This window comes from Oncorhynchus mykiss, chromosome 6, assembly GCF_057628025.1.
Source record: "Oncorhynchus mykiss isolate SJ-2025 chromosome 6, ASM5762802v1, whole genome shotgun sequence".
NCBI classification, from domain to species: Eukaryota; Metazoa; Chordata; class Actinopteri; order Salmoniformes; family Salmonidae; genus Oncorhynchus; species Oncorhynchus mykiss.
Window position 1 is genome coordinate 44,768,078 of NC_143027.1, and position 72,089 is coordinate 44,840,166.

At 42.3% G+C, this 72,089-nt stretch overlaps 1 protein-coding gene across 1 annotated transcript; it reads right to left on the bottom strand.

The window, feature by feature from the left end:
• Nucleotides 1-3,845: 3,845 nt before the first annotated feature.
• LOC110526017 (kinase suppressor of Ras 2) lies at nt 3,846-44,808 on the bottom strand. The gene is made up of 11 exons (XM_090239425.1): nt 44,793-44,808; nt 44,593-44,634; nt 43,829-43,901; nt 36,782-36,839; nt 36,334-36,505; nt 34,382-34,577; nt 22,270-22,366; nt 14,741-14,874; nt 7,198-7,332; nt 4,816-4,945; nt 3,846-4,045 (listed from the first exon to the last, which is right to left on the bottom strand). Exons 1-11 carry the CDS (start codon nt 44,806-44,808, stop codon nt 3,899-3,901), a joined length of 1,200 nt encoding a protein of 399 aa, XP_090095551.1. The 3' UTR covers nt 3,846-3,898.
• Between the last annotated feature and the right edge of the window lie 27,281 nt (nt 44,809-72,089).

Genomic DNA, 72,089 nt, shown 5'->3' on the forward strand with positions numbered 1-72,089 from the left:
CTCTTGGTTGATAGTGTTGGAGGATGGGTCATGTATTGATGCTCGAGTGCCATGTGTTTCTATTTGTCTTTGTTACTTCTTTTTGATATTTATATAGTTTCAAATGTTATGATTATTTATTTGTGTTCCAAATGTCTGAATAAAAATGTGTTAGTGCAGAATGGTGATTTGTTTTTTGTTTTTTTGCGGGGGGCGCTGAAGCCCAGTTGGCCCAGGGAGCCATAGCTAGAACCGCCACTGCATCAGGGTATGACAATTAGGTACTCCCGGGAATGAACACAAACTGCCTATAGTAATGCCTCTGGCACTGCGATGTGTAAGTAGCCTAGACAGCTGCGACACTCGGGAGGCAGTGCTTTAGCCTTTTAACTGCACTATTTTCATGCATGGCTTTGTTTGGCGGCACCTCTACTGGACCTTTAAAGGTAGTAAGGTAATGGGATAATTAAGACAAATAATGTATACAGATATTTGCAAACAGTCTATGGGCTAATCTTAATCTCTCGTAGACAGGTCCTGCACGTAAACCGAAGAATCTGTGACAACGGGATGGAATGTGTAGGATAACGAGCAGCAGTAGTTCCAGTGTTTGGCTGAGATTTTGCAAACTGGAGCTCCCAATTTCTGACCAAATTACATGGGATTTTAGTTCTGGGTTAACCAAGATTAGAATTCTCTAAGGAGTGACTGAAATCCACACTTTGGTTTTGGTAGAAAAGTCACGGCCAAGAAACGCTTATGTTAGCACTTAAGGACTAAACACATAATTGTACTCAGCGTAGAGGGTGTCTGAAGTTCCACATCACACTATTACAACAGTGTGACTGTTTTGGAATAACATGTCCAATATATTTTCTTAAACATCCTCTGTATTGTGTGATTGTTTAACCATTGATATGTTCTAGGAAACATTTTGGGACCTGAAGGAGCACCAGGTACTGCTGGAATGTCTCGCAATGGCATGTCCATCTTTTTGATGGAAATTACACTAGCCATGCAAAACGTTTATTAAGTATTTATAAAAAAACACTTAACTAATGATTAGTAAATGCTTATAAAGACCGATATTAAACATATTTTGAATGATCGCATGAATCATTATGAAATACTTTAAAAGTTGTTTATAAATGTGTGAATAAATAGGTTAATAACATTTACAAATGTGGCAGTAATGATTAATACATTATGAATAAATTATGTAATAATTCCTTATAAATGCATTATTACCTGGAGTTTTTATAAAGTGCTGCCGTAATATTGATTTACAGCAAGTGATGGTAAAGATTGTATGTCTATAATCTGTTATGTACACGTGACACTAAATGTAGAATCGTTTTCTGGTCAGATTCTTGTCGAATTCAGAACAATGTGTTATTCCTCTTCACGATAGGCTATTATAATGTATAAATATACTATTACAATCATTCTCTTAAACATCATTTTTGAACATTTCCTTTTTTACAAAGCCAGCAGTATAACTGTTGTATCAATATCGTTTGATGGCCCTATGCTTACAACAGGTAAATCAGGAAATACCCCAGTGATCAGTTGTACAACTGAAATATGTCTTCCGCATTTAACCCAACCCCTCTGAATCAGAGAGGTGCGGGGGGCTGCCATAATCAACATTCAAGTCTTCAGTGCCCGGGGAACAGTGGGTTAACTGCCTTGCTCAGGGGCAGAACGACAGATGTTTACCTTGTCAGCTCGGGGATTCGAGCCAGCAACCTTTCAGGTTACTGGCCCAATGTTCTAACCACTAGGCTACCTGCCTGCCACCCGATAAAGTTGAAGGAGTCAACTATTTATCGCAATAACAAGAATAGATCCTTTATAGTCCATTTCATGCACTTAGAAGTTGTAAACAGTACAAATATAAATGACCACGTACAATATCGGAATCGCAGCAAATCCAAAATAGACAGATGTACTCCAAATAAAACAGCAGCAAATTGTTTGAATGCATTTCCAACACTGTCGGAAACTGTATAATATAGTGTAGTAGAAATGGCTTTCACAGGACAGGATTGTCTGCATCTATATATAAGACATGGCTGTACAGACCCCAAAGCAGTTGCCATACAGTTCTTACCGAGACACTTCTTTTCATCCACGATGATATCATTCAGTCTGACTGGGCTCTAGTGGGCTATATTTAAAATATCGCAGTGAAATATATTATACAAATGGCCAGGTCATGGACACAGTCATGTTACTAGAATATACTGTATCATGGTGTCTGTTCCGAAAGTGCTTTGTCAATTATAGGGCTGAAGAACTCCCGAAGTAAATCGATTGTGTCATAATTCATGGAGGTAAATAGTGAGCTTAGCTAGCTATACATCTGTGATTACCCTCGTCCACTTTAAAACAATAAAGTAACCACTATACACCTATTTCTCCATGGGCTCAGTAACAGCAATTCTCCAAGGTGTTTAAGCAAGTTCATAGTAGGTACTGTAGTGAGATACATTTCGAGTGACAGTGTTTTCACATTAGAGACTTCTAGACTTCTAGTCAGTCAGTGTAGGCCTACTGACTGAACCAACAGCCAAAGGGCACAGTTTGAAAAAAAGGCTCTTGTTTAAACAGCTCACATTCTATTCCCTATCTAGTGCACTACTTTTGACCTTAGTAGCGCACTATGTATGGAACAGGATGCCATTTTTGATGCATGCTCAACAGTGTTCACAGCCGATAATCAAAGCACAGGCCAATTGGAGAACAGTTTCCTATTAAGGTACTGTACCATCATCCAGCCCTACAATTGGCAGGAGTGATCACATTCAATAGTAAATAATGACTATAAGATAAAGCTTTGAGACAAACGTAGAAAACACAAACATGTAGACATTCACACATGAGAGACCATGAGGTAACCAGGGTCAAACACATGAGAGACCATGAGGTAACCAGGGTCAAACACATGAGAGACCATGAGGTAACCAGGGTCAAACACATGAGAGACCATGAGGTAACCAGGGTCAAACACATGAGAGCCCATGAGGTAACCAGGGTCAAACACATGAGAGACCATGAGGTAACCAGGGTCAAACACATGAGAGACCATGAGGTAACCAGGGTCAAACACATGAGAGACCATGAGGTAACCAGGGTCAAACACATGAGAGACCATGAGGTAACCAGGGTCAAACACATGAGAGACCATGAGGTAACCAGGGTCAAACACATGAGAGACCATGAGGTAACCAGGGTCAAACACATGAGAGACCATGAGGTAACCAGGGTCAAACACATGACAGAGACAGTTGACATACAAGGGAAATGGCAAGACAATGACTTAAAAATGTACATTTCACAATTCGTAAAATAATTACTTTCACTATAAAAACAATTTAATTCCCAAAAGAAAACACAAAACACACATTTGTTCAGAAAAATGCATTTTCCATAGATAATTAAGTGATTCATGACACAAAAAAAACATGACACTGAGAAAAAGACATTCCAAAATAAATAAGCTAACAAACAAACTGAACAGGTCATTTGAGTAATCAAATAAAACATATATTCCATGTGATTAAACCAAAAATGTGATTTCAGAGGATGTTGAGAAGTCTAGATTCAGGGGGTCTTGGTCAACTGCACCTATTCTTACACACACACACACACACACACACACACACACACACACACACACACACACACACACACACACACACACACACACACACACACACACACACACACACACACACACACACACACACACACACACACACACACACACACACACACACTCCATGAGGATACATACTGTAGTCTGGACAGTTTTACTCATTGATTGGTATTTGGATTCAGTGCACTCTAAGGGAGTTGTGGTTTTGTGAGTGGTAGGTATTGTAGTAGTAAAAGTTGTTGTTGTTTAGCGTCTATCTCATTTGACATACTCAGCTGACTTCCAGAAGTGCCCTGGGTGGGAAAGGCGACGGTTCCGTTTTGGCAACTTTTCTAGCAGATCCACCAGCTTGGAGAAGCTGGGCCTTTCATCCTGCTCGAACGCCCAGCAAAAGAGCAGGATGTCCTGGAGAGAGAAAGAGACAGAACAGACTCCCCTTTAGAGACCCAGGTATATAAAGGAAACACTGGAGCGAAAGAGCCACAAGTGTAACTGGACAACATTATGAATGCCACCCGATTCAGATAACTGTATTCTTCACTGTGAGAGAACTTATTGTGTGGAGTGGTTCAGAAAACACAAATAACTAAACAACAGCCAACAGAAAACTCAAAAACATCCCAGACTGCCTAGACAGGTGTACCTGATAATTTAGTCTTATTCCAAGAACATTCCAGGAATGAAGATGCTCATTCTGAACACCTGGGAAATAATAAGCAACACAAACATTGCCAGAGAGACACACACACACACACACACACACACACTATACATACACATGGATTTAGTACTATAGCTACGTATGTAGTAGTGGTGAAGTAGGGGTCTGAGGGCACGGTGTGTTGTTAAATCTGTGAATGTATTGATTTTTTTTTTTTTTTTGTATAAACTGCCTTAATTTTGCTGGACACCAGGAAGAGTAGCTGCTGCTTTGGCAGCAGCTAATGGGGATCCATAATAAATACAAATAAACAAGTATGCAGATCACACATAAAAATAACCAGGTGTGGAGCTTCGCTCTGTGAAGAAAAACAGTCAACAGTGCAGTATTACGAAGAACACCACTCAGCGATAACTCTTTGCCCATAGACATACAATATGTACACCTAAAACTAGTGAGCGACTTCTACCTGAAGTGTGGTACAACCAGTTTACCGTGTATGAGGAACACTCACCGATATCTCTTTGCCCATGCCGATCTGTGTGAGGTTGGGCTTCATCCCACTGCCCACCTGCCAGATGATAACCTCTGCTGGCTGGTTCTTGTAAGGCCACTCACGTGCATGCAATTCATACCAGATAGTGCTGCAGGGACAGTACGGGGGGGGGGGGGGGGGTCAGTTGGAGCGGATGTATGAAATATCCCATGGTTTACAAAATGGAAATGAGGGCATTGTGCATTTAACTTTGTCACAGATAAATCCACGTGGTAGCATACCATGTGGGGTTGCCGCGTCTCTTTAAAAAAATATATATCCAGCACCCGCTCATAGAGATTGGATGTATACATGTAATGTTTTCCTATAATGTTAACATTATTAAAAATAAAAATTCTACAATAGATGTTCACACACATAGGGTATGTTCACCAAGTTGAATATCTAAATGTGGATTTCTATACTGTATGTCTGTCGTGGTTGTCTGAATCCATTTAAAAGCCCCAGAAGCCCCCACAATGAGTCTGACAGACAGACCACAAGTTTGCCTTTTTTAAAGAAACAGCCCTTTAATGCTGAGGAACTAACTTTATATCAAACCTGTTAGATGTAAATGATCTGATAAACAGTCCATTAACACATAGTCATACGTCATCAACATCGTCACAGCATCCTCTCTTAGCATTATGAGCAGCCATTTTTTCCACTGCCATGTCAACGACCGGGTTTGAGTAGCATAAAAATAGCATTCGGCCAAGACAGAAAAACACATGGAGGATTGTTGAATATGTAAAACAGCTTCAGGGGTCACCTCTAGGTAACACTAAGGCACCAACAGACCAGCTGGACAGTGGATGCATCCCAAATGGCACCCTATTCCCTTTATTCCCATAGGGCTCTGGTCTATATAGGGAATAGGGTGCCATTTGGGACTCATACAGCGTGTGTGAATGCTGCATCCGTCCCCCTCAGACTGATTCAGTGACAGTCCCTCCATATGGGAGGGCATCTGAAAATGCAATTGTGTTAGGAGTCAACAGAGCAGGGTCCAGCCACGCAATTGCATCTGTGACGATCACAGAAGATTAAAAAAAAAACATAAATGGAAAGGCTGACCTGAAGCATGGAGTGTTATAACTAGGATAACAGAGTTGTTCCTGGTCAGACAGGTGGCCTGGAAAGACTCCTGGGCTTGGTTATTATAACCATTCCATACATGATTTGGGAGGGAAGATGGATTTTTATTTAACTTTAACTTTATTTAACTTTAACTTTATTTAACTTGGAAAGTCAGTTAAGAACAAATTCTTATTTAAAATATATACAGTATATATTAAATATAGGACAAAACACACATCACAACAAGAGAGACAACACAACACTACATAAAGAGAGACCTAAGACATCAACATAGCAAGGCAGCAACACATGACAACACAGCATGGTAGCAACAGAACATGACAACAACATGTAAGAAATAAAACATGGTAGCAGCACAAAACATGGTACAAATATTATTGGGCACAGACAACAGCGCAAAGGGCAAGAAGGTAGAGACAACAATACATCACGCAAAGCAGCCACAACTGTCAGTAAGAGTGTCCATGATTGAGTCTTTGAATGAAGAGATTGAGATCAAACTGTCCAGTTTGAGTGTTTGTTGCAGCTCGTTCCAGTTGCTAACTGCAGCGAACTGAATAGAGGAGCGACCCAGGAATGTGTGTGCTTTGGGGACCTTTAACTGAATATGACTGCCATTGTATGTGGAGGATGAGGGTGGCAGTAGATATCTCAGATAGGGTGAGGAAAGACTCCTGTGAGGGTTTTATAAAGAAGCATCAAACAGTGTGTCTTGCGACGGGTATACAGAGATGACCCGTTTACAGAGGAGTATAGAACGCCTTGATGTGTCTTATAAGGAGCATTGGTAGCAAATCTGATGGCCGAATGAGAACATCTAGCCTCTTGAGAGCACCCTTACCTGCCGATCTATAAATTATGTCTCCGTAATCTAGCACGGGTAGGATGGTCATCTGAATCAGGGTTAGTTTGGCAGCTGGGGTGAAAGAGCAGCAATTACGCTAGAGGAAACCAAGTTTAGATTTAACTTTAGGAGATGGATTAGGACCTACAAAAAAACTAAACAAAAAACATTATAATATGTGTCTTGCTGGTGTCAAATCAAATTTCCCCTTGTGGGATAAAGTTGATTCAAATGAATTCAATTCAATAAAATCAGGCTTGAAAATCCAATGAAAACAAGACAGAGACTGGAAAAACCATCAGAGTAAAGAGGCCCCTAAAACACTCCTCAGAACAAAGAGAAGAGCTATGGGCCCTGCTCAAGAGTAGTACACTAAATAGGGAATAGTGTGCCATTTGAGATGTAGCTGTACTCACCCGAAAGCAAAGACATCTGACTGTTTGGAGAAAGGCAGCTTGTCCTCCTCTGTTTCAGGGGAGAGCTGAGAGACTATTTCAGGGGCCAGGTGACAAAGCCATCCACTGGGGATTCTCAGTTTGTCCTCTCTACGGCTACAGAAAAGAGACAGGACACAGTCTGAATTCTGTGACGTGGTGTGTGGTGATTTTTCATATTTATCTCAACGTTTAGGACGGCCATTTTCCTTTTCTAATTGTTCAGGATTTCCAAATTTCATCCCTCCACATAAGTTGTAGTCAAATGTTTAAACATTTTTGTGCCAAGTAATTTTGATCTAAATTACAGAATAACTGCTTATAGTTCGTTCAAACACTGGAAAAACTTTGAATGGAATTAAAGCAGCATTTTGTCTCAAGGTTGAATCTGTCCTTTCCTTCCTCACCCGTTATTCCAAACGAACCCTGAAAAATCCTGGATGCAATCAAACCCCATTAGAAATTTTAATTCCTGATGACTCAGTCAGCCTCTCCACTCTGTCTCCACTATGTTCCAAACTGCCTATATCCCTCTCTCGATCTCTCTCTCTCCCTCTTGCTGTCTCTCTCCCTCTATTCACAACTACTTCAAAATGCATCCTGAGTGCTTACTCAGATAGACAGGCACACTGCCAGCTCTCTAACACAGCACAGTAGAGAACTGGTGTGGGTATGTCCATCCAATGGTACTGTATCTGTCTAGTCTAGCCCATGAGTATTCATAGTAACAGTATTGTCATGATGACAGTTAACAATCCGTTGAGTCATAAAGCCGTTGGTTTAATTTAACTCCCAACTGAATCTGATGATATTCTAACTCTAAAGTCTATTCTATTCTATTATACCTCTATCTATTCTATTCTGTTCTCTATTCTATAATGGAGATATACAGTGCCTTGCGAAAGTATTCGGCCCCCTTGAACTTTGCGACCTTTTGCCACATTTCAGGCTTCAAACATAAAGATATAAAACTGTATTTTTTTGTGAAGAATCAACAACAAGTGGGACACAATCATGAAGTGGAACGACATTTATTGGATATTTCAAACTTTTTAACAAATCAAAAACTTCAAAATTGGGCAAGCAAAATTATTCAGCCCCCTTAAGTTAATACTTTGTAGCGCCACCTTTTGCTGCGATTACAGCTGTAAGTCGCTTGGGGTATGTCTCTATCAGTTTTGCACATCGAGAGACTGACATTTTTTCCCATTCCCCCTTGCAAAACAGCTCGAGCTCAGTGAGGTTGGATGGAGAGCATTTGTGAACAGCAGTTTTCAGTTCTTTCCACAGATTCTCGATTGGATTCAGGTCTGGACTTTGACTTGGCCATTCTAACACCTGGATATGTTTATTTTTGAACCATTCCATTGTAGATTTTGCTTTATGTTTTGGATCATTGTCTTGTTGGAAGACAAATCTCCGTCCCAGTCTCAGGTCTTTTGCAGACTCCATCAGGTTTTCTTCCAGAATGGTCCTGTATTTGGCTCCATCCATCTTCCCATCAATTTTAACCATCTTCCCTGTCCCTGCTGAAGAAAAGCAGGCCCAAACCATGATGCTGCCACCACCATGTTTGACAGTGGGGATGGTGTGTTCAGCTGTGTTGCTTTTACGCCAAACATAACGTTTTGCATTGTTGCCAAAAAGTTACATTTTGGTTACATCTGACCAGAGCACCTTCTTCCACATGTTTGGTGTGTCTCCCAGGTGGCTTGTGGAAAACTTTAAATGACACTTTTTATGGATATCTTTAAGAAATGGCTTTCTTCTTGCCACTCTTCCATGAAGGCCAGATTTGTGCAATATATGACTGATCGTTGTCCTATGGACAGAGTCTCCCACCTCAGCTGTAGATCTCTGCAGTTCATCCAGAGTGATCATGGGCCTCTTGGCTGCATCTCTGATCAGTCTTCTCCTTGTATGAGCTGAAAGTTTAGAGGGACGGCCAGGTCTTGGTAGATTTGCAGTGGTCTGATTCTCCTTCCATTTCAATATTATCGCGTGCACAGTGCTCCTTGGGATGTTTAAAGCTTGGGAAATCTTTTTGTATCCAAATCCGGCTTTAAACTTCTTCACAAAAGTATCTCAGACCTGCCTGGTGTGTTCCTTGTTCTTCATGAAGCTCTCTGCGCTTTTAACGGACCTCTGAGACTATCACAGTGCAGGTGCATTTATACGGAGACTTGATTACACACAGGTGGATTGTATTTATCATCATTAGTCATTTAGGTCAACATTGGATCATTCAGAGATCCTCACTGAACTTCTGGAGAGAGTTTGCTGCACTGAAAGTAAAGGGGCTGAATAATTTTGCACGCCCAATTTTTCAGTTTTTGATTTGTTAAAAAAGTTTGAAATATCCACTAAATGTCGTTCCACTTCATGATTGTGTCCCACTTGTTGTTGATTCTTCACAAAAAAAATACAGTTTTATATCTTTATGTTTGAAGCCTGAAATGTGGCAAAAGGTCGCAAAGTTCAAGGGGGCCGAATACTTTCGCAAGGCACTGTACACTGAGTGTACAAAACATTATGAACACCTGCTCTTCCATGACATTAGCTGACCAGGTGAGACCAGGTGAAGCTATGATCCTTTATTGATGTCACTTGCTAAATCCACTTCAATCAGTGTAAATGAATGGGAGGAGACAGGTTAAAGAAGGATTGTTAAGCCTTGAGACAATTGAGACGTGGATTGTGTACAGTGCAATCAGAAAGTATTCAGACCCTTTGACTTTTTTCCACATTTTGTTACGTTACATCCTTATTCTAAAATGTATTAAATCATTTCTTGCCAATCATCAATCGACACACAAAACCTCATAATGACAAAGCAAAAACAGGGTTTTAGAAATTACATAAGTATTCCGACCCTTTACTCAGTACTTTGTTGAAGCACCTTTGGCAGCGACTACAGCCTCAAGTCTTCTTTGGTATGACGCTACAAGCTTGGCACACCTGTATTTGGGGAGTTTCTTCCATTCTTCTCTGCAGATCCTCTCAAGCTCAGTCAGGTTGCATGGGTAGCGTTGCTGCACAGCTATTTTCAGGTCTCTACAGAGATGTTCGATCAGGTTCAAGTCTGGGTTCTGGCCGAGCCACTCAAGCACATTTAGAGACTTATCCCGAAGCCACTCCTGCGTTGTTTTGGCTGTGTGCTTAAGGCCCAGTCTGAGGTCCTGAGCACTCTGGGGCAGGTTTTCATCAAGGATCTCTCTGTACTTTGCTCGGTTCATCTTTCCCTTGACCCTGACTAGTCTCCCAGTCCCTGCCACTGAAAAACATCCCCACAGCATGATGCTGCCATGGCACGTGTGGATGAACACAAAGCGTTATCCAATTGTCAAAAAATATTGACGTAAAGAGCGTGATTTGCGACACAACGAAATAAAAGATACAGCATAATATGAAACGATAGATCTTTTTCTATTGTCACACGATATCTATCGTCATATCGCCAGGTATGGTGCCAGGTTTCCTCCAGACGTGTTGCTTGGCACTTAGGCCACAGAGTTAAATCTTGGTTTCATCAGACCAGAGAATCTTGTTTCTCATGGTCTGAGAATCCTTTAGGTGCCTTTTGGCACACTCCAGGTGGGATTCCGTCTGGCCACTCTTCCATAAAGGCCTGATTGGTGGAGTGCTGCAGGACGGTTCTCCCATCTCCACAGAGGAACTCTGGAGCTCTATCAGAGTGAACATCGGGTTCTTGGTCACCTCCCTAACCAAGGCCCTTCTCCCCCGATTGCTAAGTTTTGCTGGGCGGCCAGATCTAGGAAGAGTCTTGGTTCTTCCAAACTTCTTCCATTTAATAATGATGGAGGCCACTGTGTTCTTAGGGACCTTCAATGCTGCAGAAATGTGTTGGTACCGTTCCCCAGATCTGTGCCTCGACACAATCCTGTCTCTGAGCTCTACGGACAATTCATTCAACCTCATGGCTTTGTTTTTGCTCTGACATGCACTGTCAACAACCTTATATAGACAGGTGTGTGCCTTTCCAAATAATGTCCAATTAATTAGGTGGACTCAAATCAAGTTGTAGAAACATCTCAAGGATGATCAATGGAAACAGGATGCACCTAAGCTCAATTTTGAGTCTCATAGCAAAGGGTCTGAATACTTATGTGAATGCGGTATTTCAGTTTTTATTTTGAATAAATAAACTATTTTCGCTTTGTCATTATGGGGTATTTATTGTGTGTAGATTGATGAGTAAAACATGTAATTTAATCAATATTATAGAATACGGGTGTAACATAACAAAATGTGGAAAAAGTCAAGGGGTCTGAATATTTTCTGAATTACACTATATGTATGCCATTAAGACGATGAATGGGCAAGGCAAGAGATTTAAGTGCCTTTGAACAGGGTATGGTAGTAGGTGCCAGGCGCACCGTTTTGTGTCAAGAAATGCAACGCTGCTGGGTTTGTCATGCTCAACTTTTTTCCCATGTGTATCAAGAATGGTCCACCATCCAAAGGACATCCAGCCAACTTTACACAACTGTGGGAAGCATTGGAGTCAACATGGGCCAGCATCCCTGTGCAACGCTTTCGACACCTTGTAGAGTCCATGCCCTGACAAATCGAGGCTATTCTGAGGGCGAAAAGGAGTGCAACTCAATATTAGGAAGGTGTTCCTAATGTTTATACACTCAGTGTATGCAGGATAATATTCAGGGGCATGATTGTTTGTAGAGCTTCTCAATGCTCTCCCCTCCTCTGCTATGGCAAACAGCCATGTTATTCAGATGATGAAGTTCATTGAATTGAATTGAACATAATGTTCCTGCTCAGAGTGGGGCGGTCAATAAATGCTTCTCTTGTCATTCTGTCAGACCTACTAATTAGCTAGCCATTTTGCCGTCCAATTAAAACATTTAGGCAGAAATAAATAAATAAATAACAACACAAACGAGTCGTGGAATTGACTGAGGCTCGAGTGATGCTACCCACGTCACACCAAGATATCTGTTCTCAGAAATGTATTTAACTTTGAAAGGAGAGGGTTCTGGGTATTTATGACAATACGACAATAGGTCCAATGAGTGTGCAGTAAGAAGCCAGGTGGCGGGTGTACCATCTAAAAACATCAACAAAAACATGTTTTTTTGCTTTCTTATCAACTAAGAGATGCCAAGAACGTCAAACGATAACCGGAAAAACTGTAGGCCCTATTGTGGCCATTGTGAGCATTAGCAGGCAGTGTTTTCATAGAGGCTATTGAAAACATTCTACAGTCGTGGCCAAAAGTTTTGACAATGACACAAATATTAATTTCCCCAAAGTTTGCTGCTTCAGTGTCTTTAGATATTTTTGTCAGATGTTACTATGGAATACTGAAGTATAATTACAAGCATTTCATAAGTGTCAAAGAGTTTTATTGACAATTACATGAAGTTGATGCAAAGAGTCAATATTTCTTGACACCAGGCCATCCTTCAAAAGTCTTTGCCTCTCTGTGCATGCAGATGCACTCACACCTGCCTGCTGCCATTCCTGAGCAAGCTCTGTACTGGTGGTGTCCCAATCTCGCAGCTGAATCAACTTTAGGAGACGGTCTTGGCGCTTGCTGGACTTTCTTGGGCGCCCTGAAGCCTTCTTCACAACAATTGAACCGCTCTCCTTGAAGTTCTTGACGATCCGATAAATAGTTGATTTAGGTGCTATCTTGCTGGCAGCAATATCCTTTGCTGTGAAGCCCTTTTTGTGCAAAGCAATGATGACGGCATGTGTTTTCTTGCAGGTAACCATGGTTCACAGAGGAAGAACAACGATTCCAAGCACCACCCTCCTTTTGAATCTTCCAGTCTGTTATTCGAACTCAATCAGCATGAAAGGGTGATCTCCAGCCTTGTCCTTGTCAACACTCACACCTGTGTTAACGAGAGAATCACTGACATGATGTCAGCTGTTCCTTTTGTGGCATGGCTGAAATGCAGTGGAAATGTTTTTGGGGGATTCAGTTCATTTGCATGGCAAACAGGGACTTTGCAATTTATTGCAATTCATCTGATCACTCTTCATAACATTCTGGAGTATATGCAAATTGCCATCATACAAACTGAGGCAGCAGACTTTGTGAAAATGAATATTTGTGTCATTCTCAAAACTTTTGGCCACTTTTGGACACTGCAAGTAAACTAGCACACTGCACACTGCAAGTCAACTAGCACAACAGGAAATACTAAAACAACCATCTCCAGGTTTTCTCTTTGTTCTGCATTGCGGTACCAACAGTTCCTGAAAACCATCCTAACACAATGAGCAGAGTGATTCACAAAGTCTTTACAAATCTTAGAATCTTTAAATGTTATTTTAGAATCTTTAGAATTCTTAGTCTGCCTTTGTCCATAAACACAATGCTCTATGGCTCTCTGCTTGTGTCTAGTCGTGGGAGATGTTCACTATACGAAGTATTGATTTCACAGCAAACCTAAAATGGGAGCTAGCTGCACTGGAAACGAACAATAGACAGGATAAGATCTAGGTGCATGTTGCATCATTTCAATGCATTGCATAACTGTCTGTCTACAGCAACTCCTCAGCATCTAGTTTGAAAGAGGCTTATGGTTTTAATGAGCTGATAAGAATGCCATTATGAAACCATCCATCTTCATTTTACATAAACAACTATTGTTCATCACCTATACTCTTCCATCCATGGTGATGCAATGCACTCCTCCGCAACCCCAGGGTTAAACTGTGTTGTGCGAACTTGTTGAAAACACACTATGCAAGTCAGTTATATAATCAACATCTTTTTTGATTATAATAATTAGTAGCACAAAGCATGTGTAATCCTCTCACATTCATTAGCTGGAAAACATCTCACACCTACTGCTAGATATTTTTAATTGATGTCGTTAAATTAAATAAATAAATAAATGTTAAATAAATACAAAAATCCATTATGACAAATCAGATCCAGTCAATTATAGCAGTTATCTCAACATACATGTCAATCAAAATCTATAGACACATAAACTTACTGCATAGAGAACAAAACACCCACACACACACACAAAAGAATGCACACACACACACACAACACGTTGATAACCTGTTGAGTTGCTCCATTTCTAGATCAAAGATTTATTACATTTCCTTGCTGCTTATATAGTTTTATGTCTAAGTTGGATTAGTATTCCTTGCTGTGTGAAAGTTGTGGCTGTTAGCATTCCAGGGAGAAGCCATGTCAGTGAGCAGTCATTTCAGCACAGCGGTAGCAGCCAAGATAGACTTGATTCACTCTCAGGGAGAATAATAAAAAAAAGAGATTAGCACCAATCCATTTAATTTTCCACTAAAGAGTATAATCATCACTGCAATATAATAACTGTCACAACAGTAGGGGTTACTAACACTTGCTGTGTGGTTTAGCGCTGATGTTTTATTTTTGGTTTCTATGTATCCTTTTTTTTTAACCAGGAAGTCCCTTCAGACAAAGAATAACTTTTCTGAGGGAGACCTTAGTTGAACCCAAAAAATAAATAAATTGAGTACAACAGTAGCTACGCACCTGCCAGCTTGCAGAACCCCAGATATGGTGAAAAGTCCGAAGTCGGTGATGACCACTTTGCCATTGTCGTAGAAGACATTCTTGGACTTCATATCCTTGTGTAGGATCCCCTTGGCATGGAGATAGCCCATCCCCTTAAAACAATACAAACACAAACAAATAAACAAACAAACACAAACAATATAACTCATAGGAGTCTAGGTTGAGTCACTGTAAAGCATTTTGTGACCAATGTCACAATAAACCTGACTGAAGTTGCTTGATTGATCTCATTCCAACCCCAGTCTCTATGACATGTATTGACCATGCTGTGCTACAGATAACGTTGAAACACTATTCATGATGTTACCTATAAACCATATACACTGAATATACCAATCATTAGGAACACCTTCCTAACATTTAGTTGCACCCCTCCCCCCATTTTGCCCTCAGAACAGCCTCAATTAGTCGCAGCATGGACTCTACAAGGTGTCGAAAGCGTTCCACAGGGATGCCCATGTTGGCTCCAATGCTTCCCACCGTTGTGTCAAGTTAGCAGGATGTCACACATACACAATCCATGTCTCAGCTATGGTTATTGTAAGTAATCTAATTTATGTTCCTTTAACTCTGCCTTCTAATGAGTTTATACAAACTGTCATCTCCTACCATTCTGATAGATTGGAGATGTTAATAATTTGGTTGTTATTCAATTGGTTATCTCTAGGCAGATGCCCCAGACACTTTTAAATGTTAGAGCAATCAATAGTAAAATCTTTCTTGTGAATGACCTCATTACTAAGCGCAACGTTGATTGCATGTTTCTCACGGAAACATGGCTGTCTTCAGACTGTAGTGTCGCTTTTTTCAAAGCCTCCCCCCGGACTACAGCTTTTCATACTCTTATCAGAAAAGGGAAAAAGGGTGTGGGGACAGCCTCTATTATTACTAATGCTCTCAGCTGTAAGGACATTTCATTTGGCGACTTTGGGTCTTTTGAGCATCATGCTATACTGTTTAAATGTCAGCCACCAGTACCTTGTATAGGCCACCAAAGCACTGCCCTACTTTCTTTACTGATTTCTCTGAACTATTGTCTATTGTCCTTGAGAACTATGATAAAATCATTGTGTTGGGTGATTTTAATATTCATGTTGACAAGGAGACAAGGAGACTCCAATGCCATTGAATTTCTGAATATTTGAGCTCTTTGGACTTTATCCAACATGTTACTGGGCCCACCCATAACCGCGGCCATGCTCTGGACCTGATTATTACCAAAGGGCCTTTCTATTGACATATCCTCTATTATTCATGTTGCCTTATCTAAACACCACTGTGTATTTTTAATACCTTGTTGCCCATAGCACAGGGTAATACTGAACACATTATTAAGAAATGCTATCTTACCTCTGAAGTTGCTACAGATTTTTGTTGAGTGTATGAACAAGACTCCATCACCTATTCTGCCTTCCTTTTGTGATGATTTAGTTGATAACTTTAATAGCAAATTAACTTCTTCGATATAGGGGGCGCTCTTTTAATTTTTGGATGAAAAACATTCCCATTTTAAACAAGATATTTTGTCACGAAAAGATGCTCGACTGCATATAATTGACAGCTTTGGAAAGAAAACACTGACATTTCCAAAACTGCAAAGATATTGTCTGTGAGTGCCACAGAACTGATGCTACAGGCGAAACCAAGATGAAATTTCAAACAGGAAGTGCCCCAGATTTTGAAGGTGCTGTGTTCCAATGTCTCCTTATATGGCTGTGAATGGAACAGGAATGAGCTTACACTTTCTGTCATTTCCCCAAGGTGTCTGCAGCATTGTGACGTATTTGTAGGCATATCATTGGAAGATTGACCATTTTACACTACATCTACCAGGTGCTCTCTTGGTGTCCTCCGTCGCAATTATTGCGTAATCTCCAGCTGCGTGTATTTTTCCGTTTGCTTCCAAGGAGAAACCCAACTGCCAAGAATGATTTATCATCGAATAGATATGTGAAAAACACCTTGAGGATTGATTCTAAACAACGTTTGCCATGTCTCTGTCGATATCATGGAGTTAATTTGGAAAAAAGTTTGGCGTTGTAATGACTGAATTTTCTGGGTTTTTTCTTAGCCAAATGTGATGAACAAAACGGAGCGATTTCTCCTACACAAATAATATTTTTGGAAAAAATGAACATTTGCTATCTAACTGAGAGTCTCCTCATTGAAAACATCCGAAGTTCTTCAAAGGTAAATGATTTTATTTGAATGCTTTTCTTGTTTTTGTGAAAATGTTGCCTGCTGAATGCTAGGCTTAATGCTATGCTAGCTATCAATACTCTTACACAAATGCTTGTGTAGCTATGGTTGAAAAGCATATTTTGAAAATCTGAGATGACAGTGTTGTTAACAAAAGGCTAAGCTTGTGAGTGAATATATTTATTTCATTTCATTTGCGATTTTCATGAATAGTTAACGTTGCGTTATGGTAATGAGCTTGAGGCTATGATTACGCTCCCGGATACGGGATTGCTCGATGCAAGAAGTTAAGGACAACCATTGATGCCATAGCTCCAATAAAGATGAAAAAGGCCACATCCAAACGGAGAGCCCATTGGATGAGTGAGGAAACTAATACATTAAAGAGAAACTGCAGAAAGGCAGAGCGGAAGAGGAAAAAGTAAAAGTTGCAGGTCCATTATGATATTCTGAGAGAGCAACTTGGCATATATAACAATGCAATTATAAATGCCAGACGGGCTCATTTTTCTAACTTGATCACTAATAATTAGAATAATTTGAGAGTGCTCTTCTCGACCATTGATAGCCTGATAAATCTTACTCCCGCAAACCTATGTGAACCTTCTTCCCCATCTAAATGTGATGAGTTTGTAGCATATTTCAGAGATGAGATAACAAACATTGGGCTGGGTATCAGTCAAGCAAGACCTGATGAGAGGATTGATGATACGTGCCCTAGCCTACCACGCAAAGGCACTATGGATTAATTTTCCCTGGTTGACACAGACATGCTCAGGAAAGACCAATGGCGCCGAAGAAGAAAGCAGACGTTTTACACGTCCCCAACAGATTGTGTTTTTTTGTTAGTTTATTTGCGTTGATTGTAACTTTTACTCATTTTGTACATACTGTTGCCGCTACAGTCTCTTATGACCGAAAATAACTTCTGGACATCAGGACTGCGATTACTCACCATGGACTGGCAGAATCCTTTTTTTCCTTTACCGAGTCTGACAAGCCTGACGCAAACGATATACTGCTTTCTCTGGAACAGGCCCAGATCCCTGTGATTTGCATGAAGAGGAGGCAGAGAAAAAGGGTCCGGAAGGCGGGCTGCCTTCTGAGAATTCGTAGACGATCGAATAAACCCCCACTTCCTTCCATTCTGCAAGCAAACAAGCAATCTTTGGAGAATAAAATTGATGACCTACGGACAAGATTAAACTACCAACGGGGCCTTCAAAACTGTAATATCTTATGCTTCATGGAGTTGAGGCTGAACGACGACACTATCAACATACAGCTGGCTGGTTATACGCTGTACCGGCAGGATAGAACAGTGGCATCTGGTAAGACAAGGGGCGGTGGACTATGCATTTTTGTAAATAACAGCTGGTGCACGATATCTAAGGTACTCTCGAGCTATTGCTCACCTGAGGTAGAGTATCTCATGATAAGCTGTAGACCACACTATCTACCTAGAGAGTTTTCATCTGTATTTTTCGTAGCTGTCTACATACCACCACAGTCAGAGGCTGGCACTAAGACATCATTGAATGAGCTGTATTCTGCCATAAGCAAACAAGAAAACGTTCACCCAGAGGCGGCACTCCTATTAGCCGGGGACTTTCATGCAGGGAAACAAATCCATTTTAGCAAATTTCTATCAGCATGTTAAATGTGCAACCAGAGGGGAAAAACTCTGGACCACCTTTACTCCACACACAGAGACGCATACAAAACTCTCCCTTGCCCTCCATTTGGTAAATCTGACCATAAGTCTATCCTCCTGATTCCTGATTACCAGCAAAACATTAAAGCAGGATGCACAAGTGACTCGATCAATAAAAAAGTGGTCAGATGAAGCAGATGCTAAACTACAGGACTGAAATCCTGCTATGCCCTCCGGACGAACTATCAAACAGGCAAAGCGTCAATACAGGACTAAGATCGAATTGTACTACACCGGCTCTGATGCTCGTCGGATGTGGCAGGGCTTGCAAACCATTACAGACTACAAAGGGAAGCACAGCCGAGAGCTGCCCAGTGATACGAGCCTACCAAACGAGGTAAAATACTTCTATGCTCGCTTTGAGGAAAATAACACTGAAACATGCATGAGAGCACCAGCTGTTCCCGGAAGACTGTGTGATCACGCGTTCCGCAGTCGATGTGATTAAGTCCTTTAAACAGGTCAACATTCACAAGGCAGCAGGGCCATACGGATTACCAGGACGTGTACTGCGAGCATGCGCTGAACAACTGGCAAGTGTCTTCACTGACATTTTCAACCTCTCCCTGTCCGAGTCTGTAATACCAACATGTTTTAAGCAGACCACCATAGTCTCTGTGCCCAAGAACACTAAGGTAACCTGCCTAAATGACTACCGACCCGTAGCACTCACGTCTGTAGTCAAGAAGTGCTTTGAAAGGCTGGTCATGGCTCACATAAACACCATCCCAGAAACCCTAGACCCAATCCAATTTGCATACCGCCCTAACAGATCCTTAGTGATGACACTAAGGTAACCTGCCTAAATGACTGTGGTAGGCCTGATCACCGACAACGATGAGACAGCCTATAGGGAGCAGGTCAGAGACCTGGCCGTGTAGTGCCAGGACAACAAGACAAAGGAGATGATTGTGGACTACAGGAAAAAGAGGACCGAGCACACCCCCATTCCCATCGACAGGGCTGCAGAGTAACAGGTTGAGAGCTTCAAGTTCCTTGGTGTCCACATCACCAACAAACTAACATGGTTCAAGCACACCAAGACAGTCGTGAAGAGGGCACGACAAAGCCTATTTCCCCTCAGGAGACTGAAAAGATTTGGCGTGGGTCCTCAGATCCTCTAATGGTTCTACAACTGCACCACCGAGTGCAGTGGTTGCATCACTGCCTTGTATGGCAACTGCTCGGCCTCCAACCGCAGGGCACTACAGAGGGTAGTGCGAAAGGCCCAGTACATCGTTGGCGCCAAGCTTCCTGCCATCCAGGACCTCAGGCGGTGTCAGAGGAAAGCCCTAAAAATTGTCAAAGACTCCAGCCACCCTAGCCATCGACTGTTCTCTCTGCTACCGCACGGCAAGCGGTACCGGAGCACCAAGTCTAGGTCCAAGAGGCTTCTAAACAGCTTCTACCTCCAAGCCATAATACTCCTGAACATCTAATCAAATGGCTACCCAGACAATTTGCATTGCACCCCCCCCCTCTTTTACACCACTGCTACTCTCTGTTTTTATCATTTATGCATAGTCACTTTAATAACTCAATCTACATGTACATATTACCTCAACTAACCGGTGCCCCTGCATATTGACTCTGTATCGGTACCCCCGTGTATAGTCTGGCTATTGTTATTTACTGCTGCTCTTTAATTACTTGTTACTTTAATTTCTTATTCTTATTGGTATTTTTTAAAACTGCATTGTTGGTTAGGGGCTTGTAAGTAAGCATTTCACTGTAAGGTCTACTACACCTGTTGTATTCAGCGTATGTGATTAATAACATGTGATTTGATTTGAAGTGCTATCACAATTTAAGCCTTCTACCTGCCTTCTTGATCCTATCCCCATCACCTTCGTCAAAACAGTTTTTATTTGCATATCTGAAGAAGTGCAAGCTATTGCTAATCATTCCCTGTTCACAGGCACTTTCCCCACTGCACTAAAAACTGTTATGGTGAAACCCATTCTGAAGAAAAGTAATCTAGATTCTTCAGCTCTTAGCAATTTCGGCCAATCTCCATCCTACCATTCTTAAGCAAAATTCTGGAGAAATTGGTTTTCAAACAACCAAATCATTTTGTATTTGCATTTTAGAAAAATTCCAATCTGATTTTGGGCCCACCACAGCATAGGCAGCCAGTTAAAGTGGTAAATTATCTTAGAGCCAACACAGATGCCAAACAGCTCTATGCATTCGACACTGTTGACCATGATGTCCTTCTGGACATACTGGAGAGGTGGGTTGGTCTCTTCAGTCCAGTTCTTAATTGGTTTAGGACCTATTTAACCGGTCTAAAGTTTTGTCACCATTAGTGAACATAACTCAGAGAAAATACATATCACATGCGGCGTTCCACAAGGTTCAATTTTGGGTCCTGTACTGTTCAGTTTATACTGTATATGTTACCCCTTGGCAGCATTATCAGAAAGCACAGCATTGATGTTCACTGTTACGCAGACGATACACAACTTTACATTTCTGTGTCACCAGAGGATTTTAGCTCCTCTGATAAATTATTAGACTGTATTAATGATTTAATGGCTCCCAACTTCCTCCAGCTAAATCAAGACAATACCGAGGTACTTATTGTTGGAGCCAAAGCACAGAGAGAGAATCTGGCCGCACATTTGAATTCACAGGCAATAAAGTAAAAAGAAAAAACCTAGGTGTTATTTTAGAATCTGAACTTGATTGCGAATTTCACATTAGGAATGTGACCAAAATAGCTTTTTACCACCTGAGGAACATTGCCAAATGCGTCCGTTTCTCTCTCAGGCTGATACAGAGAGACTCATCCATGTTTTTATTACAAGCAGGCTTGACTACCGTAATGCTCTCCTGTCTGATCTACCCAAGAAAGCCATTGGTCAACTGCAAAATATACAGAATGCTGCAGCACGTGTACTGACCAAGACCAGACGGAGAGCACACTGCCTGTGAGTTTTAGAATTCATTTTAAACTTCAATTGTTTTTTAAATCCATCCACGATTGTGACCCCAATACATGCCAGACAGACATGCTTCTAAATTATGTACCCAGTAGGTCCCTCAGGTCCTCCTGCATTGGCCTTTTAACTATCCCAAAGACTAGGACCAAGAGGCATGGAGAGGTAGCCTTCAGTTACTATGCCCCGAGCCTATGGAATAGCCTGCCAGAGAACCCAAGGGGGCCGAAACTGTGGACATTTTTCAAAGAGATCTCAAAACGCACCTTTTTAGCTTTGCTTTTCCTTAGGGTGCTTTTTAGTCGTTCAGTTTTATTGTTATTCTTTTGTTTTTTATCCTCATGTTTGTTGTGTAGTAAATATTTCAGTTTTATTTTTCCTGTGATGCACATTGTGTTTGTGCTGTATAAATAAAGCTTGATTTGACTTGATCGTCTCAAGGCTTAAAAATCCTTCTTTAACCTGTCTCCTCCCCTTCATCTATACCGATTAAAGGGGATTGAACAAGTGACATCAATAAGGGATCATAACTTTCACCTGGAATCCCCTGGTCTGTCTATGTCATGGAAAGAGCAGGTGTTCTAAAAGTTTTTTACACTCAGTGTATATATTGCATGTTTCATTTTTCTGACCTTAACCATCTCCTGGGCGATCTGTCTGGTCTTGTTGACATCCAGGATGACTTTGGCATCCCTCACCACCGAATATAGAGTCCTTCCCTTACACAAGCTGAGAGAGAGATATACATTACACCTTAACAACACATCATACTATACATTAGAATAGAGTAGAGTAGAATAACATATTCATCTTCACAGCAAGAGATGCATTGCTTCATGAAATCATATGCTATGTTTTTTTTTTTTTTTTACCAGGGGGGAATTGTTAATTAAATTAAATTAATGAAATATGCACAATGATGATGGTATCACTTCTAGCGTAGGGAAAACCCATCCTGTCATGCCAACCCCTACTGGTGATATATCCTCTAATCACATTACATTACATCGCCAATTGACCACAAACTGAGCATTTGGCTTTGTAGTGGAGGAATAACTGGTGTGACATCTATCCCCAAGGCCCATTGTTTGGGCTCAGAGGGAAGGCGAAGGATGAGAGCAGAAAACAACTAAAGCCAGGGGCTGCCTGCAATCTTTCTATCCACTACTGGTGAATCATAGAATGGTTCCACGAAAGCAATGTCCTCTGATCATTTTGAGCCGCCGACTACTCAACTGCACAGTATGTCATTATCATTTAATCAAAACAAGCGTAGGCCATATTTTATACCAGACCATTTTGCTGTCATGTTGAAGGCCCTTGTGAAAGTATAGAGCTTCACTGTCATTCAAATGTAGAAGGATTCCTTGATTCTTGTCAAGGTTGGGCATGAGAGGTCAGGGGGGAGGTGGAGAGGGAGGGGACGAGGAGGAGGGGGAGGAGATATCAAAGGAAGTTTCATCCCAGAGTGCAGAATTACATCTTCTCGCCCCAATAGCGCCTCTCCCCTCCTAACCCTCACACCCCTCCTCTCACCCCAAAGCCTTCCCCCTCACCCTCCTCACCTCATCCTCCCATCCCCCTCACCCCTTCCACTCACCTCCTTACCCCCTGCTCTTACCCTCGAGCCTTTCCCCTCACCCCGACTGTGACGGCTTGACGCAGATAGGTGACATCCAGATGACCTGAGGGCCAGCTGATACCAGAGCTTCATGCATATTCATTCATACCAAGTCGTAAGGTGACAGGAGCCATTTTTAGCATCTCTCTGGGCCCTCTGTGGTTCCAGATGACGAGGCAGGGGCCTTATGTCGCCTGATGTTGCACCATCACCGTCAACAACTTCAGGTACCGTTAAAGAACCATGGATGTCATCAATTACTGCCATACCTCATTGAAGAGTGGGTGTGTCGTACGCACGTCCGGGTGTGCGTGCATGCATGTGAGTGTACTGAAGGTTTTGAAAACAGCCAGGGATGGCACTCTTTTCTTATCAAAAGCAAATAAAGTTACCAAAACAATCAGAGAGCCTAACTTTGAAAGCTGAGTATTTAATCTGTATGGAAAGAAACCTACGGTGACGAGAAAAGATTATTCCACGCTGGGTACGCTCCTGCAAATCAGTCCACACACAGCCACTCACGAAGAATCAAACACAAACAATCAATATTTATATTTTCCAAATCACTGACGAAACCTGCATCCCCACCTGGTATGAGCCAATTTCTACCTCATTCAGGTTACATTTTTTAAATGTTTTTCCTGATGCTTTCTGGGGTAATGGGCCTGAATAGAATAATTAAGACTCCTGTTCCGCAAGCTATAATAAGAGCAAGCTCGGCTAGCTATGACTAAGAAATACCAGTATTCCTCTGACATTGTCATTTACTTTGATTTCATGCACTCGCTCATTTCTAGCACTCAGGACTTCAGAGAACGATAGATCGATCATTTGTATCCACATTTCTAGGCAAGCAGTCAAAACCTTATGAGCCATGTTTGGCCTACGCCCGGTCTTATACTTTAGACAACATGACATGGTATCTGTATGATATTGTATTCTAATTCCCATTATTAGTCGTTCAATGTCCTTTTTTATTCATGATGACATGTATTTAAGAAGAACAAAGCACATAAATTAATTATTCAGTTTGCACATGTAAACCACAGCAGAGATAATTTTCCTCCATAGCCACATATAATAGGGGTAGTCCATATATGAGGTGTAATCCCAAACATGTTACTCTCCTGGAATCATTTGCAAATGAACAATTGTGAAGAACATGCTATAATTTCCATTTTGGTGATGGACGTACAGTACAGAGCAAATGTCTAACCCTACATCTGCCGTGGATGACTGTGTTTTTGTACAAAGCAAAGCATACACTTTGACTTTGAGTCCTCTTAACTATTGTTTGCGAGTGTTGGTGGTTCGCTGATGAGTAAACTTCCCTGAAAGCTCCTAGAGATATGCCTGTATGATTTAGCTAAAGAGCTAATGCAGTTTCAAATCATGCAAATCCAGTGGATCATCCCAGTCAGTAGCGTGCTTGGGGCCAGTGAAAAAAATACAGTAATTACGCTTAACTTCTTTTTTTCTAAAAGAAAATGTTCTTTAGTTATGTTGATTATTTAATTGCGCGCACTGCACACATATAACCTAAATATAATCTGTTGGGCAGAGAGATCGAGTAGCTCTTAAACAGTTGAATGGAGCAGTTTAAAACCTTTTGGGGCTAGGGGGCAGCATTTTCACTTTTGGATGAAAGGCGTGCCCAGAGTAAACTGCCTCCTACTCTTTCCCAGATGGGAATATATGCATATTATTATTACTGGTGGATAGAAAACACTCTGAAGTTTCTAAAACTGTTTGAATTATGTCTGTGAGTATAACAGAACTCATATGGCAGACAAAAACCTGAGAAGAAATCCAAACAGGAAGTGAGACCTCGATTTTGAAAACAGTGCCATTTGAAGTCCAGCTTAGATATGGATGTTTATGCACTTCCTAGGGCTTCCACAAGATGTAACCGTCTTTAGATTCTGGTTGTATGAATCTACTATAAAGGAGGGGCTCATAATAGCTCTTTGAGTGGGTGGTCTGGCAGAAATCCTCAGTCTCATTGCGCGTGGTCAATATTAGGCGCCTTATGAATGTACTGTACTCCACAGCGTCGGAGGACCCGGAGGTGGTGGTCTCACTTGATGCGGAAAAAGCGTTTGACCGCGTTGAGTGGGAGTACCTAACAGCTGCCCTTTATAGATTTTCCTTTGGCCAAATTCATTGCGTAGATAAAGATTCTTTATTTTCCCTCCATGGCTTCGGTACGGACTAACAACTTGTCCTCTGACTATTTTCCCTTGCACCGCGGATCCAGACAGGGTTGTCCACTCTCCCCCTTTGGCAATCGAGCCTCTCGCCATTGCACTACGCTCTAATGATGCCATTCAAGAAATAATCAGGACGGGTTTAGAACAGAAAGTCTCGCTATATGCTGACAACCTCCTTTTGTTTATCTCTAACCCTGATACCTCATTGCCACGTGCCTTATCTGTTCTTAAAGAGTTTGGATCAATCTCAGGGTACAAGCTGAATCTAGGCAAGAGTGAGCTTTTTCCTGTAAACAAGGCTGCTTTAAAGTGCTCTTTTACAAGTTCTCAGTTTAGGATTGTCCGGGATCAATTCACCTACTTGGGAGTTAAAGTGACAAGGAAATATTCAAATTTGTTTCAGGAAACTTTGTTGCTCTAGCAGACAGTTTGAAACAATCTTTTACTTTTTGGAATTCGCTACCTCTTTCTCTTATCGGAAGGATTAATGTCATTAAAATGAGTGTGTTGCCCAAATTTTTATATTTATTTCAATGTTTACCCATTTTTATTCCAAAATCTTTTTTTTATTTCACTGGATCAAACATTCATGCATTTTATTTGGGATGGCAAGGTACCACAGATTGGTAGAAAACATTTACAGAAGCCTAAGTCATTGGGGTGTTTAGCTCTACCAAATATTCAGACATACTATTGGGCTGCAAATTTCAGAGCCCTTCTGTAATGGCTGCAGACTGATCCTACTGGCCCTAGACCACTCTGGGTCCAGATGGAGTCTGAATCGTGTAAACCTGCACTTTCTTCTGTGTTGTGCTCGTCTCTCCCAGTGTCCCTAGGCAAAATGTGTGTCGACCCAATTGTAAAGCAGTCTCTTAAAATTTGGAATCAGTTCCGTTTAGCCTTTAGCCTCCGAGGCTTTTCTCTATCAGGCCCAATCAATCAGAACATTTGATTTCCTCCATCTTTGAATGATGGGGCTTTTGGCATCTGGCAATCACTAGGCCTCTCCTCACTAGCCCAATTATTCTTTGATGATACATTTGCCTCTTTTGCTCAGCTACGGGAAAATTTCAACCTCCCTCAATCCCACTTTTTCCGAAATCTCCAGACTAGGAACTTTGTCAGAGCTAACACACCTGAATTTCCCCATAGGCCTGCGAATACAGCTATAGAGAGCATCTTGGAGCTGAACAAGCTTCCTAGGGCCGCAATTTCAGATGTATATGGAATCATTTATGACTTACAGAACCCTTCTTTGGTGCCTTTAAAGACTCGATGGGAAAAGGATTTGGGGGAGGAACTTGGGGAAGACACCTGGGAATCCGTGCTGCACAGGGTGCATTCGTCCCCTTTTAGCACTAAACACAGCCTCATTCAATTCAGGGTGGTTCACCGTATCCACTGGTCTGGGGCCAAACTTGGAACAATATTCTCTGATTTTGATCCTACATGTGTCAGATGTAAAATGGAACCAGCCACACTGTTGCATATGTTTTGGGGCTGTCATCTGGGAATTAATATTTAAATGTTTCTCTGATATATATGACACTGATATAGATCCGTCTCCCCTTACAGACCTTTTTGGAGTACTGCCCATAGGTACCCCCCTGTCAAGAATCCAGTCAGACACTGTTGCTTATACAACTCTTTTAGCTAGACGGCTAATAATACAGAGCTGGAAGATGGCAGCTCCCCCATCTTATAAATATTGGGGGAGAGATGTGTTGTGCTCTCTGAAACTAGATATTTTTTAATTCAATTCACGTGGGAACCCCAAACTGTTTAATGAGGCTTGGGCTCCATTCCGGTCTTACTTTAAACAGTCCATCTTCTGATGGCATTCTTATTAAAACCAAAATAAGGTTGTATTTGACCCCCCTGTGATTTAAGGGTTGGATGAGCATTTCGTTGTGTTTTTTCTGGGGGATAAGGTTGATGTGCTTATTGATTGTGACCTGCGGATACCTTGTTCATCTTGCCAGGGCAGAGACTATGGTGTGAGCTTATTTTTCCCAGTTATTTTAAATTTTGTTCACGCCTACATAAAATGATTATTATTCATTTTTTTATTTTAAAGCATTGTAAACTTTTTCTTTTTGGTCCAGTGGATGGTCGGTCTGTGGCCATGACTGTCTGTGAGTGGTTGCATTTCTCCACCCCTATCCCTTGAGTGTTTACAGGAACAATGGTGAGGTGTTTGCTCTGTCCCTGTACTATAGATTGCCCTTTAACCTCTGTAGCCTTCTGCCTACTTGTCTAATGTATGGTATATTTAAAGCTATTTTTTAAAATGTATTATTTGTATTTTTCCTAGTTGAGTATATTATTTATATTGCTTTGTGTTGTCTTGTCTGTGTATGTGTGTGTGTAAAACTTAATAAACAGAGTTAAAATAAATAAATAAGTAATAACTCAATGTTTATATCCCAGGACAAATTAGCTAGCAAGTGCAAGCTAACTAGCTAAATTGCCAAACATGTTTAATGCTTTTCAACCTGTCCCCAAATTAATGTCATTGGTTCAGAGTTTGTTTTGATACTTTAACCTGCGTGTCGTGATCGCTTTTGGAGTAGGGGGACAAAATAAATGTATGCACGATAGCGCACGATGGCGCAAACGCGCAGCGGGTTTGGGTTCCGTGTAACCAGTACTGCTAGGGTGAGTAAAATGGTCAGAGTGGGGTGTTCTCTCATTATGTGTCTGGAAGTAATGTTAGCTTGGGTGCTTGACTGTAGTTGTGAGGTCAGAGCTTTCGGAACAACCCTACTTATTGGCCAGAGCGTCCAGTGTGCGCTCTGAACGCGAAACCACAGATAGAGCGATAGGGCATGTAATGCTTAGTGAGCTGTTCTCTCTCTCTTAGATGTCTGGAAGTAGCTGGCAAGTTAGTACAGAACGGTTGGAACAGCCCTTAAAGAGATGGGTGGGGCTAAGGCTTAAGAGGGTGTGAACAATGCAGAATGGGTGGAGACAGTGAAGGGCTCTCCAATTGTAGTACCAAAACATTGAAAGACGGTTTTCTCCAAAACTGAGTTTACAAATGGATCTATTTTCAAAGCAGAATTACTTTCCAATTGTTTCCTCAAATGCAGTGTTTGATCTACTAATTTGTAGCTTTGAGTCTCGACTTTTATCCAATGTAAGACACAGAAATTCAAATATTGCTACATAAGCCCGAATCCAGGTGGTGAGTCACAAATAATGAAGAGAAATTATAGATAAAACGTATCGGTGCTCATCGGCCATTGGACATAAACATTACACAACAAGTTGGAAATCGCAAATTCAACAATGAGTGGTTGGAAGGAATCAGTGTCTAACTTCAAGCATTGCAAAGCAATCACTAGCGTGCTATTCAGTGGAGTGGTTGTGTGGTCCCAAGTCTGGGTTTAAGGGTCTCTTTTCCAAGCTTAAAATGATAAACATTCAACATTGGCCAGATACAAGTACCTTCAGTCCAGTAAAATAAAAAAGCGAATTATTTCCATTCATGTTCAGCAGTACCTCACAAGTGCTACACCAACTGATCTATTTTGTTATCAAAGCTTTGAGTTTTGAAATATAATATGGTCTGAGAATAACAATATTGGCAGGCCAGGCATATAGGCAATATGCTGTGATAATGTATTAGGTCTACTGCCCAACCTCATTCATACAGAACAGTTTTTATTAAGTTAATGTTACATTTTTTAAGTCATGTTTATAAAAAATGTAACCGGGCGGTAGATCTCAGTTTGCTTTTTGACTGTGAAAGTGATATTGACTCAGAAAAGATTAGTGACCACTGCTCTAAATACTCAAATTCATGTAGTTAAGTAAAAAAAAAAATATATATATAAATTCCTAACACCATTCAAACCAATGAGGGTTCGGAACTTTAAAGCCAATTATCCCAGAATCATATTTTTGCAGAACCGTATAGTCTAAAGGTACAGATTAATGTATTCTTAATTTCAGTCTTGTTTGAGAATAATACCACACCCAGAAGGAATTTTCATAGTAGTGAACACTGTACTACACCACAACAGTGCCATGTCTGGACGAGGGAATGTTTCAGATGTTTCTGCTATGACTTAACTAAACAGAATGATTATCAATTGAACTGCTTCACTTGAAAGTATGCAGTTCTACTTGTGAGGAATTTTGGATTGCCCCTTTACCTTAACATACATTAATTTTCTTAGCCGCAACATCGTCTGTATCTTTTCTTAGACAGCCACAAACATTTCATATTTTATTCATACAAATTCTCTGCCACATACAGTAAACACCCTGAGATGAATCATCAAGTTTCTTGGAGGACCCTGATACATGATAAATGACAAACAATACCATGCTATTAAACCTATAATAAAACCAACATGTCCCTCTAGAAAAGTATTCAGAGGAGTTTGTAGACCATTCAGAAAGGCAACTCTTTGTGTAAGCACAGATCTCTACACAAGATGCGAGGGCCATCGAGAATCACTGCATATCTGAGTGAGGTCAACCCAGTGCACTTCAAATCAACCAGCCAGACAGCACAGCCCGGACACACACAGGGAGGGAGTAGGGAGAGAGTGAGGGATCGAGCAAGGGGTGTGCAAACCACATCCCTGCAGTGCCTTTTGCTTCATTGACACAGCCATGTCACCCACTTCCCAGTCCAGACACACGAAAGTTCTCCAGAAGAGAATGGAGCCTTGTGTGATGTATAATGGATCCACCAAGACACCCTTGTTGAGAGAGTCTCTGAACACTGCTGGGACCCAGGGTAACAAAGGCTGGGTCACTCAGGGTACATAGAGTGCATTTGGAAATTATTCAGACCCCTTGAATTTTTCAACATTGTTATGTTACAGCCTTATTCTAAAATTGCTGAAATACATTTTTTCCTCATCTTTCTACACATAAAAGCCCATAATAACAAAGCAAAAACCGTTTTTTTGAATTTGTTTTACAAATAAGAAACAGATATACCCTATTTACATACGTATTCAGACCCTTGAGACTCAAAAATGAGCTCATGTGTGTCCTGTTTCCATTGATCACCCTTGAGATGTTTCAACAAGTTGATTGGAGTCCACCTGTGGTAAATTCAATTGAATGGAGATGATTTGGAAAGGCACACATCTGTCTATATAAGGTCCCACAGTTGGCAGTGCATATCAGAGCAAAAACAAAGCCATTAGGTCAAAGGAATTGTCCGAAGTGCTCAGAGACAGGATTGTGTTGAGGCACAGATCTAGGGATGGGTACCCCAATTTTGCAGAATTGAAGGTCCCCCAAGAACACAGTGGCCTCCATCATTCTTAAATGGAAGAAGTTTGGAACCACCAAGACTCTTCCTAGCTCTGGCCGCCCTGCCAAACTGAACAATCGGGGGAGAACGGCCTTGGTCAGGGAGGTGACGAAGAACCCGATGGCCACTCTGACAGAGCTCCAGAGTTCATCTGTGGAGATGGGAGAACCTTCCAGAAGGACAACCATCTCCGCAGCACTCCACCAATCAGGCCTTTATTGTAGACGGAAGCAAGTCCTCAGTAAAAGGCACATGATGGCCCGCTTGGACTTGGCCAAAAGGCACCTAAAGGACTCTCAGACCATGAGAAACAAGATTCTCTGGTCTGATGAAACCAAGATTGAACTCTTTGGCCTGAATGCCAAGCGTCACGTCTGGAGGAAACCGGGCACCACTGGTTAATAACATCCCTACGGTGAAGCATGGTGGTGGCAGCATCATGCTGTGGGGATGTTTTCCAGCGGCAGGGACTGGGAGACTAGTCAGGATCGAGGGAAAGATGACACTGTACAATAGCTAAATCAATTAGTATGTCACGTCTACTCCCGCTCATCCCCTGCAGCATTTGACGTTGCCGGTTTACTAACCACCGGTTCTGGGAATCATCATTACGCTCACCTGGCTGTCATCATTATGTGCACCTGCGCTTCATCATCAAGCACACCTGGACTCCATTACCTCACTCATTACCTCCCCTTTATATGACAATCCCTTATGTTCCTTGCCCGGGCAATACGTTGTATCGTTCCATGTTAACTGTTATATTCAACTTATCACCTGCTTCTCGACTCCCGGCGTCTACATTACAGAATACAGCCTCACCAAATGGAAGCAGCAGGAAATCAGGACATCTCCCAGACGGTCGATGAACAGGGATACCTACTTTGTAAACACCACGACCAGCTGGCTCAACTGGGGATGGCCATGGAAGAGGTTCTTTGCAGTCTACAACGTCTCGAACATGCCTGAGAGGTGTTGCCTTCCACTAGCGGAGGATACTCTTCCACCAGTCGACCCAGCGAGCCAGCACATCAGTCCATTCAGCAGCCCCCTCAGGTCAGCAATGCCCGTTTGTCCCTCCCGGATAAATATAACTGAAACCGAAATCTAAATGCCGTCGCTTCCGACTCCAGTGCTCCCTCTATTTTGCTCATCAGATGGGAGCCCCCACCATTGAGAGGTCCAAGGTTGCCACAGAAAATTATCTGCTGACTGGGTGGGTGTTGGAGTGGGCTATGGCCATCTGGGAGAGAGGAGAGGAGGAGCTGGCTTTGTATGAGGGGTTCATGGCACTGTTCAGAGGTATTTATGACTTTCCACAGGAGGGCAGAGATGGGGGTGAGCGCCTACTCCAACTACGGCAGGATGACCAGAGCCTGCCTCCTCTCTGAACATTCCCTCATGCCCGCTCTCCGTTTCCGGTGCAAGCCCTTGGCAATCGGCCACTAGGATCCGGAACCATCACCACACCCTTCAACCTCACCATGGAGTCCAGTCATCAGGAAAACATCCCCTTCTTCATCACTAATGCACCAGCTCACAAGATCATCCTCAGTCTCCCATGGCTCCAACGCCATAACCCCACCATCTCAAGGTGGGGTCAAGGATGAGGATCACGGACTGGTCACCCGAATGCCAGAGGACCTGTTTTCCCATTCCCTCTCATGTTGTAGCCACTGTGGTCTGGGATGTAAATGTGGACAGTCGGCAGTCTCTGGAGAAGGAACCCGCTCCCACTACCTGTCCTCCTGTGCGCATCTACATTCCCACAGGGATAAGGGAGTGCCTGTTGATTTGGCACAAATAGCTATCGTTGCTGGAAATCCTGGGATCACCCGTACTATACAATCACTCTCCGAGAAGTATTGATGGCCCACCTTGGAGCAGGATATTACTCGCTACGTCAATTCCTGTTCTGTGTTTGCCCAAACGAAGTCTCCTTGACACGCTTCAACAGGGAAAGTCCTTCCCCTTCCCATGCATCGGGATCCCTGGTCTCATCTATCCATTGACTTTGTCACTGATCTCCCCTTCTCTGACAATTTTCTAAATCCTGTCGTTTTATTCCTCTCTCTAGTCTCCCTACTGCTGTCCAGGTCACTGAGGCACTATTCCAGCTGTTTTTCCGGAGAGGATGAACCAGGAGCTGGGGAGTTTCCTGAGGAGTTACTGCCAGAACCGGCAGGGAAAGTGGGCCCAATTACATCCATGGGCGGAGTATGCCCAGAATTCGTTACGTCACTCCTCCACCGGGCTGACACCCTTCCAGAGCGTTCTGGGTTTTCAGCCAGCTCTGGCTCCATGGACCCTGGGCCAGACCGACACTCCTGCGGTTGATGAGGGGTTCAGGCGCACAGAAGAAGTGTTGTGCGAGGCGCGCCGTTCGCCATCATAAGGAGCAGGCAGACCGCCACTGCAGTGAGACTCCAGTGTTCCATCCTGGGGATCGCGGCTGGCTCTCTACCAGGAACCTCCCACTCCGGTTGCCCTGCAAGAAGCTGAGCCCCCGGTTTGTGGGGCCGCTCAAAGTTCACCGTAGGGTCAACGAGTTGACGTATAGGTTACAGCTTCCCAGTGACTACCGTATCTCACCTTCTTTTCATGTCTCCCTTCTAAGGCGGGTGGTTCCTGGTCCCCTGGCTGATGCCGTCCCACACCACACCCACCCTGGAATGTCGAGGGTGCTCCTGCCTGTGCCGTCAGATCCCTACTGGGGGTCGGCTTCAATACCTGGTAGACTGGGAGGGGTACGGCCCAGAGGAGCAGTGTTGGGTTTCGGTGGAGGACATTCTGGATCCCAACATCATTCATGATTTCCATCTTTGCCGCCTGGACCAGCCCACTCCACATCCTCAGGGCTGTCCCTTTGGCCACTGTCATCTTGTGGCCTCATGTGGTGGTGGTGGTGGTGGGGGGGGGGGGGGGGGGGGAGGCTAGACTGTCAAGTCCTCCCCTCTGGTGTTCAACGTTGCAGGTTTACCAACCACCGGTCCTGGGAATGATGGCTTTCATCATTACGCGCACCTGCGCTTCATCATCAAGCACACCTGGACTCCATAACCTCCACTTTATCTGACACTCCCTTATGTTCCTTCCCCAGGCAGTCGGATTTCTGTTTGTTCTTGTCTAGACACTACTCCTATGTTGTATCATTCCATGTTATGTATCATTCCAACTCTTATATTAAACTTACCACTTGCTTCTCGACTCCCAGCATCTACGTTACATAGTAAGTGTATGTATTGTCTTTTTTCTACAGAGCTAAACTATTTTACAATAGCTTTGCAGGGATTTTGATATTGCGATTAGTATTCCACTTCACAACTCTATGAGATGAACACAAGGGGATCAGGGGCAGGATAGGTGAATTTAAGGAGGGGGTTATGTTGACGGGAAAAGGGTTGGGCTCCTTTCCTATACTGCAAGAACAGCTGCTGGTAATAAACACAAAATACGTGAATTATTGTATTGCCACTCCTAAGCTGTCAAGCATATTTATTACAGGGTTGTCTGATCCAATGCCCCTCCTGTACTTGAAGAGCACACGTAACAACATGCTTGCTGATTAAGTCTTCAGTTGGCTGTATTCCATGTTGGAACAGAGCTCAGGAATTACAAACATCATCACTCACCTGGTGATGATGGCCAGGTGTGGAGGGCTCATGCAGGCGCCCATGAAGAGGACCACATTCTCGTGCCGAGTGTTTCGGTAGGCCATCACCTCCCTCTTGAAGGCCTTGAGCTGGTCCTCATTATCACGCTCGATGTCGATGAGGCGGATGGCCACCTCACCATGCCAGCGCCCGTGGAAAACTTGGCCGAAGCGACCTGAAGAGGGCAGAAGGTACTGTAACTTAGAGGTTAGAGAGGTGTGTTGGTTAATTTATTTACTATCAAATGAGGAGAGACAAACTTATCACACAAGTCAGAGTTATACGTAAACTAAATCTTTAATAGTAAGAGCTTTGCAATAGCAATGGCTTGTCGACAAATCAGTGTCTCTGATTCGTTGAAAAGCGGCGAGACAAGAGTACAAAGGTCTTTTAAAGCCAAGATCCACCCCCTAATCGACATAACAAACCACAGATGTTTTGAACGGGTCACAAGGTGAGACTTTAAATGAGAAAGGAGTATCCTATAGCCAGATAGCATTCGCTATAAATTATCATTCAGTTTGGTCCCTAAAATGAGGTTCCAATCTCATTCCTGGTACTTCATAGCACAAAAACACAAACTCATCCAATGGCATAAATCAATTGTCAACTCCAGATACTCCCATCTCAAGTAAAAACCCCTTCTTGACCCCACTCCTGGACAAGCTCACTGAGGGGAGTGAGCCTCTAGGTCATACACTCACCCAGGATAAGTGCAACACCAGAGATGACATACAATGGTTCCAGACACTACCACACACATCCCCCAATGCTAAGGGATGGAGTGACTGGCGCACAGACATTGTGGAGACAAGTAATTGGTTCCCCATTAATCACACCATCCCTTCACATGGTTTAAGAATAGGTAGACTCATTCACATATGAAGACAATGTTCCATCCTGTCCTCTTCCCTTTCTGATATTCTGCATAGCACCAGGGACATGTGAAATACAAGCCTGACCTCTCCCCTCTCTGGGCCCCAAGTGACTGTTCCCCAGCTGAGGGAAGAAGTGCAACTGCCAACACCAGAGTCCAAAGGGATACATTCAAATAACAAGTATATTACATAAGCATATTATGCAGATAAGACATCTTTATTATCTATGTTACACAACTAATTCTGATTCTTCCGCCACAGAGGTTTCAAGTCTGACACTAAAAAGTGGGGTCTGAATTGGTGACTGGAGGGCTGCCGTTTTCAGGGGGGTGGATCAATTGGGTGGACCAATTTCCAGTGTAAGAGTTGGACTAATACAATTTTATTGTATGGTATTGCATGGTATTGTATCGTATTGACATTATTTCAATTAATGTAAAACAAGTTGAATGCAAAATCCCTTTCATTTGAACCATTTATCATTCCAGGCAATACTATAGCTACAATGTCAATTGTACCTCTTCCCTGTTAATTGGTTCTGTATCCTGATAGGCTTGCTCGTTGTGCGGCTGTTTGAACACAGGTGTGGTCCCTCTGACCTAATTATTGAAGGAACTGCTTTTAACAGCAGGTGTGTCATTGTTTGAGAGATCCTTGTGTGTGTAAGGTGAGCCACAGTTTTAGCCATCAGTTACTTGCTAACTTGGTTTATCCTGCCGTTTTACAATTAATTAAGCATTTTGGCACATTTTACTTCTGTCTGTTTTTAATGCCTTTTAAGTGTTAGAGCATAGGCCAGCGCTCTAACAGTATTGTATTAATAATAATAATACAATACATTCTTTTCATAGAATCGCTAAGCACTTCAAGAACAAAAAAAGATGCAAGCAATATATCATGACAAGTCAACCAATAGAGGCCAAGTCTTTGAAAGCTGCATCCTCCGAAGATGGAAATGGTCAGTTCCTGGCTTGAGCGGAGAGAGCTGGTCAGATGATGGTGATGGAGTCTGCTGATCTTGTCAGAGGCTGATTATTTAAGTCTGTCTATTACCTTTCCCGATGAGCTCCCCTATCTCTAGCTGTTCGAAGGGGATGTCCCACTCCTGGAGAAAGATGGAGGTCTGGCTGGCTTTACGGGGGAAGTTACGGGCTGACAGCAGAGACAGGTTCATCTCCTCAAACTCATCCTCCGAGTACTCCGCCTCATCGTTGCCCTCCTCATTCTGCTCAGGAGAGGAAGAGTGAAACTAATTTCCATCCAGGTCAACAATAAGTGTTTTATAATAATTATTGAATGTGCTGTCCTCTGGCCTCTACTGTATATTAAAATAAAATCCAATTAAATTAAATTGAAACAGTGAAAATGGACAGCCTTGTTGTGGGGTTGCAGAGGATTACCAACAGGAGCGTCAGCATGCCAAACTATAACAGACATGACAAAGGCTACACAGATCTTATTCAGAAAGAAATCATACAATGCCATCAGATGGGGGACTCACGTCTGATGTCGGTTCAACTTCAATCTGTAGTAAAGGGTTTAAAGGGTTCACCTCGATTCTGAAAACAAGAGCAGGGCATGCAGACGGGAATTATGAGCACTTTACATCCCACACGTTAGCATTATACATATGCGCTGAACCGTGTTGAATCATGCATCATTGATTAAACACCATACACTTAGTGAGCCATCCTTTTTGTCCATTTAGCTGCATTTAACCTTTCCTAACCTCTCTGTATCATCATTACAGATTCACACACAGTATCTGTGTGAGGAGAGACACTGATTGGCAGCTCAGTGTCGTGACGATATGTGTATGGAATTATATGTGGTCCCTGTGGCGCGTGGGGCCCCTGGTAGGGCCTCTGTCTCCTAATGAGAGGATCCAGCCTGGGCCAGAGAGAGGCCCTCATTAAACCAGGGAAGAGGCCATTAAGGCAGGGGAATCAGTCAGCTGCCACTGGGTGCTGGCTAGGCGAGGGAGCGCGTGGAGCTGCACACAGAGAAGACGGGCTTTAATTAAATCATGAGAATGTGTGTTTCATAACCAAGATAATGTATTCACATTTGTCAGAAGGCGGAGAAGGAGAGAGGAACGACAGAGAGGGAGAGAGCAGTGGGGGTGAAAGAGGGGGAGAGAGAGAGAGAGAGAGAGTGTGAGCCCGAGTGAGAGATAGGGAGGAAAAAGAGCAATAGCGAGAGAGACAGAGCGACTGTTGCTGGCGCCACCTTAAACTAATTTCCCCTGTCATATTGACACTGAGACAACACCTGTGTCAGTCACTTAGAAGGTATCAAACACAAGTCATTCAAACAGCCACCTATTTCTATCAGTTTAAAAACCACCAGCAATTGACCATAAAAATTGTCTATGAAAGCTAGAGTTACTGAACGCTACCTTTTAGTTTTGTGATTGATTGAGATTATAATGTAATTAGCTGAAGACTCCAAAGACGTCAATTGAGGAGTGGGATGAGATATCCATGGGAGCGATACTAAAAAGGAATGACCATTTCAATAAGCATTTAAATCCACCAATAATTGAAAACAATTGAAAATCGTCTATGAAAGCTAGGTTTAGGTTTAGTTGAACATCTTGGTACATATGCAGTTACTGAAAGCTAAAGTTACTGAGTGCTACCTTGGGTTTAGTTTTGTGATCGATTGAGATTATAATCTAATTAGCTGAGTAGTCCAAAGACATCTCCATCAGTCCTTGTCTCCTCCGTCTGCTTGTTTTCCGCAGCCGTGGTTTTCAAAAAACCAAGCAGAATCCAGTTGGCATCGTAACTCTAGCGTGAAGTGAAGGCTATGCTAACATTAGCCCCAGAGTGTTTGTCTAGCCCTTCATCTCTCATTGAAATTGTCACCAAAACATCTTTGCTCAAATGATTCAAAGTCGCTATCCTCTTTAACCAATGAAGGGACAGAGATAGGCAGACAAGATGTGATATGAGGGTTATCTGAAACAGTCTGTTTTTTTGCCCACACGGACATTACTCTGTGACCGCATCGCTTGACAACATTTCTCAGCACATCATTAAAAAATAACAGTTAGGTTATTTTCTGACCTACTTCACTGGTGAATGGATCCGGAGGTATTTGTCAACAGTTTAACTCCAAAATGGCACTGGAAACAAGACTGACGTTTTACGTATTCCTAACCAATTGTGTTTGCGTTGTTTGTAACTAGTTTTTTTACTTATTTTGTACATAATGTTACTTCTACCATCTCTTATGACCGAAAATAACTTCTGGGCTGCGATTACTCACCACGGACTGGCAGAATCATTTTTTCCTTTAACGAGCCCGACATGAATGATATATACTGCTTTAAAATCGATGACCTAAGCGGAAGATAAACTACCAACGGGACATTCAAAACTGTAATATCTTATGCTTCACAGAGTCATGGCTGAACGATGACATTATCAACATACAGCTGGCCGGTTATACCCTGTATCGGCAGGACAGAACAGCGGTAAGACAAGGGGTGGCAGACTATGTATTTTTGTAAATAACAGCTGGTGCACGATATCTAAGGAGGTCTCGAGGTTTTGCTCGCCTGAGGTAGAGTATCTCATGATAAGCTGTAGACCACACTATTTACCTAGAGAGTTTTCATCTGTATTTTTCGTAGCTGTCTACATACCACCACAAACTGATGCTGGCACTAAGACAGCACTGAATGAGCTGTATTTCGCCATAAGCAAACAGGAAAATGCTCACACAGAGCAGCTCAAAGTAGCCGGGTGTCACGCCCTGACCTGAGTATTCTTTGTTTTCTTTATTGTTTTGGTTAGGTCAGGGTGTGACATGGGTGATGTATGTGTTTTTTGCACTGTCTAGGGGTTTTGTAGGTTTATGGGGTTGTTTATCATCTAGGTGTATATATATGTCTATGGTTGCCTAGATTGGTTCTCAATTAGAGGCAGGTGTTTATCGTTGTCTCTGATTGGGAACCATATTTAGACAGCCATGTTCTTTGGGTATTTGGTGGGTTATTATCTATGTCTGGTTGCCTGTGTCTGCACTAGTTTTATATAGCTTTATATATAGCTATATAGCACCAGGCCTATAGTGCGACTCGGCAGTCCAGTACGCCCTGTTCCTTCTCCCCGCACTCGCCCTGAGGTGCGTGTCTCCAGCCCGGTACCACCAGTGCCAGCACCACGCACCAGGCTACCAGTGCGCCACCAGGGTCCAATACTCCCTGTTCCTCCTCCCCGCACTCGCCCTGAGGTGCGTGTCCTCGGCCCAGTACCACCAGTGCCGGCACCACACCTACAGTGCGCCTCGCCAGTCCAGAGCGTCCGGCAACAGTACCCAGTCCAGAGCGTCCGGCAACAGTACCCAGTCCTGAGCGTCCGGCAACAGTAACCAGTCCAGAGCGTCCGGCAACAGACCGGAACTTCTTACGACGTGCCGTAGACCGGAACCTCGTACGTTGGACCGCAGACCGGAACCTCCTACGTCGGATCGCAGTCCAGAACCTAACACGACGGATCGCAGTCTGGAACCTACCACGGCGGGTCACAGTCTGGATCCGCCAGAGTCTCCCTCCAGTTCGGAGCCGCCAGAGTCTCCCTCCTGTCCGGAGCCGCCAGAGCTGACAGCCAGCGAGGAGCCGCCAGAGCCGTCAGCCAGCCAGGAGCCACCAGAGCCGTCAACCAGCCAGGAGCCGCCAGAGCCGTCAGCCAGCCAGGAGCAGCCAGAGCCGTCAGCCAGCCAGGAGCTGCCAGAGCCGTCAGCCAACCAGGAGCTGCCGATGCCGCCTGTCACGCCGGCGATGCTGGAATCTCCCTCCTGTCCGGAGCTACCAGAGTCGCTCCTCAGTCCAGTGACGCCCTCTACGATGATCTTCAGTCCGGGGCCCGCTGCGAGGGTCCCCGCTCCAGGTCCATGTCCTGCACCCGCGCCGCCGCCGTGAAAAAGGCCCACCCGGACCCTCCCCTTTAGATTAGGTTTTGCGGCCAGAGTCCGCACCTTTGTGGGGGGGGGGGGGGAGTACTGTCACGCCCTGATCTGAGTATTCTTTGTTTTCTTTATTGTTTTGGTTTTGGGGTATTTGGTGGGTTATTATCTATGTCTATGTCTAGTTGCCTGTGTCTGCACTAGTTTTATATAGCTTCACGTTCGGTTTGATGTTTTTGTATAGTTTGTTAACTTCTTGGATATAGGGGGCGCTATTTTAATTTTTGGATGAATAAACGTTCCCGTTTTAAACAAGATATTTTGTCATGAAAATATGCTCGACTATGCATATAATTGACAGCTTTGGAAAGAAAACACTCTGACGTTTCCAAAACTGCAAAGATATTGTCTGTGAGTGCCACAGAACTGATGTTACAGAAAAGACCTAGATAAAAATCCAATCAGGAAGTGCCGCATTTTTTGAAACCGCCTCATGGCAATGACTCCTTATATGGCTGTGAAGGAGCTAGGAGTCAGCTTACGTTTTCAACGTTTTCCCCAAGGTGTCTGCAGCATTGTGACGTATTTGTAGGCATATCATTGGAAGATTGACCATAAGATACTACATCTACCAGGTGGTCGCTTGGTGTCCTCCGTCGCAATTATTGCGTAATCTCCAGCTGCAGTATTTTTCAGTTTCCTTCTGATGAGAAGGCAACTGCCACCACTGATAGATTATCGAATAGATATGTGAAAAACACCTTGAGGATTGATTCTAAACAACGTTTGCCATGTTTCTGTTGATATTATGGAGCTAATTTGGAAAAAAGTTTGGCGTTGTAAGTGACTGCATTTTCCTGTGTTTTTCTCAGCCAAACGTGATGAACAAAACAGAGCTATTTCGTCTACACAAATAATATTTTTGGAAAAAATGAACATTTGCTATCTAACTAAGAGTCTCGTCATTGAAAACATCCGAAGTTCTTCAAAGGTAAATTATTTTATTTGAATGCTTTTCTTGTTTTTGTGAAAATGTTGCCTGCTGAATGCTAGGCTTAATGCTATGCTAGGCTATCAATACTCTTACACAAATGCTTGTGTAGCTTTGGTTGAAAAGCATATTTTGAAAATCTGAGATGACAAGTGTTGTTGACAAAAGGCTAAGCTTGTGTTTCAATATATTTATTTCATTTCATTTGCGATTTTCATGAATAGGAAACGTTGCGTTATGGTAATGAGCTTGAGGCTATGATTACGCTCCCGGATACGGGATTGCTCGACGCTAGAGGTTAAGTGTTCTTCGTCTTCATTAAAAAGTATGTATTCTAATCACGCTGCGCTTTGGTCTCCTCTGTACGACGAACGTGACACCAGGAACATTCATGCAGGGAAACTTAAATCCGTCTTACCAAATTTCTATCAGCATGTTAAATGTGCATGCTTTACTCCACACACATGCTTTACTCCACACACAGAGACGCATACAAAGCTCTCCCTTGCCCTCCATTTGGCAAATCTGACCATAATTCTCTCCTCCTGATTCCTGTTTTCAAGCAAAAATTAAAGCAGGAAGCACCAGTGACTATCAATAAAAAAGTGGTCAGATGAAGCAGATGCTAAGCTACAGGACTGTTTTGCTAGCACAGACTAGAATATTTTCTGAGATTCCTCAATAAGTGCATCGATGACGTCGTCCCCACAGTGACCGTATATACAAACCCAAACCAGAAGCCATGGATTACAGGCAACATCCGCACTGAGCTAAAGGCTAAAGCTGCCGCTTTCAAGTAGTGGGACTCTAACCTGGAAGCTTATAAGAAATCCTGCTATGCCCTCCGACAAACAGGCAAAGCTTCAATACAGGACTAAGATCAATTCGTACTACACCGGCTCTGACGCTCGTCGGATGTGGCAGGACTTGCAAACCATTACAGACTACAAAGGGAAGCAGAGCTACACAGTGACACAAGCCTACCAGACGAGGTAAACTGCTTCTATGCTCGCTTCGAGGAAAATGCATGAGAGCACCAGCTGTTCCCGGAAGACTGTGTGATCACGCTTTCCGTAGCCGATGTGAGTAAGTCCTTTAAACAGATCAACATTCACAAGGCAGCAGGGCCAGACGGATTACCAGGACGTGTACTGCGAGCATGCGCTGACCAACTGACAAGTGTCTTCACTGACATTTTCAACCTCTCCCTGTCCGAGTCTGTAATACTAACATGTTTTAAGCAGACCACCATAGTCCCTGTGCCCAAGAACACTAAGGTAACCTGCCTAAATGACTACCGACCCGTAGCACTCAAGTCTGTAGTCATGAATTGCTTTGAAAGGCTGGTCATTGCTCACATCAACACCATTATCCCAGAAGCCATAGACCCACTCCAATTTGCATACCGCCCTAACAGATCCACAGATGACGCAATCTCTATTGCACTACACCCTGCCCTTTCACACCTGGACAAAAGGAACACCTATGTGAGAATGCTATTCATTGAATACAGCTCAGCGTTCAACACCATAGTGCCCTCAAAGCTCATCAATAAGCTAAGGACCCTGGGATTAAACACCTCCCTCTGCAACTGTATCCTGGACCTCCTGACGGGCCACCCCCAGGTGGTAAGGGTAGGTAACAACATCCGCCATGCTGATCCTAAACACAGGGGCCCCTCAGGGGTGTGTGCTCAGTCCCCTCATGTACTCCCTGTTCATTCATGACTGCACGGCCAGGTATGACTCCAACACCATCATTAAGTTTGCCGATGACACAACAGTGGTAGGCCTGATCACAGACAACGATGACACAGCTTATAGGGAGCAGGTCAGAGACCTGGCCGTGTGGTGCCAGGACAACAACCTCTCCCTCAATGTGATCAAGACAAAGGAGATGATTGTGGACTACAGAAAATAGAGGACTGAGCACGCCCCAGTGCTCATCAACAGGGCTGTAGTGGAGCCGGTTGAGAGCTTCAAGTTCCTTGGTGTCCACATCACCAACAAACTAACATGGTCCAAGACAGTCATGAAGAGTGCACGACAAAACCTATTCCCCCTCAGGAGACAAAAAATTTGGCATGGGTCCTCAAAAAGTTCTAGAGCTCCACCATCGAGAGCATCCGGACTGGTTGCATGGTATAGAAACTGCTCGGCCGCCGACCGCAAGGAACTACAGAGGGTAGTGCGTATGGCCCAGTACATCACTGGGGCCAAGCTTCCTGCCATCCAGGACCTCTATACCAGGCAGTGTCAGAGGACGGCCCTAAAAATGGTCAAAGACTCCAGCCACCCTAGTCATAGACTGTCCCCCTCCCTCTTTTACACCGCTGCTACTCTCTGTTGTTATCATCTATGCATCGTCACTTTAATAACTCTACCTACATGTACATATTACCTCAACTAACCGGTGCCCCCAAACATTGACTCTGTACCGGTACCCCCCTGTGTATAGTCTCACTATTGTTATTTTACTGCTGCTCTGTAATTACTTGTTACTTTTATTTCTTACTCTTCCTCGTATTTTTTTAAAAACTGCATTGTTGATTAGGGGCTCGTAAGTAAGCATTTCACTGTAAGGTCTTCACCTGTTGTATTCGACTCATGTGACTAATACGATTTGATCTAGATTTCTACTCACCCAGGCTCAGACAGGACAGGGTGAAGGATGACCTGGGGTGTTCTGTTAGGAGCCTCTGGTGCTGGGGTCACGTCTGGAGCAGTATACAGTTTATGGTAAATCATAAAATAGCCCTTACACCATGGTAACTACAGTGTAATAATCTATGTATGTAATAACCCTGTAATAATCTACTGAGCTCTGCTGGGGGCTTCAAGAGTCATGCCTGGGGGGTGAGGTCCATGCTAAATCATTACAACAATACAGGGGCTGTAAATGATAAATAATAAGCATTAGGAGTTGTTACTACTCAGGACTTGAGATACATTAGATACTCGTATCTCCTAAATGTTTTATCCCACCCCCATATGATTTCAGTCAAATATCTCTCTAAAACAGTGTTTCTTAATCCTGGTCCTCAGGAACCAAAGGGGTGCACATTTTGGTTGTGTCCCTAGCGCTACACACCCGAATAAAATCATCAAAGCTTGAGAAATGGAATCAGCTGTGTAGTGCTAGGGCCAAAACCAAAATGGACCAGGATTAAGAAACACTGTTTTAAAAGACCCTTCTGCAATGGTCCAGCCAGGAGATGCTCAAGTCTCCACATTAAGGGACCAAAAACTAAGACAGGCTTAGAGAGAAAAAGGCTAAGAGTTTAGAAGCTGTCAAGGAGGAGAGAACATAAGCATCAAATCACAACGTCAAAAAAATCCTCCTCCTCTTCCTTTGGCCTAGTGCAGTGCATTTTGGTTAGGCGTAATGATCAATTAAGAGGCACTTACCTGGGAAGATGAACTGCTGCTTGTATTTGAAGTAAGAAGACGCTGCAGAGAGGGAGAGAGGGAGAATGGGTCTGAGTGGTACAGAGCTGGGTTCATAGAAGGGTTGAAATGGCAATAATGATATTTCTTTCCTAGAGCAGAGATGTAGGACAGACAGCTCTAAAAATCAAAGAGTAGTGGAGTGGCACTACATTTACTACTTCTATCAGATAACATTTCTAAATGCACTTTAAAGACATCCTCCAGTAATTTTTGAAGTTTCCCCAAGTATAAATACAGTAATGTACTGTACACACACTTAAGCATTAAAAAAATGTTTTGAGCAAATGTGTGTTTTTAGACACAACAATAAACTTCAAGTAGTGGGGCATTCAAGAGTTGGTCTGATGGTCTGTTATGATGTCAAACTTAGACCCCTTATTGAGATCAGGAGATCAGGTGTAAAATGGGGTGAAAATGAGACGAGTAGGTTTTAATTTCATCCTGTACCTGTGAAGTTGAACTGTTTCTGTTGCCGTGCTGACTGTGGGGAAGGGTGTAAGGGGGAGGGAGGGGTGGCACTGGAAGGGAGGGGTGGAGCGGGTGAGGAAGGTGTGGAGGAGGTGGTGGAGGAGGGGTTACTGCTGGAGTCTGGCTGGTACGGGACAGGGATGTGATCCTGAGGACAGAGAGAGAGTGAAAAAGAGAGGGATGGAGAGAGAGAGAGAGATAAAGGTGGAGGGAAGGGAGAGAGAGAGAGGAGAGAGATGAGAGACAGGGAGAGAAAGGTAGAGAGATGAGAGAGAGAGCGAGAGAGTGAGTGAGGGGTAAAAAATAAATTTAAAAAAGAGCGAGTGAGGGAGTCAATTTCAAGGTGTAAAATGAATACAGACCCACAGGTGAAAGTCTCAAAACTGACTGTGAATCCAAAATAATTTCATTTTCCTAGGCTTGTGAGTTTACTTGCTGTTTACATGATAGCTTTTTTGGTGCCCTTCAGTCGAACATTGACAGACAGCTCATCCCCCCTGTGAGTCACACACTCTCTTCTTCTAGAACCCTCAGGCACCTCTCTCCTGTATCCACCTCAGTGCCTGGAGCACAGAATTAAATAAACCAGTACTATAATGCATTTCTATGGCCTAGAGCAGGTAGAACTCTGTCTCTTTTCAGACTTCCTCATTCAGAAGATAACACCTGACAATGCACCTGTCGACTAATTGTGTTGTTATGACACGGGTCTATAGAGATAGTGCTGCTCAAGATAGGATTTAGGGGAGAGATATGCTGGCTTTTCTTTGAGAGATAAAAGCTCTATTACGTTGTAAGGTATAAATAAGAGGCCTTGGTTGCACTCGCTTATTATGGAGCGCTGCTATGCGTGTTCATTAATAGCACCCCCCCCCCCCCACACACACACACACACACAATCATACACACCATGAACTTTTTGTGGTTGTATTGATGTGGTAGAGTAAGAGAGATCTCATATCAAACTACTTATTATCACAGTGAATAAAAAAAGAGTTCTGTCTTGTTTAAATAAAGACTCAAAGCAATCCAATGGGTTATATTTCATGTGACAGGACATCTGATGAAGACCCAATATGTCACGTCCTGACCATAGAAAGCCTGTATTTTCTATGGTCGAGTAGGTCAGGGCAGGACTAGGGTTTTTTAGTCTAGTTTATTATTTCTACGTGGGGTTCTAGGTTTAATTTTCTATGTTGGTGTTTGTGTATGATTCCCAATTAGAGGCAGCTGGTAATCGTTGTCTCTAATTGGGGATCATACTTAAGTTGCATTTTTCCACCTGTGGGTTATGGGATATTGTTTGTTTATGTTTAGTTGCCTGTTTGCACTGCATTGTAGTCACGGTTTGTTTATTCTTTATTGTTTTGTTTTTTCTAAGTTTCACTGTCCAAAAAATATGTGGAACTCTACGTACGTTGGTCCGTCTATACTAACGAACGTGACACAATAAGACAAATACAATCACAGTGAGATAAAACTATAACTCTCATCCACTAAAAGTTGTCTAAAACGCCATAGTGTGGGTTTCCAAACAAAATACCTCCCTTATGAAGTTATGATGACTTGCAAACTTAATAATGGGGTAGGGGGATTTGCGGAAATCCCAAACAATGTTTGAAGAATTGAAAAGTATCTGTGGGATTGATGAGCTGCTACTTTTGAAGTGTGAAAATGAATTTGTTTTTAAATAATCCAGTTGTCGGTGGTTGGTCCAGTAAAGCTGGTCCGTCTGACTGGACTTCAGGTGATGCACATTTCAAACAGACCAAAAAAAACATTTCAAACAGACCAAAATAACAGATATCAAGTCAACAGAGCTCAGATGTGGAAGCACAGAATGGGGGGGTGCGTGTGTGTGTGTGGGCGCACATACATGTGAGCATGCCTTCATGCGTCTGGTAGTTCCTACCTTGTTGATTTTGTTGGTTTTGGGCAGCGTCTGACTGATGTGCAGGTCTGTGTACCTGAGTGGGTTGTTGATGTCACATGGTACCGATTCAGTCCGTACCAAACGAGCTGGGGATAGACCGAATCAGACAAACAACAAAACACTGAGAGAAAGTCTTTATTTTCTCAAATTTCTGAATGTGAAAATATGACAAACTCTTCTTCTTTGAAGATGGTCCTTTTTTGCTCTCGCAAGGGAACACTTAAGAACACCCTAAGATACTGTAGCTTGCCAACTTCACGTAGCAGAGTCTTGAATCTTAACCTTGCTTTTTTTGAAGGTTCTGTACTAAAACAAAAGAACGGTTCATAAATGGATCATTTTACCTTGATTTCCTTGGTGATCTGTCACACCGGTTGGGTGGAAAAGAGAAAGGTGTAAAGGACATACAGTTAAAGCTCACTTTAGATGACAGAGAATCTTTTTAAATTAGTACTTCAAACAAAAGCACTATCACAGAGAATGAGTAGCCCTTTAAAGTAATACCTCAGTAACATAAGCACTATAACAGAGAATGAGTAGCCCTTTAAAGTAATACCTCAGTAACATAAGCACTATAACAGAGAATGAGTAGCCCTTTAAAGTAATACCTCAGTAACATAAGCACTATAACAGAGAATGAGTAGCCCTTTAAAGTAATACCTCAGTAACATAAGCACTATAACAGAGAATGAGTCGTTTTTTAAAGTAAAGTTTCAATAACAAAAGCACTATAATAGAGAATGATGAGCTTTTAAAATAGTACTTCAATAGCAAAAGCACCTATATTCTAGCAATCCTAATGAGTATACCTAATATGAATATGTTTTGCACTGCGTAATTACAGTAGGGCTATATATGTGTCTCCTAGCTTGAGATGCATGTGCAGTTTGTGTTACTGCTTACGATGAGAATAATACTCATCGTAAGCAGTAACAAAGTTTTGTGCCATGTGTATTAAGAAGTTCTACTGAAAGTAAAATGGTACATAATGTATGCAATCACTGCTTTCAGTCACTTTGGATAAAATAATCAGCTAAATGACATAACATGTATGAATTGAAAGACGAGTGGTGAAATCGTCCTTGAAGTTATTGGACCTGCATATGAAGTCAGTCTTCAGTCCTACAGTAAGCTGCTGGTCCAACAGTCCTTTTACCTTTGAGGGGGTTACTTCCTCCTCCTCTTTGGATGATCAGTAAATGGCAAGGTGGGGCTTCTTTGGTACATTTGTTGTGGCACTTCAGCCTGGTGAAACAACAGAGTAAAACACTCACCAGGGCAGCATCAGAAATGGCATCCTATTCCCTACATATAGGGAATAGGGTGTCACTTCAAATGCAACCCCAGACATCACTGAATCTCTGCTACTCATTTTACAAACAGTTAAAAGAAACCCATTCTTGAACGTTTAATAGTCTGGGTCATTAAGGAAATAAAACGCTGTCTGAGTTCCACCCAATTATTTCCCTTGTGTCAAAAATGTCACATTCAGTTGGTTGTAAAATTGGTTAATTTACTTAAGTAATCTGTTTTAAATGATAATTGCTTGTTCTTTTCAGAGATTTTCCCAAGTATATGGTGACAAATGTCCTTTCCAGAATTCTAATAATAATGTGGATGAACAAATATGGATGACAAGAAAGAGTTTATAGCCTGAGATTTGATTATAACCTTTATAACCAACCAGGAGGATCATTGATTGAGGTTGATGTTTTTTTATTTTTTTATCTTCTATTAAAGCACACCAAAATAAATCCTTAGAAACATGTTATACACGGCAATACAACGTTTATAATCAGGCAGTAATGTTTTCTGAACACAGAATAGAATAATACAAGGAAGGACCTTACTTGCAGTTTTTACATTTAAGTCCAAACAACATTCCTTTTCCACACACTATGCACGTCTGAGACATCCAATATTTGGTGGAAAACCTGCAAGCACAAGAAGAGAGAGAGGGGAAAAGAGAGAGAGAGAGATCAGAGCACATAAACAAAACAAAACATCTCTTCCACCTGTTTGTTCATGCATAAACGAGTGCAAACAAAAGCCACCAGGTGTGAATCACTGCAGAAAAACATCACAGATTGCTTGTGACCTTTTGGATTATCATTCCCATTCGCCTTGTGATGACAAATGGCTTTTGTCATAGAATGCCTCACATTCACAAGTCACATAAAAAAATATGATATTATTATTATTTCTTTGGCAGGTTGATGTTTCCATAACATAAGAAAGATGGACACCGATAGGGCTAATCTTTCCCCACCGCGCAACAATTTGAGCTCCAATCTCCAATGCACCTTGATTCAATTTGGGGGCCCCCACTCCTTTCAATATTCTGCACCAATGTTCAGTTTGTGGCTGTGATGTCTGTGAATAAAGGCTGTGACAGAGGCCATTCTGCTACATCAACACAGTAACACAGCAATCAGTCACAGAGATGAAGATGGAGCCCAGCAGAGCCCGTGGCACAGCGTTCAGAGCAAGACTACAGTGTGTCTCAATTGTCTTGAATGATAAAAAGCAATTCCCTACTTTGGGGTTGGATGAAGTATCTGAGTGCCCAATTTCAGAAAAACTCTGGGTTTATTTTCTGATAGATCTGACGTCTGGGTACCAGCAGCGGGCTGGCTGGAGTAATGGAATAGGAATGGGTTGACAGAATCCAAATCTCTTCATTAGGAACCTTCGTATTGTCTCGTATTGTGCTAAACAGAATCAGGGAGGGCACAATTCAATCTGGCATCCCGCTCTAATTTTGGTGATCGGGGCCTAAATGATACATTGCTTTGGCAGGCGTACATACGTTACCGTTAGACTGACATTAAAGGTGAGATATGATTTGACAGATAGATCTTTTTCATTCCCAGGGAGATGTTGCTATAGCCAGTAGTTTATTGCATTGCTATGATTTACTTACGAATAATAACCTGTGCTTAGAGCAATATCTTTGAAGATACATCGAGGCACAAATAGAGATCTATGACAATCACCATGTCAGAAAGAGTATAAAGAGAAATAAAGTTGTCCATCTCCCTAGAAACTAGCATTTGTCCTTTTAATAACAGCTTGAGATTTAATGCCAATATAAATTACATTTGCGCTCGTCCCTGGCTGATGATGCATTAAGACGTGTGTGCACAACCACTGTCTTTCCTCGTCATTAACATTCAGCAGTGAGCTAACACCCACGTACTTCTGAGGCTGAGAGAAAGGGGGGGAGGGGGAGGTGGAGAAAGACAGCGAATAAGAGAGAGAGGAGAGACAGAAACAGAGAGAGAGAGGAGAGAGAAAGTCGGTAGGTTGGAAGATTCCCATGACCAATTGCGGAGGTGTACTGTTTAATTTGGAGATTAGTGACATTTGGGATTCATCAGATTTTCAAACAGGAATAGAACAGGGAGAGGAGTTATGCTAGTGCCCCCTTAAATTGGACCGACATTCTGTCTGTCTCTGGTAGAGGAAGACACACATTAAGACACACACACACAAATTAATGCCTGATCACACTCATACCTTCATTCAAGTGTGTACACACACACACACACACACACACACACACACACGTTACCTGTGTTTTATGGAGTTTCCCAGGTCTCTCCGAGGGATCTGTGGGGACCAGCGAGGCACTGACAGAGTGTCTGAAGGAAGAGAGGGAGAAAGAGGGATGGATGGATGAATGTAGGGATGGATGGATGTATAAGAACATAGGCATTATTAGATATTTAACCAGTGACACAAAAGGGTTGATTGAATCAACAATGCATTGCAGCCAAATGCATTCTTGTCATTGGACAGTGGAGGGTAGGCCTAAATATTAACACGTGCAGTGGTATTGAATAGTTCCCTGCTGGTAACCACTGATTGTGATTGGGCTAAATCAAACACTGATTTGTGCACTGCATGTCATTTCAGCGTATTAATAGATTTGTACCAACTGCTCAGATGTGTCTTTGGCCTTTACTGCAATCAATCATAATTACCTATTTTGACTAAAACTTCCTGACATTCAAAAACAATAAAGTGACAAATATCTGATCTACGTTAAAAGTCGTGGGTTTGAATGATTCACTCATGGTTATTTATAGAAGTTTTATTCTTTATTCTAATCATCCTTATATCATAGAGATTGAATGTAATCAGCATTTGTATGTCTCTGTGTCCATTTTGAAGGATGTTAGGGGTAGTTTCATAAGCCAATGCTAACTAGCGTTAGCGCAATGACTGGAAGTCTGTGGGTACAGTATCTACTAGCATGCTAGCAGATACCGATAGACTTCCAGTCATTGCACTAACGCTTGTTAGCAATTGAAGAGGACTGGCCACCCCACATAGCCTGGTTCCTCTCTAGGTTTCTTCCTAGGTTTTGGCCTTTCTAGGGAGTTTTTCCTAGCCACCGTGCTTCTACACCTGCATTGCTTGCTGTTTGGGGTTTTAGGCTGGGTTTCTGTACAGCACTTTGAGATATCAGCTGATGTACGAAGGGCTATATAAATAAATTTGATTTGATTTTGATTTGAATTGCGCTCACGCTAGTTAGCAACCTCCGTCAAACTGCACGTGGATACATAAAAATGGTATCCATGAGTTAATCTGACTCTGGGGAAGTCGATAAAGGGCCTTATTACCAAAATCCCTAAGTAACCTGACCTACCCCCGCTATATAGACACACATGTATATATAGACAATAATAGGTGTTAATGATATCGTCCATATAAAAAGCTTTTGTGTGTTTGCAGATGTTCCATTGTGAGGGTATGCACAGAGGGACCCTCTTACTTCAAAAGGTATTTCCAACATAGAACCTTTGGTAGGTCCATTAGTGAACACATTAATAGCAGCAACGGTAGCAGTAGCATCTAATACATTATGCACCTCTCAATGCACTGTGTGCCACTACTCAGCCCCAGTCCACCCACATGCAGTACAGCTATAGTGAGGAGTGTGGATAGAGTATCTGTGTATTGTATTTCTGTGTGTGTGTGTGTGTGTGTGTGTGTGTGTGTGTGTGTGTGTGTGTGTGTGTGTGTGTGTGTGTGTGTGTGTCAGTGGAGGCTCCGCAGAGGAGGAAGGGGAGGACCATGCTCCTCAGTGAATTACATTTGTTTTATTGTGAAACATTAAAAACCTTCCTTTTCAGATAAAACTATACTATATATTCACGTCACCAAATAATTGATTAAAACACTGTTGTGCAATGAACGTCTACAGTAGCTTCAGCAGCACTATGTAGGATAGCACTATGTTGTAGCCGGAGGACAGCTAGCTTCTGTCCTCTTCTGGGTACATTGACTTCTATACAAAACCAGGGAGGATCATGGTTCTTGCACAGTAATTATGACAACTTCCGGAGCACGTCTTCCAACCTATCAGAGCTCTTGCAGCATGAACTGACATGTTGTCCACCCAATCAAAAGATCAGATAATGAATCTAGTACTGAAAGCATAAGCTACAGGTAACACTGCATAAAATGTGTTGAGTAGTTGACTCAGAGAGAAAGACAATTCTTCCAAAATGAAGGAGAGAGAGACACAGCTAGAGAGAGACACAGCTGTATTTGGTTGTATTTTTTGTACTTTCACCTAGCTAGCAATGCAGCTATCTAGTTTAGCCTACTCAAACACCCTGCTGAAACAGAGAGGGATGCTACAGTATATTAGCTAGCTGGCTATGGCTATCCAACATGGTAGCTCTTCAAAGTCAAAGTAAGCTTTTGGTTTTAGAAATATATTGCCAACGGGGCCCGCCGGTGTAACTGCTAAACCACTTTCTGACTGTACAATGTACTGCATGATTATAGCGGGTTTACGCGTTATTATTTATGTTGACTATGACTTGACAACAATGTAGGCCGTGTGTATCAAATCAAATCAAATTGTACAAATTCAGGTTAGTGGTCATGATATGAAGATTTGGCTTGGTCAAAGACAGCTGATGTGTTGTGCACTGAAGTCCAAGCGAAGGGAAGAGGTGAGAGGAGGAGAGTGTGTAGATACTGTAGTTGCTAGAAGGAATTATCTATACAATGAGCAAAGTCACATTGTGTTCTGGATGGGAATGCTTCAACAATGAGAGAGAGAGAGAGAAAGAGAGAGAAAGAGAGAGAGAGAGAGAGAGAGAGAGAGAGAGAGAGAGAATTAGACCCAACCAAATCATGAGAAAACAAAAAGATAATTACTTGACACATTGGAAAGAATTAACAAAAAAAACAGAGCAAACTAGAATGCTATTTGGCCTTAAACAGGGAGTACACAGCGGCAGAATACTTGACCACTGTGACTGACCCAAAATTAAAGAAAGCTTTGACTATGTACAGACTCAGTGAGCATAGCCTTGCTATTGAGAAAGGCCGCCGTAGGCAGACATGGCTCTCAAGAGAAGACAGGCTATGTGCTCACTGCCCACAAAATGAGGTAGAAATTGAGCTGCACTTCCTAAACCTCCTGCCCAATGTATGACCATATTAGAGAGACATATTTCCCTCAGATTACACAGATCCACAAAGAATTCGAAAACAAATCCAATTTTGAAAAACTCCCAAATCTACTGGGTGAAATTCCACAGTGTGCCATCACAGCAGCAAGATTTGTTGCCACGAGAAAAGGGCAACCAGTGAAGAACAAACACCATTGTAAATACAACCCATATTTATGCTTATTTATTTTATCTTGTGTCCTTTAACCATTTGTACATTGTTAAAACACTGTATATATATAATATGACATTTGTAATGTCTTTATTGTTTTGAAACTTCTGTATGTGTAATGTTTACTGTTAATTTTTATTGTTTATTTCACTTTATATATTCACTTTATATATTATCTACCTCACTTGCTTTGGCAATGTTAACACGTTTCCCATGCCAATAAAGCCCTTGAATTGAATTGAATTGAGAGAGAGAGAGAGAGATATTTATAAAATAGCTTCATAGACCGAGTCAAAGTGGAAAGTATATAGAGTACTGGTAAGATAATGGTAAGACAATTATCCCTACATACTGAATAATGCTTTTAGCTTAAATGTACAGTATGATCTATCCCCTGTCCAGAAAAACTGTTCTTTGGAACTACTTTTTTGGAACTACTTTCTTTGGAACTACTGTATCACTGTGTTCAATGTTTTATACACAGTGTACAAAATATTAGGAACAACTTCCTAATATTGAGTTTTGCCCTCAGAACAGCCTCAATTTGTCAGGGAATGGACTGTCCTTTGGGTGGTGGACCATCATTCTTGATACACACGGGAAACTGTTGAGCTTGAAAAACCCAGCAGCGTTGGAGTTCTTGACACAAACTGGTGCACCTGGAACCTACTACTATACCCTGTTCAAAGGCACTTCAATATTTTGTCTTGCCCATTCACACTCTGAATGGCACACACACAATCCATGTCTCAATTGTCTAAAACAGTACCCCTAGGGGTACACGCAATGCCTTTGGGGGCACGCCAAATAAAAATGTGATTCAGATTATTAAAATAATAATAATAATAATTCTTCCATTTTCAAACAGTCCATTTATATTTTCTAACAGTATACATTTGGGTGAGTTTTTTTTCTCGCCTGAGTAGCCTCGTTTCATTGCCAAAAATCAAATGAAACCATCTAGTGTTTAGCAAAATAACAACACAATGTCAAATACAGGTAGCCTTGTCAAATAGTTAACATCCAATCACATTAACCGTTACTCTCTCGTGGGAATTCCACTAACAGTCCGTATGTAGCCAAACATAGCTACTGTTCATTCCGTTTGCACGAAAATCGAATCAAATGTTATTGTTCACATACACATGGTTAGCAGATGTTAATGCGAGTGTAGCGAAATACTTGTGCTTCTAGTTCCGACAATACAGTAATATCTAACAAGTAATCTAATAAATTCACAACAACTACATTACACACACAAATGTATAGGGATGAATAAGACTATGTGCATATAAACATATGGATGAGCGATGGCCGTGCGGCATTGGCAAGGTGCAGTAGATGGTATAGAATAGAATACAGTATATACATCTGAGATGAGTAGTGTAGGATATGTACACATTATTAAAGTGGCGTTATTTAAAGTGACAAGTGATACCTTATGTAAGTCCATTTATCATCAGTAATTCTACATTTGCTGTTAGCCCAGCTTGCATGGACACTGACAGTTGTGAATCTGATGCAGCCGAAGAGCTACAACGCCCTTACTCGGGAAAGCACCGAACAACAGACAAGGACATGAACCATCTCAGAGGCGCAAATATGATGAGAACAACATTGATTTGGGTTTAATTATCTTGGGAGTAGTGCCTTTTCTTCAGCCAGTGTGTTAGATGTGCAAAGGTACTAGCTCACAACTCGATGAAACCTTCACTCTTGCGCAGACGTTTAAAAACAAAACATGCCAATTTGAAAAATAAGCCACGGGAGGTTTTTTTTTTGCGAGGATTAAGACGACTTTCGAGTAGCACGACATGTATAAAAGCAACAGATACCATTAACAAGAAGGGGCTAGAAGCATCTTATATGGTGAGCTGCCGAGTTTCACGACGCTAACATTGTTTCACGATGCATCAGTGACACGGCAGGAGATGTTTGAAACAATTACTGCTTCGCATACAAGCCAGTGAATTCTATGCGCTACAGCTGGATGAGTCAACAGACGTGGCGGGCCTGGCACAGCTCCTGGTACATGTCCGTTATGTTTATGGGAGGTCAATTAAGGACAACATCCTCTTCTGCAAACCACTGGAAACCAGGACAACGGGAGAGGATATTTTTTTAAGTACTGGACAGTTTTTTGACATCAAATGGACTTGGTGAAGATGTGTTGGTATTTGTACTGATTGCGCAAAAGTCTTTCAACAAGGCCATTTCTAAGTGACCCCCAAACTTTTGAACGGTAGTGTACATTACCTATGACCTGACCTTTAGGTCTAAAATCACCACTCACATTCCTGAGCAAACAAAATCCAACGCTAACAACTACTAGTCCCCGCCACCCCATCCCTGGGTCTTGTGACTCTGTGTCTGTGGTTCACAGTCCAATACATCACTCAATTACACTCAGCCTGATAATGTAATAGAGAACGGGAACTGATATATCTGCTTATTGTTCTGTCTGTTTACACTAACAGCCTCATAACACAAGAGCAACCATCAGATGATGTTGACTTCTCTGTGACCTGCCAGTTGTTTCTCACACAGAGGGTCAAGTCCTGAAACCTCTGTACGATGGTACAGTATATTAGCCTGACCTGATTGACCTTTGTGAGTGCACCTCAGCATGTGCGCAAGCACACACACACGCAAATACACACACTGCTAAATATATGTGTGCGACCACTAACATTTGATTTGATTTGACACAGACACACAGACACACAGAACCGGAGGTCTGAGTAACCCAAAGGCGCCAGACTACAGTGTCCTCCTCCATCCGTTTCTGTTTAATAAGGATGGAGACATATTCTTCATCCCCCTCCACTCATCCCTCTATCCCTTCATCCCCCTTTCCCCCTCCACTCGCTGTCCTCTATCCTCTAATGACATAACAAACAACCGAATAACAACAGCAAAGGAAGGGAGAGAGTAGAGACATGGACATGGAGGATATTAAACCATTTCTGCCAAAAATACATATCTAGTGCCTTTTTAATGACAGGCACGGTAAAAGGTGGCATGGTAAAAGGTGGCTCGGTAAAAGGTGGCACGGTAAAAGGTGGCACGGTAAAAGGTGGCACGGTAAAAGGTGGCTCGGTAAAAGGTGGCACGGTAAAAGGTGGCACGGTGAAAGGTCGCACGGTAAAAGGTGGCACGGTAAAAGGTGGCACGGTAAAAGGTGGCATGGTAAAAAGTGGCACGGTAAAAGGTGGCACGGTGAAAGGTGGCACGTTAAAAAGGTGGCACGGTGAAAGGTCGCACGGTAAAAGGTGGCACGGTAAAAGGTGGCACGGTAAAAGGTGGCATGGTAAAAAGTGGCACGGTAAAAGGTGGCACGGTGAAAGGTGGCACGTTAAAAAGGTGGCACGGTAAAAGGTGGCACGGGAAAAAAAAGGTGGCACGGTAAAAGCTGGCACGATAAAAGGTGGCACGGTAACAGGTGGCACGGTAACAGGTGGCACGGTAAAAGGTGGCATGGTAAAAGGTGGCATGGTAAAAGGTGGCAAAAGACATGGACATGGACATGGACTGGACTTATACTTCATACAGCATGATGCCTACAGGTGTATATATATGACTATATATAGCTGGTTGAGAGAATGCCAAGAGTGTGCAAGGCTGTCATCAAGGCAAAGGGTGGCTAATTGATCATTTGTTCATTTGTTTAACACTTTTTTTGGTTACTACATGATTCAATGTGTTATTTCATAGTTTTGATGTCTTCACTATTATTCTACAATGTAGAAAATAGTAAAAAAATAAAGAAAAACCCCTTGAATGAGTATGTGTTCTACATTTTTTGGACTGGTACTGTATATACGTATATATGAAACACAAAGAGTGGTGAAATGTAACTGTCATTTTTGCGGTGTGAAATAAACTCTGTTGACTCGAGACAAAGAGCCTTGTTGCCAACGCTGTTTCCATGACAAACACAACGCGTGGGTTCAAACTTTTCAACAGAATATCATTCTGCTGTCATCTTTGATCTGCTGTCATCTTTGATGAAGAGAACCCCCCTCCCTCTCCTCACCTATCCCCAAGTGCCATCTTGCTTTTCCGTTGTTACACATCATGATGATGGTCATTAGAAACTATTATCATGGATGTGAAACAAATATCCACACCACCACTTTTTCCCGTAAGTGTTTTGCTCTAACCAATGAAACATGGCAACGAGAGAGGGACTGCAGTAGGACATACCCTGCCTGAACCGGATGGCACAGACCAGTCTCTCATTTGGACAATTCAGAATGGAGAGAAGCAGTGAGACAAATGTTTTCTGTGGCAAGCTGAATTGCAGACAGGGGAGAAGCCAGCCATAGAAATAGAATGCCTAGTAGGAGCTGGTGAGCAGCAACATGTGAAGGCACATTTTCTCTTGCGCCGATCCAGGGCGAACAATTTACTTTTGATTCTTGACCAACACCTCCCCCACCGTGTTCATTTTGTAACATTTAATCTGGAATCGAACCCAAATTACTAATCAACTAGTCAAGTAGACCAAATAGGGAATTCATATCTTGATTAGAGATGTGCCTCCACCACGCTGCCCAAAAAAAATGACAGTTATTCATCCAGAAACTTAACGTTATGAACAATGATGGTATGTTCACTACCGTTCAAAAGTTTGGGGTCACTTAGAAATGTCCATGTTTTTGAAAGAAAAGCACATTTTTTGTCCATTAAAATAACGTCAAATTGGTCAGAAATACAGTGTAGACATTGTTAATGTTGCAAATGACTATGTTCCAATGGCACGTTGTGTTCGATAATCCAAGTTGATCATTTTAAAAGGCTAATTGATCATTAGAAAACCCTGTTGCAATTATGTTAGCACAGCTGAAAACTGTTGTCCTGATTAAAGAAGCAATTCAACTGGCCTTCTTTAGACATGTTACATACAAGTTTATATTCCCAAAGGACCATGTGTATTATTCTTTACTATGTGACTGGTTGGTGTGGTGGAATTTTTGTAATCAAAAGGAGAGACTTTTAGATTTCTTCAAAACAATCAAACTTTATTATTTAATTACTGCAGTAATCACTGAGAACTCAACGAGCTGGTTTGAGCCACAGCATTTTATAGCAAAGTCCATCCTCCTTCAGTCTACATGACAAACAACAGATAAATGGAATGGGTCACAAGGTTAAGGTTTGTATGAAAGATACTTAGAATTCACAGCAGACAGTATCTGCTGTAAAATCAGTTCTCATTGTGTAGACTCCAATTTTTGGCCCTGAAGTCATCTCTCCATGGTATCTTATATAACAGAAACATTACTTTTGTTATTTAACCAGGCAAGTCAGTTAAGAACAAATTCTCATTTACAACGATGACCTAGGAACATTGGGTTAACTGCCTTGTTCGGGAATAGAACAACAGATTTTTTTATTTGTCAGTTCGGGGATTTGATCTAGCAACCTTTTGGTTACCAGCCCAACACACTAACCACTAGGCTACCTGCCACCCCATTAACTCATGCTCTGGAATGCGGTATCACCCAAAGACATCGTAAATTTTCCAGAGGCCCATCCTCAGTAGAACACACACAGATGAGCGGTCTAATAACCCCTTATTCTGTTGCATAAAACAACCATTTGATGGAATTACAGCATTATAACGTAATCTTGCAATTTTGCTCTCATATTGGTCTGCCCTGGTGCTTGTTGGCGGATGGCACGGGTTTGAAGGTTGTATAGCCGAGCGAACACTGCAGGACGGGTATTAAATGCCAAGCGTTTGTCAATTTTCGATATTCTGGCTTGTTAGGATGTTCAACAGAGGGTTACATTTATACAAATGTTGAATTTTACTGGGTTTGTTTTCCTATTTACTTATTTAATTAAATTATTTTAAAGTAAATGTGTGTATCTATGTATGTGTGTATATGTATATATATATATTTTTTTTCATCCTAAGTGGATGGGGTTGGTCTTGGGGGACATATACCCATTCCTCCTTTTTATGTATTGTTTTACTATCCTTCAAATATGCATATTGCATAATATACCTTAGATAACTGTGGTGGTTCCCTCCAAAATCCCTTCCCTAGGTGTAAACTTGATTATGTTCACCCTGGATAGAGCTCGACTGATGTTCATTTTTACATGGTAGCATTTTGCTCTAGTCTAGGAGAGGTAGATGCAGCCTTCCAACAGGGGTAAGGCCAGAATAGGGGTCCAAGGTTTTCTGTTGTTTTTAGCTGTTTTTATTTTATTTTAAATTCTTTATATTTTATTACTCTGACCATTCAGTACACTGGCCATGTGATCATACTAACATTAATTTCTGATTTACTATGACTATGCCTAATTCAGATACTCTAGGCTCCACATGCTTTATCAGGTGGAACTTAAAAGGAATTAACCAGGTGATCAAGCGTAGCCGAGTGTATGCTCATCTTAAGTCCTTACGTCCGGACATTGTTTTCTCTCCAAGAGACCCATCTCTGGTCCAGTGACCATGATAAACTAGAGAGAGGATGGGTCGACCAGATATTTCACTCTAACCTTGGTGCGAAGGCCAAGAGGGGCAGCCATCCTTATCAGAAAAGGCACCCCGTTTGTCTCCGCCATAGTCATTTCAGATACTAATGGAAGATATATTATAGTGATGGGGAAATTGTTTAGCACACAGGTTATTCTGGCTTACCTTTATGGTCCTAATTGGGATGACACTCAATTTTTCTCTGACCTCATCACAACACTTCCTGACCTTAACTCTCATCATTTGATATCGGGCGGAGATTTCAATTGTGTATTGCATCCAAGTCCATACAGATCCAGACCGAAACCCAACAATGTAATTTCAAAATCAGGCGCAGTGGTCAACTAATTTCTAGAATCCTATAATTTGTCTGATCCATGGAGGAGGAGCAATCCCACTGCTAAACAGTACTCAATTTTTTCTCCAGTCCACAGTACATACTCTAGGATTTACTTTTTCCTGCCGGACAATAGAATTCTTCCTTTTGTAACTAATAGCCAATATAATAGCATTGTTATCTCAGACCATAGCCCTGTCCAGCTAGATATCCTCTTTCTGGACAGTACTGTGTCACAACAAACGTGGTGACTTGACCCACTACTACTATCCTGTAGTGCCTTTAAAAAATACATATAAACTCACATTTATGTCTTTTTACAGATCGACGTGTCTCAGTCTACTGTGTGGGAGTCATTAAAAGAATATATAAGAGGCCAAATAATTTAATACACAGCGTATGACAACTAACAGCGCACCACATGCCTATCTCAACTCATTCTAGATGTGGACAACAGATATGCCTCTTCTCCAACTCCTGAACTCTACAAAGAGAGACTGTTACACCAATCGGAATTTGACAACCTTTTTCCCACCAAACAAACGGAGCAGCTTCTGTTTAAGTTGAGGCAAAAATTCTATGAACACTGAGAGAAAGCTGGCAAGTTGTTATCTCACCAGCTTCGACAATCCGCTGCTAGCAGCACCATACCTGAAATCTGTGTTGCAGCTGATTTAACTTCTACCAATCCCAAAGAAATCAACAATCAGTTTAAGCAATTCTACTCTGCTCTTTACTCATCAGAGGCTCTTCCTGACACATCTTGTATGCATGTATTTCTAGACAATCTGGACATCCCCTGTCTCAATTCAGATGAACAAACCAACATGGATGCCTCAATAAGTCATGATGAAGCTACTCTGGCAATCCACTCCATGCAGAGCAGTAAAACCCCTGGGCCTGATGGCTTCCCTGTTGAATTTTATAAAGCATTCTCCTCTAAATTATCCCCTATCCTCAGCTCAATGTACAATGAAATCATTTCTAGTAAGAAACTCCCACAGATACTTACCCAGGCGACTATTTCGGTTTTGCTTAAAAAAAAACAAGAATCCCCTAGACTGTGGCTCATACCGCCCTATAAGCCTTTTGTGCTGCGATTATGAAATTCTCACTAATGGTCCTCTCGCACCGTCTAGAGAGAGTGATGCCTAAGATAATTAACTCTGACCAAACAGGATGCATCTCAGGTAGGCAATCTTTCCATAATATGCGGCAGCTATTAATGTTCTTTATTCTGCCCACTCAACTCTACAGCCAGAGGTTGTCCTCTCTCTTTATGCTGAAAAGGCTTTCGACCAGGTTGAGTGAGAATATCTATTTACAGTAGTAGAGAGATTTGGGTTTGGCCCGTCATTCCTTTCCTGGATTAAGATTTTATACTCGTCCCCAGTGGCTTCTGTTTGTACCGACAATGTTAAGGTGGAGCATCAGGTCTTTACTTATTTGGGGGTAGAGGTCACACGATCGTTTGAAGTTCTGTTTAAACATAACTTCAAAACACTTCTGGAACGCACTAAGCAGGATTTCACAAGGTGGTCATCTCTTCCCATTTCATTAGCAGGTCGCATTAATTCTGTTAAGATGTTCAAACAACTGGACAGCTACATTTACAACTTCATTTGGAATAAGTCAAATCCACAAATGAGAAAGGTATATCTAGAGAGACCTAAGCCCGCAGCAAGTATATCAGCAAATATATCTAAATGTGTTTATTGGGTTTCTACATTTGAAAACAAGGATGGCCCAACTTGGGCCATCATGGAGTTACAGTCAAGCCTTCCATCTTCTCCGATCTCGCTCCTGTGCTCCTCAATGCCTATGAAACTCGGCACACATATTTTGAACCCCATTGTTAAGAACTCCCTTAAAATCTCGTCCCAATTCTAAAATCACTTTAGCCTTAAACAAGCAGGCTGTTTCTCTCCGTTAACATCTAATCATCTCTTCTCAGCGTCACAGATTCTGGCGTAGGAACGGTCCGGTGTTTTTTTGTGACCTATTTGTTGATAACACATTCGTCTCATTCGATACTCTTGAGGGTTGACCATAATATTCCCAATACCCATTTTTTTTAGATACCTGTAAGCTCGCAGCTTTGCCAAAAAACATTTCCCTTCATTTCCACTCAAGCCTCCAAAGTGTCCAGTCGAGAGTTGCTTAGATCTTAACCCTTATCTGAAGGGCACAATCACCAGATTATACGACACAATACAGAACATTAATCCGCCTTCCTTTGCGAATACAACATCTGCATGGGAGCAAGACATAGGTGGCGAGCTACCTGAGGACATATGGCAACAAAGTATTGAGCATATCCACACATCATCCTTTTGCATAAGGCGTGGGCTTATTCACCTTAAGGTTTTGCCTTAAGGTCTCCGTTACTGGAATGACAAAATATACCCAAAGGTTGACCACAAGTGTTTTAGATGCCACCAGAGTCCAGCAACTGTGGGACACATGTTTTGGTCATGCCAATCTTTGAGTGGCCTCTGGGACCCCATTTTTTTTAGGCATTCTCACATATGTGTAATACAACTGCTAGCCCAACCCGGTCACTGGCATTTTTGGGATACTTCCCCTAGACCAGAATGCTCCCACGCATCAGGCAAATGCGGAAGCTGCTAGCTCGCCGCCTTGTCCTCTTGTCCCAACAAAAGTTCTACTTAACCTGGTCCCCATTAGTACAACACTTGTACTTAGTGTAACTTGCATAGTTTGGTAAGCAGTCATGTCTGTTCTAGTGGCCATTAGTGCTGATAATAATGTTTATATTACTTTTTTCTTGTAGAGATACCTCAGCCGACCACAACATTGAATAGAAATGTCTGTTCTAGAATTGATATTGCTATGTGGGGAGCAGACTTCTTCATTAAAAGTGATTGTAAAATGAGCCTGGTGGTGTCTGTTAACCTAACAACAGGCTCTCTAGGCCCAGCAGGTGGGTTGTGTTTTGTCCGCAGGCTAGGGGCAGCCCTCCAACTGGACATACACACACACACCACATCAGTCAGGCTAACTAACAAACCTTTCAGCTTCATGAAGAGACATAATGGATGCTGCGAGAAAGTATTTTGAACGGCAATACATTGGGAAACATTCACATACAGATGACAATGCCACCGTCGAAAAGAAAACTAAAAACAATTCACACAAAGAACCATGACTCCTTTTACCATCACAAACTAACATAGACAAGGGCAACAACAATTCAGTCTCCGTTCTGACTCATTCTGAGCAGGCACCAGTTGACCGCCTTCGGCTCGGCCAGCTATCTTCACGGGGTCCTTCGTCTTTGATACAGATATCAGAGGAAGTTAGTTGGTTCTTGTTGTGCCAAAGCATCTTGAGCCATGCAAATGAGACATGCGGAGCGGATACTTTACAAGGAGTGTACGCATCTCCATTAAATTGCAGATGCAGGGCACAAAAAAATTAAGTATTGAAAGAAAGATAGAATCCTGCACACCGTTGCTCAATAAAACTCTGGGAGCATTCAACAGTGTGTGGGTATATTTTTCCTTTCCGGACCCCAAGCAGACCCATTACCAGATTGACGACAAACACCAGGCCTGCTCTTTGCTGCTATGACACTTACTGGGACCCCAGGGGATGCTCGGCAGGCAGATAAAAGTATTAGGGATGCCGCCACAACACAATTAAGTCATTAAATCATTCCTTTACTAGGAATAGGCTAACTGCCTTAGACTGGCATTTGTCTTAATCTCTAATGTCTTTGTCAGGACAACAGTAAGATGATAAGCCATACCAGAAGTTTCTCCCTGCCTGTACCAGGGAAATTCCACTATATTGCAGTGCTTGAGGGCCAAGCCCTGTTGGTTGTTCTGGAGTGCCCCTAACAACTAATAATAATAATTTATTCAACATCTATAGCGCTTTTCAAAGAATCTCATCGAGTTTGAAAAAGCAAAAACAAAAAAATGATCCAATTATTAATTATTAATATGACCAAATGTATGAGCCTGTGCGCCAGCAGTGGCATCACCCGAGTGGGTACTGCACAAATGGTACATCTGGAGGAATAGTAGTAAGCTATCTACAAAGCCCAGGGCACAGAGAGGATGTTAGGGAAAGCAAGGTGTGCTGCTGAAGCTACGGACCTGTCTGTCTCTGACTCCCTGGCTGTGACTGAGCTGCTCCCTCCTCAAGACCATTGATATTTCCTCGGCTGACCATCCAATATGCAAGCTGCGCAACAACCCTGATCATAACCATGACTTCGGAACTTTCTTGACACTATCGTATTTGTTGATTATTTACTTTTATAAAACTTCCTGATGTATATGCAATTCAGCTTTTAGCTGCCATGTTCACTGAACAAAAATGTAAATGCCACATGCTATAGTTTCAAATCAGTCAATTGAAATGAATTCGTTAGGCCTTAATCTACGGATTTAACATGACTGGGAATACAGATATGCATCTGTTGGTCACCACTATTTGCCTCATGCAGCGCGCCACTTCTATTTCCCTCACTAACTTTAAACATCAGCTATCTGAGCAGCTAACCAATCGCTGCAGCTGTACATAGCCCATCTGTAAATTGCCCACCCAATCTACCTACCCCATCCCCATATTGTTTTTGTTTACTTTTTTGCTCTTTTGCACACCAGTATTTCTACTTGCACATCATCATCTGCTCATCTATCACTCCAGTGTTAATTTGCTCAATTGTAATTACTTCGCTACTACGGCTTATTTATTGCCTTCCCTCCTCACGCCATTTGCACACACTGTATATAGACTTTCTTCTTTTTTCTATTGTGTTATTGACTGTACGCTTGTTTATTCCATGTGTAACTCTGTGTTGTTGTTTGTGTCGCACTGCTTTGCTTTATCTTGGCCAGGTCGCAGTTGTAAATGATAATTTGTTCTCAACTAGCTTACCTAGTTAAAATAAATAAATCAAATAAAAAAAACATCTCCTTCACATAGAGTTTATTAGGCTGATGATTGTGGCCTGTGGAATATTGTCCCAATCCTTTTGAAGTTCCTGGATATTGGTGGGAACTGGCCAATATCCAGGAACACAACACACTGTCGTTGTAATGATGGGGCGGTGAGTCGAAAGCAGGTGCAACATTTTAATAAAACAAAACCAAGAACACGACACTAACATAAGGCAGAAGGCAGATCCACAAAAACAATACCAACTGGTGAATGAACATGGGAGAATGACATATAAAGCGGAGCGGAGAAGATGATGAAGGTAATGGAGTCCAGGTGTGAATCATAATGATTAACAGGTGCGCATAATGATGAGTGCCAGGTGTGCGTAATGATGAATCCCAGGACCGGGGGTTAGTACTCCGGCGACGTCGTACACCGGAGGGGAGGAGCAGGAGCAGACGTGATAGTCGTACACGTCGATCCACAGCATCCCAAACATGCTCAATGAGTGACATGTCTGGTGAGTATGCAGGCCATGAAGGAATTTTGACATTTTCAGCTTCCTGGAATTGTGTACAGATCCTTGTGACATGAGGCTGTGCATTATCATGCTGAAACATGAGGTGATGGTGGCGGATGAATGGCACGACAATGGGCCTTAGGATCTCGTCACGGTATCCCTGTGCATTAAAATTACCATCAATAAAACACAATTGTGTTCGTTGTCCATAGTTTATGCTTTCCCATAACCACACCGCCACAATGGAACACTATGTTCACAACGTTGACATCAGCAAACCACTCACCCACACGACGCCATACATGCAGTCTGCCATATGCCCGGTACAGTTGAAACCGGGATGCATCCATGAAGAACACACCTTTCCATCATGCCAGTGGCCATTGAAGGTGAGCATTTGCACACTGAAATCGGTTACGATGCCGAACTGCAGTCAAGTAAAATAACTGTTGAGGACGACGAGCATGCAGATGAGTTTCCCTGAGACGGTTTCTAAAAGTGTGTGCAGAAATTCTTCGGTTTTACCAGTGGAGGCTCCTCGGAGGAGGACCATCCTCCTCAGTGAATTTCATAAAAATTATCATTTTGAAACATTTAAAATGTTATCCTTTTTAGATAAAACTATACAAAACTGCACAAAATCACTCAATAGTTGATTAAAACACACTGTTTTGCGATGATGGTCTACAGTAACCTCAACAGCACTCTGTAGGGTAGCACCATGGGGTAGCCGGAGGACGACTAGTTACCGCCCTCCAACTGGGTACATTGACTTCAACACAAAACCTTGCAGGCTCATGGTTCTCACCACCTTCCATAGACTTACACAGTAATTATGACAACTTCTTGAGGACATCCTCCAACCTATCAGAGCTCATACAGCATGAACTGACATCCCAATCAAAGGATCAGAGAATGAATATCAACTCAGCAAAAAAAGAAACGTACCTTTTTCAGGACCCTGTCTTTCAAAGATAATTCATAAAAATCCAAATAACTTCACAGATCTTCATTGTAAAGGGTTTAAACATTGTTTCCCATTGCTTGTTCAATGAACCATAAACAATGAATCGAACATGCACCTGTGGAACAGACGTTAAGACACTAACAGCTTACATATGGTAGGCAATTAAGGTCACAGTTATGAAAACTTAGGACACTAAAAGGCCTTTCTACTGACTCTGAAAAACATCCAAAGAAAGATGCCCAGGGTCCCTGCTCATCTGTGTGGACATGCCTTAGGCATGCTGCAAGGAGGCATGAGGACTGCAGATGTTGCCAGGGCAATAAATTGCAATGGCCGTACTGTGAGATGCCTAAGGCAGCACTACAGGGTGACAGGACGGACAGCTGATCGTCCTCGCAATGGCAGACCACGTGTAACACCTGCACAGGATCGATACATCCGAACATCACACTTGCGGGACAGGTACAGGATGGCAACAACAACTGCCCGAGTTACACCAGGAACGCACAATCCCTCCATCAGTACTCAGACTGTCTGCAATAGGCTGAGAGAGGCTGGACTGAGGGCTTGTAGGCCTGTTGTAAGGCAGGTCCTAGCAGACATCACCCGCAACAACGTCGCCTATGGGCACAGACCCACCGTCGCTGGACCAGACAGGACTGGCAAAAAGTGCTCTTCACTGACAAGTCGCGGTTTTGTCTCACCGGGGGTGGTAGTCGGATTCACGTTTATCGTCGAAGGAATGAGCGTTACACCGAGGCCTGTACTCTGGAGTGGGATCGATTTGGAGGTGGAGGGTCCGTCATGGTCTGGGGCGGTGTGTCACAGCATCATCGGACTGAGCTTGTTGTCATTGCAGGCTATCTCAAAGCTGTGCGTTACAGGGAAGACATCCTCCTCCCTCATGTGGTACTTTTCCTGCAGGCTCATCCTGACATGACCCTCCAACAAGACAATGCCACCAGCCATACTGCTCGTTCTGTGCGTGATTTCCTGCAAGACAGGAAAGTCAGTGTTCTGTCATGACCAGCGAAGAGCCCGGATCTCAATCCCATTGAGCACGTCTGGGACCTGTTGGATCGGAGGGTGAGGGCTAGGGCCATTGCCCCCAGAAATGTCTGGGAACTTGCAGGTGCCTTGGTGGAAGAGTGGGGTAACATCTCACAGCAAGAACTGGCAAATCTGGTGCAGTCCATGAGGAGGGGAAGCACTGCAGTACGATACTGACTGTTACTTTTGATTTTGACCCCCACTTTGTTCAGGGACACATTATTCAATTTCTGCTAGTCACATGTCTGTGGAACTTGTTCAGTTTACGTCTCAGTTGTTGAATCTTGTTATGTTCATACAAATATTTACACACGTTAAGTTTGCTGAAAATAAATGCAGTTGACAGTGAGAGGACATTTCTTTTTTTGCTGAGTTTAGTACTAAAAGTATAAGCTAGAGCTATTAATGCAGTACCTAAAATGTGTTCAGTGGTAGACTCAAAGAGAGCAAAATGGCTTAAGGACAACAATGTCAAGGTATTGGAGTGGCCATCACAAAGCCCTGACCTCAATCCTATAGAAAATTTGTGGGCAGAACTGAAAAAGCGTGTGCGAGCAAGGAGGCCTACAAACCTGACTCAGTTACACCATCAGGAGGAATGGTTCAACATTCACCCAACTTATTGTGGGAAGTTTGTGGAAAGCTACCCGAAATGTTTGACCAAAGTTAGACAATTTAAAGGTAATGCTATCAAATACTAATTGAGTGTATGTAAACTTCTGACCCACTGGGAATGTGATGAAAGAAATAAAAGCTGAAATACATGATTCCATATGTATTTCATAGTTTTCATGTCTTCACTATTATTCTACAATGTAGAAAATAGTAAAAATAAAGAAAAACCCTGGAATGAGTAGGTGTGTCCAAACTTTTGATTAGTACTATATACAGTGCCTTGCGAAAGAATTCGGCCTCCTTGAACTTTGCGACCTTTTGCCACATTTCAGGCTTCAAACATAAAGATATAAAACTGTATTTTTTTGTGAAGAATCAACAACAAGTGGGACACAATCATGAAGTGGAACGACATTTATTGGATATTTCAAACTTTTTTAACAAATCAAAACCTGAAAAATTGGGCGTGCAAAATTATTCAGCCCCCTTGAGTTAATACTTTGTAGCGCCACCTTTTGCTGCGATTACAGCTGTAAGTCGCTTGGGGTATGTCTCTATCAGTTTTGCACATCGAGAGACTGACATTTTTTCCCATTCCTCCTTGCAAAACAGCTCGAGCTCAGTGAGGTTGGATGGAGAGCATTTGTGAACAGCAGTTTTCAGTTCTTTCCACAGATTCTTGATTGGATTCAGGTATGGACTTTGACTTGGCCATTCTAACACCTGGATATGTTTATTTTTGAACCATTCCATTGTAGATTTTGCTTTATGTTTTGGATCATTGTCTTGTTGGAAGACAAATCTCCATCCCAGTGTCAGGTCTTTTGCAGACTCCATCAGGTTTTCTTCCAGAATGGTCCTGTATTTGGCTCCATCCATCTTCCCATCAATTTTAACCATCTTCCCTGTCCCTGCTGAAGAAAAGCAGGCCCAAACCATGATACTGCCACCACCATGTTTGACAGTGGGGATGGTGTGTTCAGGGTGATGAGCTGTGTTGCTTTTACGCCAAACATAACGTTTTGCATTGTTGACAAAAAGTTCAACTTTGGTTTCATTTGACCAGAGCACCTTCTTCCACATGTTTGGTGTGTCTCCCAGGTGGCCTGTGGCAAACTTTAAACAACACTTTTTATGGATATCTTTAAGAAATGGCTTTCTTCTTGCCACTCTTCCATAAAGGCCAGATTTGTGCAATATACGACTGATTGTTGTCCTATGGACAGAGTCTCCCACCTCAGCTGTAGATCTCTGCAGTTCATCCAGAGTGATCATGGGCCTCTTGGCTGCATCTCTGATCAGTCGTCTCCTTGTATGAGCTGAAAGTTTAGAGGGACGGCCAGGTCTTGGTAGATTTGCAGTGGTCTGATACTCCTTCCATTTCAATATTATCGCTTGCACAGTGCTCCTTGGGATGTTTAAAGCTTGGGAAATCTTTTTGTATCCAAATCCGGCTTTAAACTTCTTCACAACAGTATCTCGGACCTGCCTGGTGTGTTCCTTGTTCTTCATGATGCTCTCTGCGCTTTTAACGGACCTCTGAGACTATCACAGTGCAGGTGCATTTATACGGAGACTTGATTACACACAGGTGGATTGTATTTATCATCATTAGTTATTTAGGTCAACATTGGATCATTCAGAGATCCTCACTGAACTTCTGGAGAGAGTTTGCTGCACTGAAAGTTAAGGGGCTGAATAATTTTGCACGCCCAATTTTTCAGTTTTTGATTTGTTAAAAAAGTTTGAAATATCCAATAAATGTCGTTCCACTTCATGATTGTGTCCCACTTGTTGTTGATTCTTCACAAAAAAATACAGTTTTATATCTTTATGTTTGAAGCCTGAAATGTGGCAAAAGGTCGCAAAGTTCAAGGGGGCCGAATACTTTCGCAAGGCACTGTATATACGTATATATAGTGTGTAGTTAGGAATCCAATCCGTACAATATTTTACAAATTTGTTGTGCTTAAGATCCCGGACTGCATCTTTAAGTGTTCTATTGCATCCCTGGTATTTGCTTAGTCAATTAGTCTCACTGAACAGAGAATGGACACATCTGCTTTGCCAGGTTTGAAGTCGTCTAGATAGTCACTGACAGCAAGTAAATACATAAACATCAGTGGTCCTTAAAGATTGGAGTTAAATACACTTAGTTTATAGTCCTGAATATCTAGAGGTTGGAACCACTTATACTGACAAAAATATATATACTTATTTGTGACTTTTAAATAACAGCCAATTACAAAGACTGAGGGAGATATTAGACTACCAAGAGCACTTAACTTTTTAGCAACTGGTGTAGAATTGAACATGACTTAACAAGGAGCTTGTCATACTCAATCATGCAGCAGGGAGGATAACCATCATCATTCTTGCTCTCTCTCTCTCTCTCGTTCTTTCACTCTCTCTATTTCTAGCTATCTGTGTCTATCTTTCTGTTCTGTCTATCTCTGTCTGCCTGTACGTCTGACTCTCTCTTCTTCTCACTCCCCTGTCCTTCTTGCGCGCTCTCTCTTCTTCGCTCTCCCTCCCTATGCACGAGTCTAGGCTAGTGGCCAATCTTCAAAAATAACTTTCGTTTTTGAGAGACCCCTACCAGAGGTATAATTAAACAACCATGTATTTTTTTTTACCTCTGTTATGGCTCACATTTATGAAATGGATGGTTGTGTAACAATATTTCACTGCAAAAGTGGTTAAATTGATCGATATTGTGACACACACCCTAAACTAAAACAGTGCGGAATAATACCTGACTAGAGATGGAATCAGCTGCATGAGCTCATGTAACCCAGAAATGCAAGCTCTGATATTGCGACCAGTTGCCTGCCCCTACACCACACACAAAGAGCATTAGAATATCTTAAAACCTCTTAGAGCACCTAGCCAACAGGAAATGGAAGTGCGCAACGCCAAATGCTAATAGTACTCGATAAAACTCAAACTTTCATTAAAACACACATGCAGGGTACTGAATTAAAGCTACACTCGTTGTGAATCTAGCCAACATGTCCGATTTTTAAAATGCTTTTCGGCGAAAGCATGAGAAGCTATTATCTGATAGCATGCAACACCCCGAAATACCTGAAGGGGACGTAAACAAAATCATTTGCGTAGCCGGCGCTACACAAAACGCAGAAATAAAATATAAAACATTGATTACCTTTGACGAGCTTCTTTGTTGGCACTCCTATATGTCCCATAACGTTCCAAAACGCAACGTCATTTTTTTAAATTAAAAAAGTTGCCTATAAACTTTGACAAAACACTTCAAACTACTTTTGAAACCCAACTTTAGGTATTAGCAAACGTTAATAATCGATCAAATTGATCACGGGGCGATCTGTATTCAATAGCAGCTACTCTGGAAATCATGGTCCACATTCTCTCTTCCATTAACTTCCTGTTGTTTACTCGACGAGAGGAAGTGCCTATTTCTCCTATCACCAAGGATTAACTTCAATAGAATTGCCAGTACTGGCGACATCGTGTGGAAGCTGTAGG

Coding starts and splice junctions, on each gene's coding strand:
- LOC110526017 (XM_090239425.1), bottom strand. Junction 36,506..36,781: donor AAGTTGAACCGACATCAGAC/GTGAGTCCCCCA, acceptor TCTCCTGAGCAG/AATGAGGAGGGCAACGATGA. Junction 34,578..36,333: donor AGGGGAGCTCATCGGGAAAG/GTAATAGACAGA, acceptor TGCCCTCTTCAG/GTCGCTTCGGCCAAGTTTTC.